Source organism: Lepisosteus platostomus, chromosome 4, assembly GCF_059453375.1.
Source record: "Lepisosteus platostomus isolate fLepPlt1 chromosome 4, fLepPlt1.hap1, whole genome shotgun sequence".
Taxonomy (NCBI): Eukaryota; Metazoa; Chordata; class Actinopteri; order Semionotiformes; family Lepisosteidae; genus Lepisosteus; species Lepisosteus platostomus.
In genome coordinates, this window is record NC_142614.1 from 42,458,493 (window position 1) to 42,530,581 (window position 72,089).

A 72,089-nucleotide genomic window follows, 5' to 3' on the forward strand; every position below is an offset into this window, starting at 1 on the left:
GTCCATGTGTGTTTATGCACTGGGATGGTCAGACATACTGTCAGTTGTACACTCCTGCCTTGACTTCTGTTTTTTTCAGGATATATGCCAGGTTGCTTCATATCTTGTAAGGATTTAAAGGGATTTCTTATACTGAACAGAATGTGTTAGTTTATCTAAATGTATATCCTAATACTAATATCCGCCACTCACAACTGGTAAGATATAGCCCTTAGTAAGCATTTAGTAAATATGTTAAAGATCATGTTTTGTTCTTATTCTTGTTCATTTGTTGGCTAGAAATCATCACTTCTGTTTCCAGTTTTAAAATGTGGTGAACAACTTTACTAATAAGTAAAACCGCATTTGAGTAAAACATTCCAAATTATGAATATCTATGTCTAATTGTAACTTTCTTTTGAGATAAACTGTTGTATTTTTCATTTTAGAAAGTAGTAATACCTGGATCTAGTTACAACTTTTCTCATCATTATTTTTAAAGTATTTTCCAACTAAACGGCCATGCATACAGTTTTCAGCTTATTCAAATAGCCATTAAGCCATGCCTTAGGGGAAAAGTACAAGCCCTTACAGCTACAGTATTTGTATCATAACATATAAATTCAGATGTATGTATACATTATAGATATGTATAAAAGTTAAAAGGAAGAATTGTGGTCTAAAAAGTCAAAAGTATTGTATGTGAAGGCACCCTTAAAAATGTAAACATAAACATTTTTTTTTACTATTTTTGTAACTTAATTTTTATTGTGTTTTTACATCTTTCCATACACAAGCTCACCCATCAAAACAACAAGCTGCAAGGGTTTCTCAAATGTTCTTTGTGTACATATACATATGTGGATATCTCATCACAAACGGTTTCTTTCATTTTTACTATGTCGGTAGATAGAAATATTTTTGCTTTTTGAAGGAAATTTGAGTGACTTTGTGAAATTGTGGGAGAAACCTTAAGGCACTGGAAAAAAGCCCTTATTTTATTTCAGCTCTAAACATCAGTTACATTTAGGAAATAACTATTGATCATATTTGAAAAAAAAAGTTAAAATAGAACATATACTGATGGTTGATACATTTAGCGTGTGAAGCATAGCTTTGGAAAAGGCTGCTGAAAAACCCCATGTTGTTGTATAAATCAAAGGAATACACATGAGAAAGTTGAGAGAGGCATTTTCAGTAAAGAATGAATATTTGATTTACTCATATTTTCATCATTTTTTTTCTTTGAATGATATTATTGCTTGATGCCTGCACTTTCAAACACTTCTGTGTTTATGTGGAATATTAAAATCTGTTGACATATTGGGGGAAAAAAAAAGATTATTCATCGTCAGATGCAGCATTTATTTTCTAAAGCAGGATAAGATGGCAAAGTGAGGGGCGCTGCTAAATAGAATTGTTTGTGTGTCTACCTACTGGTTAATGCAAATGAAAGAGCTTCTGTAAATCAACACTTAAGCCTATGTCTGCTGTCTTTCATGAAGTGCCTTTCTGTAAAATATTTAGTCCTATAAGTAAGGGTATTCTGAATGACCTGACTTCTACTTATGAATTGAGAATTTGCTATAAGATGCCTATTACTAGATAGCCCTATGGCTTTGAGCCTTGTGCACAAACTGAAAGATTGAAGTGTACCCTTTCAGCACCAGAAGTCATTCCCCATGGATCCAGCAGCCTGCCTTTTGAGACACACTATGGAAAGCAATATTGCTACAGGCTCTTAGCATTCTTTTTCACACTCATTCTGCTGACAAGTAGCACTTGGAGTGTCCTCTTCATCGTCACATTCCAAGCTGCTTTAGCTAGGCAACGTCTTCCCTGTGTCTGATGACAGACAACTGAAAGCCCTGTAAGGGCTTATTTTTAAAACAGTGTCATCTCACACTGTGCTTGGTTTTGTAAAGTTTTGCACAGAGCAAATTCCATGATAGCTTTATCAAAGAGAGATATCAGTTCAGAAAGTTATGTCGCTTTTAAGGAGTAACCTTTGTCTTTTTTCACTGAACTTTTAGCTGTGACGGCTTTTGCTGTCACAAAACAGATCACACTTAAGTTTAGTTCTCAGTTGTTTAACTTTATAGTGATTTTGTTAATACTCTCTCTCCCCCGTATTCACCCTACCACTACACATAGACAAAAGATTATGAATACAATTGCAATTTACATTTCTTTATTCAGTACTTACATAATAATACTGGTTTCTTGTTTAACTCACAAGAGAATAATGAACGAAAAAAAAGAACCAAAGGACATTGTTAGTGCTCTCATACCTGTATATCGAAATTAGATTGCATTTTCATGTTTAGTTTGTTTCTTAATTATTTGCTTGATTTCATGCATCATGTACATGCTCAAGACAAAGCAAAGTAAATGTGCTGCTTCTGAGCACTAATTATTGTCCAGAAATATGGACAATGTGATGTTTGGGAAACTTCAAATGCTTCCTTTCGTGTCAGGATCTCATTTTCATCTTCAAATTAATTGCACTATAATGGTGTTGTTTAGCGTACCCCAAAAAGTATACATTATTAAACCACACAAGGAACTTTAAGGCTCAACTGCTTATTTCATTTAAACAAAACTTTAGATAACACGTTTAATTATTTGTTTTTTTCTAAACTTGGGATGAATGTTTAAACATTGTGATTTTATAAATATAGCTTTTACTTTTGTATTTTGTGAAAATATGTTTTTTGTCTTGAAAATATATATGAACACAATTGAAAAAACTGAATACTCAGTGAATGTGCATTTATAAGATATTTTGTGTGCATATTGGACTCGTTTTAGCCTTAAATGTGGGGTAATTGGTTTATATTTTACCTATCCCATTTGAGTAAGAATTAATTGAGAGAAGATTTAATTAACACAAATGTATTTGATACTTTCAATTATTGAATTCACAAGAGGTCTAAACATTTAAGGAAGAAAAAAACGGCTGTGCAGTACACCTTTGCAATCATTTTTGTAAAATGCTGAAACATCATGGACTGTAACTTTTGATTTAAACCATATGTATAATATTCTTATAATTAAGTGTGTAAATCCTGGCAGATTCTCAGATGTTTGGCTGTGGTTACTAATTTTTTAACAGATCTATGATATATTTGATCAGAAACAGGACTACTGGGAGGGATGCTTCATCCCATCTGCATTCAGAATTAAATCTAATCTTATCTTGCAGGTTGTCATTGTTTCTCAATGCCTCCAACAGGTACAGTGCTGCTTTTGTTCCTGTCAGTTGCTGAGTTGAATGTAGTTGTAGAGATAGCCAAACCTGAGTAGTATTCTTTGAAGATCCTTTGTCCTGCTCCTTTTCCCTTTTCTACAGTGATCTCATCAGAGGAATAATGATTGCATTTAAAGCTTAAGTACTCTGCTTTTCATCTCTTCAGACTGGATCTACTATAGGTTTGTTCAATGTGCTTTCACCCCCTTTTTAAAAACCTAAACATATGTTTGATATTTATACAAATAGGAAGTGGAGTTGTGCATGTCTTATTATCATCTTCCTTAATGAATATGATATGCTTTATTGGATTTTTTGGTTATTTAGAACGTCATCAAGTTTTTGAGTATATAAAATTCAAATAAATTATGTACAGTACAATGATATTAAACTTATTTAAAACATTATTTGACATATTCACTGTTTTCTATTTTTACTATGGAGATCTGCAGAAAACTTGTTTCATTTTTGTGGTAACAGTAAATCCTGAGATCCATATTTTTCTGTACATATAATAGCCTTTTGTATAAAAACTTGATGATTATCATTTAGAGACTTAAATGACAAGTTTGATTTCTTCACACCCAAACTAATCTCTGTTAATATTAAAGTTATTATAATAGTAAAAAAACAATCTAATAATAATTTAATCTAATTACTGGTATTTATGTACGACAAGTAGATGGATGGTTATTTTCTGCCAAAAAATGAACTTCCTTCTTCAGATTTTTATTTACTTTTCTATTGCTTACATGATTAAGTATAAAAAAAAAAAAAAAAACGTTTCCTTTTTGAAGAAGAATGGGTTGGTCATTTGGCCTATCTAGTTCATTCAGTTTAGTACCTTTGGGATAATGTAAGGACAACCACATTAGTACAATGGCTGTATGTGCTGATGTGTCAGCTGACTCCACTGTAGACTATGCAAGTAGATGAAGTAATATCCACCAATATAAAATCCTCATTTTTGATCAGCTCTTTAAGCTCTTTAAGTTATTTCTTTCTTGCAGAACTTTAAGAGAAAGACATTTGTTTTTACTTAAAAGCATAGCAAATCTTTTTTTATGTTTTCTTGCTCAACTAACTGGAAGAAAAGATTATACTTAGTGCAACACATGTAAATTTGTATTTGATGCCTTTATAAATTAATGCATTTTCATTAATTTTGAGACTTCATTGTAAAGCAACATTTATTTCACAATACTGAAAGATTTTAATCTTACAAATTAAGGATTGATACATTGTGTTATTATTATCTTTAAATAGCTATATTATTGTCCTGAACTTAATTAAAAATAATGTTTAAGGAGGTAAGGTTTATATCATTTGCTAGAAATTACCATATAAGGAATAACAGAAGTGAATAATTCAGATGCAGGATTTCAACAAAAGAATTAATCTCAGAGACAATATTCTGGAACATTACATCATGTGTGCTCAGGATTAAAAGCAAGGGTCACCAACTTTTATACATGTTTTTGTTTTGAGTGATCAAACAGCTTTTGAAATTGCAAAATATAAACCCTGCTTTTCTAGCATATGTGCTAAAACAAACCATGAGTACAGATATGCTCAAGATAGTATATTGTTTATCCAACAAATAATCTGTGGATAGATCCAACTGCATGAAAATAAAAAGATTGACATATGTAAGCAAAAAGAGATCAGAAGAGAAATTGTGCACCCTACCACTGTCCATTGATTTGTCTAATGAAGGGAAATATTGTAATAATTATTTTAATTGCTGTGAGATATATATATACGTGAAATGTTTCAACAAACGTGCATGCTGGTAGACTGATGTGTTTCAAAACTATACAATTTTTACCACAATTTCCTCAGGCAATCAGCTTTAAACCACATCCACAAGCAAACAAAACAAAACACTTCACAATTATATTTGCTGAGGTCAAGAGTTTATAGCATTTGACTTAGGAATTTCTAAGCGCAAGAAATAATTTTATACCTTTAAGCCTTTTATTGCACTCTTTATTCTTGTCAGATTCATTTTTCCATGCCAGTATAAGACAACCTTTTTGATTCTCTTATCAGACTTGAAAACACAAAGAACCTTAGACATTGAGTGAAATAGACAAAAATGCATAAGCAAATAGATAAAACTAACAATGCCTAGTTCCAACATGCTTTGTTGAAAATTCTTAAGCCTTAGACACACAAAGCTCAACTTCTGCACACAACCTGTCAAAAGAAGACAATGGGTACAGTAAAAGGATACCCAAGAGCAAAATGAACTACTGGACACATGGCTCATAAACGTACACACATTCTTTGAGCTTATCCAGTGAGTGTTCAATTTCATATTACAGCAGGACAAGCCATGACAAAATCAATGATGTAAAGGAATAGTCACCTATAGGGTGGAGAAGTCATGAATTACATTGATAAATACATATAAAACCAAAACAGCAACCACAGACAAGATTTGCCAGGTTAAATGGTACAACACACACAAAAAAGGCAGTATGTGTAGGAATGGAGGAGCAAGAATGAGAAACAACACCCTACCTTTATGCATTTGTTTCATTATTATCTAAAGCAGTCATGCTCTCTATAGAGCTCAGTATTTCACACTCATCAGGGCTATAACTCTTAATGTGTGGATGTGCAGTCATATAACTGCCTATGTGACTTAATAATTTTTTTTTCACAACAGAAACCTTTTTAACACTACAAAAAACAAATAGGTCAAATACAGTTGTAAAATACAAAAGAAGATGTTTGTGTCAAGATTAACTGTAGACACTATATTCATCAAGACAGCAATGAAACAATGTTATAAGAGTAACATGTTTTACCAAATTGAAACAAGAGGAGTGGGGGACTTCTTTATCAAGTTTGGGACAATCTACTATGACCATGATAAATAGGTTTTGCTTTATTAGTTCTGCTTAAACAGAACTACAAGAGCTACAACTACAATTGCTACTATGATTACATCCACTGCCAATAATATTTCTCAATAAATATTGGTAATAAATGTCACCCAGTTCAGGTGAGGTGATAATTCGATTCAGCCTCCTGAAAACAAATCTTGGGAAAAAATAAGCATACAGTATAATCCGACAGTAGTACATATGCTTTCTTTCCAGATTAATTGTAAATTATCAGTGTTCGTTTAAACAATAATTCCTCAATACGCAAAATCAGACGACGAGAGGAAGATTATCGTTGATGTAAGTTTATTTTTGCTATAAATCTGGACTAATGTGCAAGAATACCTCTGGAGTATAAGAACAAGTTGTAAAGCTGTAGAATCATCAATTTGTCTTTACGATTTTTGTTCAAGAGACCAACCCTAATAATCTTTTTGTGCGCTAGTTGCTTGTAAGTATTACAGGAAAAAAAGAAACGTTGACCTAGTAGCATTACCTGTAAACTACATCATTAAGGAAATCATTTTTTGTGACATTGTGAATAATTACATTACGTTAAATCACGCAAAATTCCCTTTATCATTGTGAGGTCACTGCGCTATGGGCATTATTCATTTGGTTTTCCCACTTGTATTGAGTAAGCCTTGTGTTACTACAAAAATAAGATTCTGACGTATCTGTTCATTGTGCAGTACTCTTTCCGTCTGTCTCTGCTCATATGATGTGAAAGGTTTTAGTGGAGCCTACTGTTAAAAACACCCCGTTTGAATAATGGATTTACGCTAGTATTTAGAGAAACCTTGTGCCTTGCAAAGGACAAACTCTGTAAGCAAGTCTAGGACACTTGACCTCCCACAGCTTTCTGTATACGTTACCATACGCAGAATGTGATTGTAAAATATTATACAGCACTTGAGAATGTTACGAGGTGCCAGCGCGCCTATAATGTATAAAATGGCTGTTGTAGCAACACTGTAAAATGTTTCCCCTTTAAGAAATTAAAGTATGTCTATATATGAAGGAGAAGTCGTTGAGGTCCCACTGCCAGTATTAATTAAGTCATGTCATTGTCATCACCATCATCATCGTTGTTGTTGTTGTTGTTGTTGTTGTTGTTGCTATTGGTGTTGTAGATGCTAACATAAAAATATTAATCTTCCTTACACAACAGCTACAGCTATGATCCATCTCGTGAAAGGGCAAATTCTGAATTTTGTAGAATTTTCAAACAAAATACGTCCTTTGGTTAGAAAATTATTTACCAAAGTTTGTATTTTTTGCTTTGTTGTGTTTCCTAAATATCGTGATCGTTCGTCTTTGTGTGCCACGCCCACTGCACTATACATTTTAAATAGCCAATGTAAAGAAATGTTCCTGATTAGCTGATGCACAGATTAAGTGTGATACAGACAAATATAAGTTTCTGCATAAAAACATGAAAAGAAGTAGTAGCGGCAGTGTTGATTTAGTCATGCCCAAGTTATACACTTACAGTACAACATACTCAGGGCCATTTTAATTGTTTAGGAACGCTGAAGGAAGGGCTTATACTAGCATACTAGACCTCACATCATTAAGGAATCTATACATCATTTACGTTTACTTCAGAAAACATTTTTATTCCTTGTTTTACCATCTTAAATTAAAAATTCATTCGAGAGAACCTTAAACATTTATTCACATGGCACATTTGTTAGAGGTCCGAAGATTAATGTGTTCATTTTTGTGGAGTATCTACACCTTCAGTGGCTGTCAATTTCGCCCCCACAGCGACTACAGAAAACTAAAATGTATATCTAATCCTCTACTGCTTTAGCTAGCGCGCAAACCACTGTCGATCAAAGCTATTCGTAGGGATAAAAGTATATTTCTCGTCAAACCGATGCCAAAAAACATGTGTGTGAAAGGACTTTTTAAAAAGTTTGCTGTTTTTAACGAGTGGATTGGCTGAGGTGTGATAGCCCGATCGTTCTCCTTTTTTTCGGGTCCTTTAGCTCAGGGGCTTTTAGAATCTTTCAGCTGATTCCGGAGAGAGATAAGGAGCCGCCGAGCCACCACTTCTGTCTAGACTAAGGACCCCACAATCATACTTGTTTGGATTAGTCTTCAAGATCCACCGATCTGATCAGCTTCTATAGGAAAGAGAAAGGTACAACAACACCCCGTCTTCCTCTTCCGAGGTGCTGGGCACCTCCCTAGAGGCAAAGCTATCTTGGCAAACATTGCTAAGCTTCCAAAACTGTCTGTGGCCTCAAGGCCGGTAACCTGAATAACAGATTAAATAAAATAAAATTTAAAAAACGTAGAGTTTAGAAACTAAAGATTGAATAAATACATGATTCCCTGGAACGATTATTATTATTATTATTATTATTATTATTATTATTATTATTATTATTATTATTATTATTACATAGACACAGCTTCTTTAAATAAATATATCACGTGTAACACTGTCTATTTCTTCTTTCCTCTGGACAAAAGTCCCTCCTTTGTATTTGTAAAACGTTTGTTTGAATTCCCTTAGTTACAGTGTCTTAAGGTCATCCACTACGAAGCCTATAAATTTCGTGCTGATGACGTTTAGACATCAGAAAGCATGGTGTATTTGTCTCCTCTTACCAAGGGGAAAGAAAGGAAACGAAAAGACGATCAGAATAAGTCCGCTGGTGCTACATGGAGATGTATGCAGTTAAATTACAGTAGGGTCTTTATTGTAATGGTCACTTGAGATGCATCGTTGCGACGCTGTTAACTTCTATTTCTAGAACAGCGATAAACCCTCTGTATTTTAAGATTCTATTACCCTGTTGTGATTTCACACGGTTTCAGAGAAGCAGTCTATGTAAAACAGGTAACCATACTTATGTACAGGTAGGCCAACTGTAAAGATCCTAGTGCCTTTGAAGGATTTCTTATGTCTAGAACTATAGCTACACTCCCCATTAATATTAACGGTATTATGTTTTATTGCTTTTTTTTTTGTAATACACAGACAATATTTCCAAAGATGAATCAAACTGAGATACGCTATAGTGTTTGCACTTTTCATTGCTATTTCTTGCACCTTCAGGGCTTAGGATGTCGTACTTAATGTGGTAGTCTAATGACGTTCCTGTCCAATCGATTTCATATTACGACTAAAATGAGCAAACCATAGTTTTTTTTTTTCGCAAAGTCGTATTATAAACCTGTAGTGACATTGACAGTTACAGTATTTGATAGACTATGCTCTCAGACACAGTCCAATTAACTAAACAAAAGGTACTGGGAGGCCAGGCCAATTCATAATTTCCTGTTATTATCTTGACCATTCTCATAAGTTCAGAATTTACACATTTAATCAACATTACAAGACAAAGAGTAATATCAAGAGTTTAACTTTCAAATTGTTTCTATAGCGCGGTTTGATTTTTTCAGATAGTCAACTTCTGCTTAAGATTATTTAAAAGCATTTTCCTTTAGACTGTTTTTTTTTTAATATTCTGAAATGCATTGTGTAAAACGTGCTCATTTCAATTAGAGTTCAGCTATATAAATGCACAGCATTTTAACTAGTCTTTATACTAGGTCCGTCAATTGCCTTTTCAGTATTATATGTATTTTATTACTATTGTAAAGACTAGGCAAAAAAAAAACCTCTAAATACAAAAGGCCTGCAGCGAATGTTTGTACAAATATAAGTATATCGTTTTTTATTGGAAGAGGTCAATAGATGCCAACTATTCTCGTTGCAAAATTATTTTGTTACATTTTATATCCTAACGGGTGTTGCAACGATAGTTTCTTTTCAATGGTTTTACTTTAAGCTGAATCTATTATTTTACGCTAGCTCTTAATTGAAGTAATGTCTTATTCTCCAGCGTCTACACTGTATACTTAAAAGTCAACTCTCGATATTACAAAAATAGCAATATATGTAACAAAGGCTAATATTAAAATCTCGACTATCATAAAATTCAATGACAAATGGTATTCAATTACGACAAATTTACTTTTTAATCCAACATGTATCATCAAAAGCAGTTGTTTTATGCAGAGAACACAGGCCAATTTACTACATTATAAAAGTGCATTCTGCTTAGAAGAAAACAGCTCAAAAATTATTGCACTTTTTGACTTATGTCAAACCTTTTATTAGTGAAATAGTCCTGAAGATATATTTCTACATATGGCGTTGTTTTACATAATCTTCAAGAAAAGACGGGACACATAAAATCTGACGGATAATTCAAAGACCACAGTACAATCTTTTCTTTTTTTACTTCAGCAAACAAAAGTACATGAATAGTGGCAAGTCTTTCGACAATAAATAATAAATTATAATTTTTTTTGCAGTACAAGAACAAACAAAAATCTTTTTTCCAGAGCTAACCAACGGTTGTTTTAACCAATAACTATACACATCTTTGGGAAAAAAGTTCTTGGACGGACACAAATTCACACACAAAATTCCCACGAAGCTTGTGGCAAAATAGAGGTATACCTTGTTGCAATGCTTTAGTACTTGGGCTTTTAAGGAGAGAATTCAACTAAAATGGAAAAGCAGTATCTGCAGTCCCCTTCTGACCATCAGCAGGGGGATTTGAAAATCAAGAACCAGCTATGTAATAGAACCAGGATCAACGTGTCATTGGGTTACAAGTCAACCACTGCACATTGCAATGAGCATATGAAATTCAAATTTGATCCTCTTCAGAATTCAGATTCATTCTGTGGGTCTAGCTTGCCCTTGGGGTCCACTGAATTGCAGAACTTATGTTGCTCTTCCAGGTTTTTGGCAAGGCTGTAACCAACTTCATTTCCAACAGAGGCAGCACCATTTAAACATGATGAGACCATAGGTCTTTCCATTTGTTAACGTCAAAGTTATGCAGACAGCATGAATCCCTTTCCCTGCAACTCACAGAATTTACATCATGGTTGTCTTCTCTTAAGTAATTTTGCAAGAAGTCTTGGATGTATATTGAAGTATATTTCAGCTTCTAGGCAATTCCCATGATTGTCTTCACAGTGTACAAATACAACCAGGGGTTGTTTGGATAAAGAGGCTTCGTGCAGTTTAATGGAGGGTATTTTTTTTCTAATGGACCAACCAGTGAACAAACTGGTTGTAAACCACAGTCCTTAAGAGTCTGGAGGTTCCAACACCTTGTCAGCTCATCACTGTAAATATTAAATAGTCCATTCCTCATGCCTCTATAGGACTCGATACCATGCTGTTCGGTGTATCTGGTAGTTGTGAGGACATGGATGCAACTTCACTCCCTGTTGAGTTAGAACCTGGTCCTCCTTCTGAAAAACTTACCTAAAAAAGAAAATGAAATTGTCATTTCCATTGCAATCAAGAGTATGTCTTAGTTGCATTATCTTTAAGATAGACGACCTTATTATGTAAACATGAGCACATATGTGATTAAGAAAAATATTTTGCATCATTCTCTAATTAATACAACTTAAACATTTTTTTTTTACAAATTGTCCAACAGTCATATATGTAGGACGCTAATTGAAGCAGTAAATGACGAAAAATACATTCAGAGAGGACATATTAAACAGTGACACTTACATAATCAATATCTATCGATCAGCTAGGCTCTTCTAATGACTCACCCATGACATCATACCATTATCTCGTGTAAAGGAAAAAATTGAACAAAAAAATCAAGATTGTATCATTATTGATGTTGTAATGGTTATTCATTTGTAACTGATGTGCTTTATACAATCATGTGATCTTTAAATTGTAATATAAGAGAGAGGCTATGAGAAATATTTTTTTATACATAACAGCATAACCGCAATAACGATGACGACTCCTCTTTTAATTAGTGGTAAAATTAAGTTCTTTGATAAAAAGGCAAGTTTAGTCAGTTTAAAAATATTATGTTCTGCTCTAGTGTAATGTATGGTATGCGGTTTGATAACAGAGAGGCGTTTTCTGTGGTGCAGTATGACAGAATATACAGTGTGCGCTTTGTGCTTGGTGTTGGCACTCACCAGTTGCTGAAATGCGGGCTGGTCTATGTCACTCTGCAGTGCGAAGTCGCTCAGTACTTTCCAAGGCGGCTGGTAACTCTGCACCTCCACTGGGTTTGCCTGCAAACCACCGTCGTGTCTCTCTGGACTAGCAGCCACCATAGGAGTCCCCGTCATTCCCTGGATGTTCTGCAGACAAGCCCCAAGAAAGTGTTTTGAGTTTACAGACTTGAGATCGTACTCGTTTATGAACACAGTCATGTAATCGTGTATTAGGTTTCGGCACATCTAATGTTGTGACACTTTTAAGACTTAAAAAGAGCATTCTCTTAGCATATCTTTCAATATTGTAGAAAATATAAGATTTTGATATTTGATATTATAAAGAGATCGAATTCGTGTTTTGTGTTATGTATATTTCTTTAAACCACTGCCAATTAAAAATATGCATTGTATATTAGTCATAGGCTGTAACCTAGACTAATTCTGTTAGTTTGTGCACATAGAATTTTTGCAGCTGTTTGCAGCCACAAAAGCTACATTAAAGTGCTGTGATTTTTTGCATCATTTGATTTTACATAAATAAACCGTGATTTATACTATGATATTTGTAGGATTTACTTTAACCCACATTATGTTATAACCAGTTTTGGGATAAATTCAAGGATTGCCATCACTTCATTTTGCCCCCTACTTTTGTGCCTAAAAGCACACTTAACAAGTACTCAAACAGACATAACTGTCTCAAACGTTCTTTCGGAATGTAGGCTAAATTTAAATGATTAAATTATTCCTCAGCTTCTTAAAGAAACAGCATTAACGATATGAATTGTATAATCCCAAATTAACGTTTAACCGTTGACAAATAGTGCTTAAATAAATGTATTGATAAAAACTATATAAATGATAAAAACCCATTTTACAAAAAGGATGATATTCAATAATGTGCTGTCTGGAAGCACTTTTTCGGTCTAGGAACGTTGCTTTCAGATAGATCCGCCCAAATTCTCTTCATATTGTACTAATCCAACGCCTTCATTTTTTTCTGTAAACGAAGGGTTAAAATAAAAAAAATCATTGTTCAATGTCTCGATTTTAATGTTAGCTGCTAATAAACTTTTTTTTTTCAAAAATGAAAACGATCGCGATTGAAGTAGGCCAATACATTACAATTACTTCAGGTATGCGATGGAATATCTCGCTTTTACCACAAAACCGTTATAATTGATTCAAAACCTAAACATACATGTTTTGTGTTCTTCAGTTAAACACTTTGTTTGTGACAGTTGCAGGAAAGATTTACAATAAAGCCTTATTTTTTATCCATTGTGGTTGCGGCAAGATCAAACTGCTGTGAAGTTAAGTTTAGTCTCCAATGCTGCTTTAACACGGAGCTGTAGACAAAAAGACTTGGCGTTTACAGCACAGTGAAACGCTTTCTTGATATAGCGAGAGTACTACAGTAGGTCTCCATGATAATAATATTAGATGTATATTGTGCAGATTTCCTTGGGTCTTCAATAGTTTCACTCGGAGAGCAGTGTCTTAAAACGCTCGGATCCTCACCGTTTTGTCATTAGGCTGTTGTTGTTGAAGTTGCTTCATTAAGATGCTCCTCTTTTTGTCCTTGCAGCGCTTGTTTTGAAACCACACCCGGATGACTCTCGGACTAAGGCCCGTCATTTCTACCAGTTGCTCCTTCATAAGGGCATCTGGTCTTGGGTTGGCAGCGTAGCAAGTTCTCAAGGTGTGAAGCTGCTTCTCGTTGAGTACAGTTCTGACTCGAGTGGTTTTTTCCGGTTGTTTGTGAACATGGGGTCGAAGCGCAGGCTGTCTGGCAGATATGGGTTCTGCTGTAAGAACGAATAGTTCAAAGAAATAAGAACTTGATAACTTCATATAATTGTAAAATATGAAATTACACTTATTTTGAAATAAGTATTTTATTAAAATATACTTCCTGATATGTCGGTATATTACAAGTACAAATGTGTATACCTATACATAAAACATAGTATATAATCAAAAGAGCGATTCAATTAACAGTAACAATGACTGATATTTTCTGCAAATTGAAGCCTTGCGCCTTAGAGAAAACTAGAAGGAACTTTACACAGAAAAAAAAAACATGAGTTTCCAGTTCCAACTACAGACATATCAGACCATCTGTGGCCCACGGCTATACGGAATTCAAGCCTTGAATGGAAAGGTGACTGTAATTAATTGCCATACACAGTCCTTTTACATTTTAGCAAGCGTACGGTCTTTGAAATCAAACATAAAGCTGTACAAGACATTAACAATATTATTCAAAACCGTGAACAGCGAGATGTTTTGTAGGAGACTGCTTTGTCGATAAAACTACAATGACGTGTAAAAACTCAAACCGAGAGTCCCCCAGATCATATAAAATTCTTAAATTAGACGGGATCAGTTAAAAGTCAATTAGCGCAGATTAGATTGTTGACAGTTTTAAATTACATCACTACTAGAAAGTTGTAAACTTGCTCTCATTTAACAGTTAGGTGAAACACCAATTCGTGAATCCCATTACACATCATGAAAGATACGAAGAAACAGAGAAATATTTAATTATTTTTTCCTAATTGTTTTCAATTACATCAGTAAGTAAAATACACATAAATGACAATCTGTACAGTAATTGGTTAAACTGCATCGAACATAAGCATAACGATTTATTGGTACAGTTAAAGGACTGGAATAATTACAGAAATAATAACCCCAATGATCAAAAATAATGATTAGAATTGACTGAATACTAATTGTGAATCCTTCATGAATTCAAAGAATCAAAAGGAACTCCAAAGAAATGGAAATAATATTGCTATGTGAAAAAGTCTAGTCTATTTTATATGCCTTTGAAAGAAAGGTGGTGTTCCCTGCAGGAAGGGAATCGGGAGCACTGAATTTATTCTAGGTTTATGAAATATTGAACAGTGTAATATTTCCTTGAATTATTTTGTTCTAAGAAAAGAATGACTTCTTTCTTTTTTACTTATTCTTATTAAAATATATTCTTGTAAACTTAATAAAAAGAAATGGTTTCACTAATTAATATAGGCTACCCTGTTCCGTTTTACAGGAGAGTCATTAGGGTGGCAGGCATAGCCGACTAAGACTTCTGGCTTTTCATTACAAAAAGAACACCCAAAATATACAGAGCTTTAAAACATATCACATACAAGAAAAAAATGTGTTACACTTTAATCTGGACGCAGATCATTCTGTTGTATTACAACATTCTATTCCGTGTCACTGTTACCCGTGATCAAATATGCACAACGTACCTGCCATCTGTAAAGGTCTTGCCGGGTGTAAAGGGCTGAGAGGGTCTCCTGCTCCCATTGTTGCCCTCTCCACAACATCGTGATCGGCTCTGCAGAACAGGCCATCCTCCCTCAGAGCAAACTCGTCCCCGGGGATAAGCTGCCGGCTGCAGGCCACACAGCGAAAACACTCGATATGGTATACCTTGGAGCGGGCTCTCATCACGAAATCATTCTTACTGAAGCCTATGTTACACTTGGCGCACTTTATCCCGTACAACCTGGAACACAAATTTCCCAGAAAAGTCAAAATTTACTCTGTTAACAATTTTAATATTAACATTAAAAAAACTACTGCGCATTGAAAAAAGCAAAGCTGTGATATTTCTACCACTATCCGTTAATATGATCGGTAACGTATGGCAAATGATACTCTCCCCATAGATGCACAGAGTATATAAAGCACATACAGTATAAAGCACATATGTCACTTGCATAGTTAAAATTATTTAACTGTTTTTTTTCATCTACACCAAAACAGAAAAAAAGCTCACAAGCAGAACTTTGTGTTACAAAGAAGAGAATCTCCCATCTCTTGATTATTTGATTTCTGAAAACAATTTGTGCGAAAGTATATTTGCCTACTTTGCAAAGTTCTACCAAGTTCAACATGATAAATGCAGGTACACTAAATTATCCGCAAGTGGAATGCACACTTTCATTCAGTTAATTATTAAACTTTCTGCGTGACCCCATGAAAAGTGACTCAGATTTTATTTACTGTTTGATTTTGGAAAACTATGCTGCAAGATGCAGAAAGGCCTATATAAGAGCTAATAACACATCACTGCCATAACCCTCACCTTTAATTTAGCATTCCGCAATTAACAATAGACTTGATAGCGATCGTATTAGTATTCTTTGCTGTCTTATGTAATTTAAGCTATGCTTTCATCTTCTGATATTTATTTTTAATTATAAAACTACAATTAAAACAATTATTATTATAGTTTATAATTGCGATTCTAGTGTCAATACTACAAAAATAACTGAAATAATCCAAAAACTATATTTAAATAAATCGAGTTGTATATTTCGACCAGATGTTTGCGTACATGAATATTCGGCTATTTTCCTTCTATTTAATATTCATTTTTGCTGTTTGCAATGCTCATACAAACTCACAACATTTAGGGGTATAAATTAACAGATGATATTCGATCGTTAACTGCTAATGCTCATATTTAACATATTTTTATAATAGAAAGCTATGAATAGATACTACGACAGAGGCAAATAGAAAACGTGTGTCAAAATGTACCAGAGCGATATTGTCTTGCATTTATGAAACCTTTAGGCTTTAATTGGTCTGACTGCAAAAATAACTCACCAGGCAGCAACAGTAAATTTGTCCCTACGCAAAACTTTCACAGGTATTCATTAAAAATTCGATCTTTAATTTTTGGAATTGGATATGTTTTATGATTTCTTCTTGTCTTCCAATGTGACAGAGAATAAAATGAAAAAAAAACAGCACATAACCATTTCTTAAAATACTTTGTTTTACCTACTGTTGTCAGATATACATGTATGTAATGTGTATAATACTAAAATATCTCTGAGAAAGAAAGCGTATGGCTAAAATCATATAAGAGTAATCCAGTGAAAGTCTTGCCTGTAGGTTAGCTCACCTAGTGATATTTTTGCTCTAATGTGATTTTCAATACGATACGGGACTTTGTTATTCGCAGATCGTGTTTTCAAGAAGTGTCACAACTTAGAAACGCAATACATAGCATTGTATTTTTTATCTGAATTACTGCCACTCTGTTTGAATGGAATTATTTTCTGATAAATAAATACTAAGATTGGAAATTATCCATCAGGACGTATGTGACTACAATTCGGAAGGAGTAGTGTTGTTAGTTGTTATTTCTCATATTTAATTTGATAAATCTAAAGCCAGACGAAAAAGGACATTCAAAACAATGCTTACCTGATGTAGTCTCTTTTACAATAGGTCTTCCCGTCTCTAACAAAGCAGGTACAGGATTCGTCCAAATACTGATTACATTCTGCACATTTCAAACACGCAGCGTGCCATTCCAAATCCGGAGAAACCCTCAAAATATACTGATCGTGTATTTGATTTCCACAACCAACACATAACGAAATGAGGCGTTTTTCTGCAAACAAAAACAAAAGCAAGTAAGAAGCTGCTCGGACCAAAATGAAGGAAATATTCTACATGAGACGTGGATACACATCCTGCACACTTTAACATTCTCCTGTAAAACTTCACCAAACAGAACACGCCAGTAAGAATTGAGGGTATTTTAGCACGCAAAACCTTTCATAACTGAAATATTGCAAATGTCCGCAACAGCAATAGCAATAAAAATAATCCATGATGTACAGTATTAATGTCATTACACTTGCATACTACGGCACTTTTACCTCAGAAGGTTGAACTTCATCGTTACAAAAAAGGTCATTTAAAAATAAAAAGTGTCCTTTGCGCCAACACGAGTCAAGACTAAATTAGACCAGCTGAAAAAATTAGGAGTCTAGTTAACGAATTAACCATGTGTTTGAATACAAAAATGTTTTCGCTTCTTAGATTGAGCGTATACCAACTTTTGTCTCTGCGTTAATGCGTTGTGGTACTGCTGACAAGAATGAGTGGACAGGACACCCTAGACGTTGCCCCAAAGGTAAACAAATTTATACTTAAAAATGATCTCTTCTTCTGGGTTAGGTTGTATCCACTCGCAACAAGCAGTTGCTGCTAAGAAACACATGCCATTTCAATGTAAAAAGTTGAACTTACTTTTTGGCGGATCTCCCATGTCTCCCATGTCAAGATAGTAAGGTGGTGTTAGGTCCACTGTGAAAATTTGGTGCTGCAGCGTTATACCAGAAACAATTTTTCGCTTGCAGTGAAGCAGTGTTTTTATGGGTTAGAGGCGCTGCGGTGCTGGGCTGGGTACTACTGTTCACGTTGAAAGTAAAGGGTACGCGCGCCGCAGTGCCTGGTCTCACTGCTGATGAGGCACTCTTGTCCTTATCTCTCACTCAAACTCTCTGCTCTAACTCTACTCAATCGCCATTGGTCTGACGTGAGGTGCGGGAACGTCATCTTCATGGAAAGCCGATTGGCTCTGAAAGAGCAGAGCAGCTGTTCCTATTATCACATTACAACTCTTGAAGTCCTACAGTAGTCTGCAGCTATACCATCCTTATTTCTTTTAAGGAGCCTATCTTTTGCTGACCTCTTCCATTTTCCTTCATTTACCGTATATTTTTCTCTTTTATTATCCTGCGTTCTGAGGTTTTTGGAGATGCTTGGGATTTTCATCTTTATTAAGGTTTATTTTATTAAGGCATTTATTATTTTATAGTCCAGCGCTAAAACAATATATGTGATATACAGAAACACTTATGAAATTGAATAATTTGTGAGTAGTCAACTTTGGAAAAAAACATTGGACTCTATTTGAAATTCATGAATGAGCATGGAAGCGCAGATTGGCACTTTTAACGTTTTGGCTGGTATGAATTGAAAAAGCAAGTAGTGAATATATACATGTATGTGTTTTACGTTCTTAATGTGATATACATGTACAGTACATACATACTTGTGAGTGTAAAAATGATTTGTAGTTAAAACTAGAGACATATTTTAATGTTTTTAAAACATTTTAAATGTCCTTGTGTATATTGTGATTGAACTTTACAGCCTCGAAACTTGTAATTTTCCAGCATTTGTTGCTCAGTATGTATTAAGAATGTAAAGCTGGGTTTATTTTTAACATGGTACAAGAGTAATTGCATGCTGCTTAAGCAACTTTATTTTTTATAGCAAAGTTATGAGTCACAGTGGAATCCAGAGATTTGACAAAACAACGCATAATTAACAATATTGTAACCTGACAAATGATTTTTAAAAATATTTACTGTCAAATATTTAATGAATGAAAAAGAGTGAGATACAATTTATAGTAGAAAGTTTATAAACCTTAAAGTGCAGACTACTTTAAATTGTCATTTTAGAGAAAAATCTAAAGGTGAACGGTTTGAAAAATGTACGGTGCAGTTGTTTGCTATTAAACTTTAAAAATATTCAGAATACACTTCAAGAGTAAGAAAGGGAGTACAATCAAAACGTCTAACTTTTAAGAACACATAGCCTACTTAAGCAGACTATGCAAAATAACTAGAAAGCAGAACGTGATTAAAATCAGTGACATCGTTCGATGTTTTAGCTTTGTAAACTAAAAGGCAATTATAGAGCATAATTACAGATAATGACAGTCCTAAACAGACAATGTGACACGTGGTATAATGTAAACTCAAAGTGAAGGGTAATTTTACTTAATAGGCAAAACAGAGCACGTACTAGTCGGCTTGCTATTATTTATCTGTAACTGCTAAATGTATACATTGTTGGGAAAGGTATAGACGGTTATGTAGCTTTGCAATGTGTATTCGTTGGTTTATTTTCCTCACACATCCATTAAATACATTTTTCTCTCCCGTCCACCCATATTTCACCTTACCCAAATATTACAATCTAAAGTCAGTGTCTGGATATATGTGCAGATATACACGAATACATATACAGACACAAAAGCGCCCTCTTCTGTTGCAAAAATACCTTTTGTGTCGGACCGGTCAGGCTTTAACTTTCATCCTTTGTCTTAATAAACGGATATGTAACAAATGTTCAGCTTTCTTAAGCGTCAGGATGTACCACGGTTTAGTGAATTGAAAAGTAATGTAACACTTTTTTGTTGTGAATTGTGACGTCATGGATACATTTAAGTAGAATTATCAGTGTCTGACGTTTACTAAAAGCAGGGTAAAAATACATTATGCTGAGAGGAAAAAAACTGCTCGTGTCAGAATCTGTTTTGTATTCCTCTCTGCTTTCCTTTCTTCGTGTTTCTTTATTTGTAGTGCTCTTGATTTATAGCAGAATAGAAGAAGTATAGTGAGGTAAATTAAAATGTAAAGCGGTTCTCGTTCAATGGATATTTTTTAAATGTTTTGTAGACCCTACGCTTAGACATATAATTAAGTCTGCCATTCTTACTGGTAAATTAAATCCGAACAGTGCTTCGAATAGTGCATGTGTTCCTATTTAAAGCTTGATCTTTGGTTGAAAAGAGGTATTTGAAAGAGAGAGAGAGACAGAGCAGTTTGTAACAAGGAGGCAATGAAGAAATCGTGCTTTCTGTGGCACTTTAGAGGCAATATAAATAATATTTTTAAAGCAATGGCAACAGTCTCAAAGTGTCATTGATTGAATAAAACTAGACTAATGAAATTTTAGATTTTAGGGTTAGATAATTTTGTAATCATTCAGATGTTGAAGCTCAAAGAAATGTTTTTTTTTTTGTTGTTTGTAAAATGTTCCTCTGCGTTTTGATAAAGAAATATCAAAGCGCCAGGATCTACCACTGATACTGTTTATTTATCTATTATGCTTTTTTGTTGCGGTTTCCGAATAATGCATTGTGTGACTGTTTCAAGATAAAGAGTGTGTAAATATACGGTAACATTGTTGTTATACTTTGCTTCTAAGCTCCGAAGTAAAGACAGTAAAATAGTAAAAATATATATTTAAGTAACCTTACTTAAAAAAGAATTAAAAAAGAATATAGGAAACATTAGTGAAAGCGATTGCAGGAACCACTGGCTGTTTTAGCATGTTCGGGGTTTTAAATTAAAAATTTAAATCCACTTAAACAATAAATACGTCATGCCGCTTTTGCGTCATAGTGCTATACCTTCTGCACATATTTGTGTTAAATAGTTTAAATTGCATACTGTGTTATGTCCATAATGCGCCGGTATTTACAATTACATCTCTATCCATTGTGTCCATCTCAAAGCAGACTTCACCAGCAGGTTTGACTGGTATACTGTACTGTATGTCCATATTAACGCACAAAATGTTTCATGGAATATTACATTCATATGATGTATTAGGATACTACCACATACCCTGCTGTAAAAAAAAAAAGGATTCACGTATGATTTATTGTATTACATGGGTTATTGCACCTGAACCACAAGTACTAAGGGGCGACCGCCCCTTAACTCTATGATGGCGCTGATCATTTCATAAAAGCTACTAAAATCATCTTAGAGGCCGTGCATTGACGACACCAAATATGATTTTCAAAACTATTAATAATAGAAATAATAAGAACAACAACAAAAATAATATTATGCAGATACAATAAATATGATAAATAATTAATTTCACTTTCTTTACTCCACGAATAAGCATTTGTTTCTTCTATTTTTGTATTTCATTGCTTATCTGTTTAGTTTTGAGTACTTTCCGCAATAGAGCAATATATTTATATACAGTAAGTGCTATTGAATACATTTAAAAAGATATGTTCATAGGTACATTTACGTTTTGACCGTGCTTTGGTGTAAGACAAATAAAATTAGCACATGTTAATCAGTTTCAAATAAACAAAAAAGGAAAAACGACATTAGAATTATTTTAAATATATACTGTACGCCAGTGTTTGTGGTTCGTCTATGGATTTTTTTCATATTGTCGGTTCAAAGAATCCAATAGAATATTACATTTTTAATGGTTGTATAGCTTTTCTTTAATTCTAAATATAAACATGAAGATTTTTTTCATTTCATAATTCAGTATTTTATAATTGAAGGGGGTGGGTAGTATGATATAAGACGTATATCTGATAAGCATTATAACACTTTTATTATTGTTCATTATAAATCGCACTGATTTTAGATTTACGTGGATATTTGGTGAATTATTCACAGTACAATTGATAATCATTTTGGACTCCATAGAGATCAATACAATGAAATAGAGCGTGCCTCGAAATTTGTTGAGCATCAAGGGTTAAACTGCTTTTGTCGTATGGGATTCTACCACAGTTTTAACTTTTCAGAAAAAAAAGACGTAACGAGGTAAGAAAAGATAATGTAATTGGTAGTTAATTCATTTAATTGTAGGCTTTTCAGCGGCAGCACTGGCATTATAATGTTCCTATAAACTGACAATAGCTATTATATTTTGTAAGTTAATTATGCTGTTTCTACAGTAATATTGGTTACATGATTGTTAAGTTTGCCTGTCATTCACCGTATTTTATCAAGTGCTTTTTTGTTACTACTCCAATTAAACCTCTTTTATTAAGGCGTATATAGGTAGTGGCCTAATTACTCCATTATTTCTTGACTTTTGTATTTTTTTATTTTTATCACATCTCTGACAGGGGCCATGTAATCTTTTTACATGTACCCCAATTAGCAAATGTGGGCTGTCCTTGACCGATCCGTGCTAAAGCTCCTAACAAACCTACACCAGGAGATGTACTCTCAACAGCTTCTCGCCGGGAGCGAACTGCAGTTACTCTTCTTATCAAGCCTGTCGCATTCGGCTAAGCACAGTGCTGTGGTACCACTATTATCTCCAGTTATTTAAAAAGTGTATGAATACGGAGAGAATACGGTTGTTCCCAGACTTTGATTTTGTTTATCAGCGTCAAATTTACGTTGTTTATGGAAACAATAGAATACCCATTTTGTAAAATGTCAATTCTGCATAGACTTTCATGTCTTTAGATTTAAGGGAATCCTCATTGTGTGAAACTTTATAATTCTCAAATCTTTTTGAGTATATACATTTTAAACTTTCGATGTTCAAATGCTGTAGGGTTTCTAATGAACTGAAAACATATAGTATGTATGTAGTGCGTCATTTTAAAACATATTACGAAACGTCTTTAATACGTAATTTTAATAATTCATTTCTTATTACTTTTATTATAACTGATTTTATACATTTCTTATTACTTCCAAACATTTCTTCTAACATTTGTTATAGCACCTATTGAATATAAGTGTAATTAGACTTAAACAAAGGTAAAAATTTCTGACTGTTAGCATCAATGAAGTATACAAAATGTTTGCATGAAAGCAATACTTCTGTTTGGGGCTTTGCATACGATCTATGTATAGTCACTGCACTTTTCATCAGTTATGTTATGAGTAATTTCATTCATGGTAGATAGAAACTGATTAAAGTTGCCACACACTTTATCTGTAATCATTTCATTTCCATTGATTGGAGATATCAGCTGAGAACAAATTCTCATCCACAATGACAACCTGGAGAATAGTCATTTATACAGCAAGGCTTTTAATGGTGCAATTTTGAGTAAATTGGGATTTGAACCGGGATTTGATCCCATGGCCTTCCAATCCAGAGTCTTTACCGCTATTTCACGTTGACCCAAACTACGTGAACTACAACTCAAAGGAAGGAAATAATTAACGATTTTAGGCACAAAAGTATTATAGAGTCTTTCACATTTTCTTTCACCCAATTAAAATGATACATATGAAAAGACAGCACCTGCTCTTGGTGTCCGATGTTAAACTGAAAATAGTATTTTTATTTTATTTGAAAACATTCAAGGATAAAAAAAGATCTCAGTATATGTGTAACTCCAGAATGATAACAATTCTATTCATAGATGGAGTGTGATTAAAGGAACTGAAATTATCTCATAATTATTATCAATCTTTTATTTTGGAAAAAACACATACTGTACATGGTATCAGAAGTGCTCCTAAATACGTTTGACTAAAATAAACATCAGGTAGTAAAATGTTGTAGAATTTACGTTTTCTTTTTTGGTAAGGAACTTCCAGTTGTATATAAATTCATATCAAAATATGACAACTGACAACTTTACAGAAGTATAACCTCTTCATATTCCATCAATATAAAAACTTTGCAAACATTTATTTCTGTTCTGATTTAGATGCATAACCATTCCTGGTTGATTTAGACATTTGGAATTAATGCTTATTATTGCTGTTGAATGGAATAAAGAATCCCATATAATTCTGGATAAGGGTTTTGTTTTTGTTTCCAGAGCTGGGTGGGTTACTGTGTGTGTGCAGATGTCAATGTATTTACCTATCTTAGAAATACAATATCAGGTTAGAAACAAACAGCACAAACAGTTGCACTGAGAACAGTGTTTGTAAAATGTTTGTTGCAAATGAAAAACAAGCTAAAAATAAATACAGAATTAATACATTTAATTTGATATAAAGCATTTTCAAAAAATATTGTAAGATAACAACTTGCATTCCCAAGAATGCGATAAGGCTGTAGAGAATCATTGTGAACAACAGTAAGGCATATAGCATTATAATTCCTGTAATTCGGGGAATAAACTGATAAGCAATACAGATTAGGTAAATTATTGAAGTTTCTTGCATTTCACAAAAAAACTTTAATTTGACTCTTTTGATTTTCCTGGATCTTACATAATAGAAAGTAATTTATTTATTCAATGGAAATTTTGAGAAATTTGAAGTTATGTGATAAATATAATTGTGCTACTCTACAGGCAATGGTAACAAAAAGCAATGCAATCATAATTTAAAACATAATTTGACATCTATGAAATTCTGAAGTCAACTAAATTCACCTGTGGTAAAATGTGCAACATTGCCTCTTCATGTCTACCTCCAAAGTGAATGGACTAATCAAAAATAGAAGGAGCCATTTCTAATATTTGTAATGCACATATCACTTTCTGTCTGTTTTAACGTTACAACTAAATGCTTTCAAAATGTAAATTGCATAATCAGTATTTCTATCACAACGCTGAGTAAGAAATTAAGCAAAAGAAGTGCATTTTTTGCTGACAAGTGAAAATAACTTTTGTCAGTATCACAGACAGGAATTTAAATGACACAGTATTTAAACTGCCTTAGATGTCATCAGTAAACATTGTGTTCTATATTTCACAGTGAAATATAATAAACACAATACTGCTATTTAGTACACAAAGAATTGAGCAAAGACTGAAACAGAACATAGAGAAAAAAGCTTTCTCCCTCTTCTTCCACATAAGCTGTAATGTTCCATTCAGTACAATGTACAATGTTCCATACATGTACAGTAGGTTGGACTTTGTGAACCTGGATGGAAACTTCTCTGCAAGCAGTGATAGATATAAAGATCTCTGTTGAAGATATCTTCATGGGTAAATGTACAGTACCTCTATTAGACAAAGGAGAATATATAATAGTTTTGTAACATATTCACTTCTCATGAAAATTTGGATGCAATCATGTTGCATTGACATCAACCTGCAAAGCTTAATTTAGGAAAATAACCTTTTAGTGACCGATGACAAAAGAAAACTGGGGTCTTGATTACGTATGGCAAGAGAGAAATTCAAAATATACAGCACATTCCTTTTTCTCAGTTTTTATCAACTCTCCCAGTTAAATAATAATAATTGCAATGGTTTAACACAACAACTAGGTTAGCAAAACTACATTCACACTACTGGCCATTCAGGAAATGAACAGTGCAACACAACAGGAAATGAACAGTGTAACACAACAGGAAATGAACAGTGTAACACATAATTCAATTAATTAAATAGAACATAATGAAGATTTTTGAAAATCGTGTGTGTAGTTGTTTGTAAAATACATACACATGAAACATTAAGAAACAGGATATAGTGATGAATCATAATTTCTTAAATAATATGAAAGTTTAAAATATTTACTGCCATGCCAATGCTTGTATCAATAGCATACATTAGCTAAAAACAAACCAAAACCATAACAACGGTATGCATTTACAATGCAAACATCAGAACATTGTATAAAGGGGCCCCATTAATAAAGGGGCACAAAATATAGTGTTAAATAACATGTGGTGAGGAGGAAGGAGTGTCTGAGTTTTTGACACCCATAGTGTACCCAAATCTGTAGCTGTTGTGCTCCATGTTTATTCAGTGTACATAATGCTTTGTTAATTCTAGATGTAGAACATTCCAGATGAAAAAACATCCCTGAAGTTCATAAGCCAAGTATTGTTTAATGAAAGAGCAGGTTCTGTCCAAAGTTGTGAAAGATATTTTTTTTCTGAAGTCTGTCCTACCAGGACTATACTGGACTGGTGCTATGAGAGATCTAACTTTTAATACAAATGCAGCTGGATGTTTAGATATCTAAAACTTCAGGAATTCAGAAAGAGTATTAACTACATACAGTATGTCTTAACTCTATTCACAAATATACATTCCCAAAATGTACGCAAGTATTGTACAAAGCAATCTAGTAAGATTTTACAAATTTAGGAAGTGCCCTGTACATAGTGAAGAATATGCTTCACGTATATATTTAAATTAATTATCTGATGGGATGGAGTTTTTAGGCTATTGTATTACTCCACGCAGTGTCCCAGTCAGGAGAAAACCTAATTAATTCATTTAAGTTTCCTAACTTTTTGTAACAGGTGGAATATTGCATGCTGTTTTCAATATGCAACTATTGAAATATGATACTACCCTTCTGAACTACAGTAAATCCTGTAATCAGCAATTCAGACATATAGTGCTGATCTACAGTAAGTCTCCGGTATAAAACTAGGAATAACCTTCCTGAAATGTCTTAAGGCATTCATTGTTAAATATATCTTTAAGAGTAAAGATACCTCTAACTGACAAAGGAGAATATATAATAGTTTTACAACATGTACCGTACATATCTCATCTTATTGCAGCTAAGTTGTGTGGTATTAGGATTGAACTGTTCCAATTGATTTTTAGCCTGATATGTTGCCATATTCAGTACGTTTGGTTCAACAGCAGAGGATAGAATTTGCAATGTTTCTAAGACACAAGATGTCTTTTTTTGCATATAAAGATATATAATGTTTTGTAAGGTTAAAGTTTTAAATTGAAAGATATATAACAAAATTTGGATGACTCAAAACTTCCTTCATCTTAACTGGGACAAGACTGAAGTCATGCTTATTGGCACCCCCCATCAAGTTCGTAAAGCCAGTCCTGTAACCCTATCTGTAGATGGTTCTGTACTTGAGCTTCAATCAAAATTGAAAAACCTTGGGGTTATATTCAATTCTGGCTTAACATTCGACCCACATGTGCAGCATACTGTCAAACATCTTTTTTTCACCTTAGAAATATCGCTAGACTATGCCCTATGCTATCATTAACTGTGGCTGAAAAGCTGATCAACACATTTGTGTTCTCTCGAATTGACTACTGTAATGCTCTACTCGCTGGGGTATCTAAATCTACTCTGAACAAACTGCAGTATGTCCAAAATTCAGCAGCCAGAATCCTGACCAGGTCTAGTGCCAGTGTTCACATTGCTCCTATCCTGGAGTCCTTGCACTGGCTTCCGGTCCAATTCCGTGTAGACTTTAAAATCCTTATGCTCACCTATAAGGCTCTGCATGGCTTGGCACCTCAGTACCTGTCTGAACTATTATCGCCCTACTCCCCACCTCGCAACCTCCGCTCTTCTAATTCTGCTCTCCTTACTGTCCCCCAGGCCGTCTACATTGTATGGGTGACAGGGCCTTCTCCTGTTATGCCCCCAAGCTCTGGAACTCTCTCCCCAAGGATATCAGAGAGTCACTAAACTCCTTCAAATCCAGACTCAAAACCCTCTTCTTCAGAAAAGCCTTTACTTAACTGGTTCCATTCTTCACCCCTCTGCTTTTCTTAGTACCACCATCCACGGTCTCCTCTGTATATTGTATTTGTGTTTTATCTTGTGTATTCTTTTTATTTATTGTTGTTGTCATTCTGTAAAGCGCTTTGAGAAGCCACCTTTAAAGGCGCTATATAAAATAAAGTTTTTTATTATTATTATTATTCGCTGAATCCAGGGTCCCAGCACTGCAAGGCAGTCATGCTTGCCACTGCACCACTGTGCCACATCCTTCAAAGATATACTTATTTCTTGAAGTGTGTAGATGAGAGGAAAAATACTGTACAATTATCTTCTGAAAACCCCTTAGTAACCTCCCAAACATACTGAGTATTTATAACAGAGTTTAGGTTAAAGTAAACTCTCTTGGTTTATTATTGAATTAAATTTATATTTTTTAAAAGGGACATATTAAAATGTGCTTAGGGGATATTGTTGTGACAAGTTACTATGTGCTACTACAATGCAATAATAAAGTTTGTAATATATTAATTCATATTATATTCCACATTGTAAATGTGAGAAAGGAAAAGTACAGTCAGTCTGAGTATATGATTTGTGAAATTCAGAAAAAAAGAACAGTATAATCCTCAAAGTTGCTGATGAGTTTAATATATCAGCTAAACTCAGATTAGACTTGTCTCTGTGTATTACGTCAGTAGGACAGTCAAACCCTAAATAAAATGTTGTAGATACTTAATTTGAATAAGGTTAATTTACTGCCTTATATCACCTGGTAGAGAGAAAGACAACCTGACGATAAAGATGAGGTTGTTGGAACCCCCAGAAGAGACAAATGGAATGCCATAACACCAATGCAGAATTCTTAAAGGGGAACTGCAACACTTTTTTTATATTTGGGGGGGTTAGAAATAATTGGCATTGATGAGTGCCTTTGAAACCACAATAGAAGTAAAACGTACATGGTGATGTGTAAAAACTCCAATTTACATCACAAAATAGATAAAATTTCCAGATATGTGCTATAATACCCTCATTGTCTGTGATTCAGAACGAGGCAACAAAACTTCTGGTGACGTGAACTGGCCATATTACATTGTAAGCAAGCAGGCTTGTGAATACATTTGTTTAATCTTAAAACTGTATTTTCATGCACTTCTTAACTTAGGCCTTAAAATTATGATAAAGCGTTTGCTTAAACCTATCAAGCACTGATATCACCCTTTCACTGCATTCTCTTTTCATCAGTTGCTTTTTATGAGCAAAAATTATAGGAATGGCACCTGGTTTGAGCACAAGTTTTGGTTCATCATCTGAAATGATAATACAGTATATTTCATATTACAAACTGTCAGGTTTCATAATCATGTATATTCCAAAGCATAGAAAATTTCAATATACATGTCCTATACCAAATTAACAATATTGAAAACCATCTATTTCTGTTGTAATAAATCACATGCTTTAGACCAAGCAAATTTAGCAAATGTACTAATTTAGATATAATGTTATAAAACTGACACATACAAGGCAACTTGTTTTTTAGATACTTAAACAAGACTGTCAATTTGAATAAGTGCAATTGAATTGCATTGAACATATCAACTTCGAGACTATCGAGAAGGTTTTGCTGACAAATGCTACATACTTGTTAACTCTGCATGCAGATCATATTTGAATATTTCTATGGTGAAATGTGTTTATTAGCTCATACATTGTATTGCATTAGTCTTTAAAGTGACTAGTGAGCAGGAAGGGTATGGTTTACATCACCATCCTTGCAAACTTTACTCTCACCCATGGCAACAGCATGGCAGCCATTCAATACATTCTCAAACTTCATGATTTTGTGCTTAATTCAGAATTTGTCAAATTGTGTGATACCATCTATTAATGTATTTTGTTACCAGGATTTAATAACTGCTCTGAGAAATTGGGACTGCAGTTTCCCTTTAAGTTACAAAGTTACTATTTTAAAATAGAAAAAGGGTACAATTAGAAGATTGAATGATGAAGGGTATTTGAAAGTTTGGATGGAAAAATGCAGCCACACGCTTGGCTGAACATGAAGTGTCGGAGTGCCATAGAAAGGCTATGGTTGCATACGTTATGTGCTGTGCTGATAATGGTCTAATAGATTCAGAACTAAAAAAGACAGTTTGACAATTAATATGTGTATTGGACTAACATTTTGAAAAGGGTGGTTGCAGTGGTGAAGTTTTTAGCAGAGTGAGGGCTGTCTTTTAGGGGATGCAGCGAAACGTTTGGGCGCCCCAACAACGGGAACTTCATGGGTGTTCTCGAAGTTATCAGCGAGTTTTATTCCTTCTTAAAAGCCCATATTGAAAAATATCTAATCGTCGATGCAGTGTATTGACTGATTTGAGACTATTGACTGCAATGGACTTGCACGAGTTGGGAAAGTCCTGCTGTTCTTGAAATAATGCGCTCAAACAGGGTGGTCATTGGTCTCTCCTGTGCTGATCTTGTTGTTGTTGGTTTCAAAGTAAGCATGCGCATTTGTTGGTGTGGTTAAGCTGTGATATGAATTACACATAAAAACTACAATAAAGAAATTACCTGCAAATTAACAGACAGAAGTAGTGTCCATGTGGTCAAACATTTATGTTCCAACAGTTTACTGGAATGTTTATCAAGTTCAATAATTTTTTCCTCTGAAGAGAAGTGTCCATTTGCCAAAGATATGGCAAAACCTTCCACCCCCACCAGCATTTTAAGCAGAAGCAGTTGTTCATATAGAACATCTTGACTGGAGTAGCGCAGAGCAGGGAACACTGTTGAATTGCACTCTGTTTTTTTAACACTGCAAGTGGGAACTGATCATTTGAGAACTCCATGTCATTATACTAAAACAGCTAAAATAAGCAGGGTGCATGGATTAGACCTAAGATTTTTTTTGCCATTGTACATGTCATTCAACTTCAACCATTTTGCCCTTCATTGATGGAATCCATTAAGGAAGACTGAACAGAAGGAGTTTTAAATTCATAGCATTGTCCCCCTCTTCTCCCATTTTAATCTGATTGGTGTCCAGTTGTTTTGATGCAGCTTGTCCTTATTTTGATTCAATTTCTCTTGCAGCTTTTCAGCAAGGTTAATGTCCACTGACTCTTTTTTGACCTTCTGAACCACAATCTGCAGGTTATCACGTTTAGAGGTGAATGCTGCCAGATTCTTCTCCAGGGAGCAAAACCAATCCGCTACCCTGTGAAATTCATCTTTCAATACTCATTGCATGATGCACTGAAAATTCGTAAGATGTTGTTTAGTCTTTCCTAAATGGTGGTACATAAAGAAGACTCTGGAGAAGTCAAGAAATGATCCCTTTTATTTTTTGCTTGAGTGGAGAACATGTTTCTATTAACTTATTTCATTTTTGATAGTTTATAGTACATCTTATCAAAATGGTTGTAAAAATCATAGCAAAAAAAGCTAAAACGTCAGGTGAGAGGGAGCTGAAAGATCAGGCATGAATAGCTGTTAGCAGGTCATGTAACTATGTTTACATTTTTTAAAGTTTTCTCACACCTTGTTATTGTTTCTTGTTCTCTGATAGATTATTTATGAAACAGCAACAAGGAATATTATATCTAGTTCTATCTATAGTTAGTTCATAACATTATGAAGCAATGTCTTATCTGTAAACTTTAAGTTTTATTATAAATGTAAAGACCATAAAATATATTAAATGTTATGCTTTCACTTGGCTGTATGTCTTTTAGTATAACATTTTCTTAGTTATATATATACTGTACGTAGTCTTACCTAGTTATATTCACAAAATATACTTAGCTACAAAATATGGGCCAGTAACCAGGGTCAATTATTCAAAGATTCTGTGGATACATCTGCTACAATTTCTATGAAGCTGTACACTTGGTCATTGCTAGACGTTCTGTCTTTAAACACAGCTATTGGTGTAAAAACCCAGTTAACATTATATTGGTGTATAGAAATAGACTCTTGAACATTATCAGTGGAACAGACAAGGTCTTGGCAAATGAAATTATATTTGACCAAGTGATGGAGTAACAGAAAAGCAGAGACATTTAAAAAAAAATAACAATATGAATTTCTTTTGAGAGTCCAGAGATATTTAAGTTTGCGAAACGGGTTTCTTCTTCCTTGTCCATGTAACGAACAGTTCTTTCCGGACCCTATGCGGATGACACAATCCGACGGAGTGGGGAAACACTAGGGAAACGTCATGCAGGAAAACTGGGCTGAAGACAGGGGGGCGTGTCCAAGGTGCGCTGGTGCACGGGGGAGGCGTGGCCGAGGCGAACAATCCCAAAGAGTAATCCTTAGAGTATCCAAAAACACATGAGTAAGTCCAAAACCAGGAGATCCATCAAAACAAGGGAATTAAAACCACGAAGGCCGGGTCGGAACCGGCGGACGGGGAACAGGAACGGGAACGGGAACAGAGGTTAAAACCTTCACGGGACCAGGCGCTTCCAGGTCCCGGACTCGCATGATATGGAAATCAGATGCCGAGCCCGGAAGAGTGTCAGCGCCTGGCTTTTAAGGTGGGCAGGGAATGGGAAACAGGTGCAGAGAATGAAGTCTTAAGTGAAAGGGCTGGAGCACCCTTAAGGAGGGGGAACTAATATCGTGACAGTCCACTGTTCTAAATAAAGATGTTACTTGCTCTCACAGCAGCAGAAATGGATCTGGATGGCTGGTCTCACCCCAGCTAAAAAGATGGTGGCTCCACATTCTTTCCTCTGAGATCACTAAGTCCTGTCCTGTGTTGATATGATTAATATCTGGCTATCTACTGCATATATATCTGTGCTGTTGGGTGGGGGTGGAAACTCAGAATGTTGTTGCCCAAGTAATCCTATCTTTATTGTATTGTTCTATTCATAGCTTCCTGGTTCTTCCTTAAGAGTTTTTTGCTTGGAAACCAAGCATATGGTGGTACCAGTGGAGGTGGAGGCTGGAGGGTGGTTTAAAAAGAAAGCAGTAAAGAGTAGTAATTAGGAATTTGTGAACTGGAAGGTTGTGTGCTCATATCTTGAAGAGTGCGCTGTTGTTGTACCCTTGAGCTACTTTATCGAGATCGCTTGTGTAAAAATGCCCTGCTGCATAAATGTGAAGAAATGTAAGGCACTTTGGATGAAAGCATCACCCAAATAAATTATTCATAATAATAATGTGTGATGGGATAATGAAAAAGTGTTACAGTTTACTCTTTTTTATTGTTTTCAAGTAAGAAAGAAATTAATTCAAGTTCAAGAGATGTACTTAGCATAAAGCAACAGTTTCAACTTGGCATTTAGCAGTAATAAGTCTAATTGTATTGATGGTTTTCAAAAATCCTAACATTCATTTTAAACAATGGCACATTGTATTAAATACTCACTTTTTCCTGTAAGAAAGTCCAAGTGATGATGATTAATATGCCCCGCAGAGCAGAAAAAATGACTTGGAAGGAGATGGTGGGTGAAAAGCTGTCTCAAATGACCTCATTCTTGTTCTTGCCAAATAATACATGTACTGGCATGTTTAATTTAACATGTTGTGTTTAGGTGGATCTTAAAAGAAAAGGCAAGGAAGCACCATTGAAAACAGGGTATGGCCAATTTATCATTAAAAGGGAATATAAAAAACTGAAAATGGCACACAGCTTCAGATATTCATACAATTCATGCATTGTATTCATAATGAATATTAGAGCTACATTTAAAACATCAGCATGCTTAACTAAAGGATTGAATTGCCTTAGAGTTTTAGAATTGATTTATTTAATTTTCATCCTCCTTGGAGCAGAATTATTCTGTGGATGAAGATATTAAGAAAGTATTGTATCTCAGGCAAGATTGACAATGGCATACATGTCAATTAAGGTGTCAAATCTGTCACATTTTGGAAACAAGTCAAGACACAACTTCATTAAAAGAAAATTTGGCAATTGTGAGGCTAGATTATTTGAAGGGTGCAAGGTGGCACAGTGGCTAGCATTACTGCCTCAGAGTGCTGGGGCCCTGAGTTCAGTGTCTACACCTAGAGTGCTATCTGGGTGAAGTTTGTATGTTCTCCCCATGTTTGCATGGGTTTCCTCCATGTTCTCCAGGTTTTTGTCCCACAGTCCAAAGACATACTGTATAGATAATTTGTTTCTAGGAAACATTAGCCGAAAGAACTGGCATCCTTTCCAGGGTATTGGTAGGTGCACCAGTTGATTGCTGGGATAGACTCTGCCTCCCCTGCGACCCTGAATTGGATAAAGTGGTTAGAAAATGGATGGATGGAAGAGAATGTTTGCCACTTTGAAAGCATGATTAAGGACAACTGGCACAAAGCTTGATAATAATGAAAACAAACTAAATATTTACCTTGGTGTCATGCTCAATGTCATCCATCAGCATTGACGTCATCTGTGGGTGCTGTGTGTGTGAAAGCAGCCCCAATATTTTTGATCAAATTATTGTTATTATTGTTAAGCATGATTTATCATTTAATTTGTATGTATTTGTATGGAGATTTCCATAGGACCTTGCATACACTGTGCTAAGTAACTTATGTCCTGTGCTGGGCTTAATAGTCAACTCTAAATGTTAATTAATTACAAATGTAATTATGTCACTTATGTAACAATGTTACATTGTTACATAAGTAACTGATGTTTGACCTGAAAAGGTGTGCATCAGACTGCTGCTGCCAATGACTGAATTTAAGAGTACATAAATATTTTGGAAATAATAGATTTGTAATCTGGAAAACCAACACTAAAGAATAAATGAACAGATCCCAGTGTCTAAACTTAATTTAATTTCTGATATTAACAGAAAGAGATCTTTCAACGAGCTTAATGCTGGTAGAAAACCAATACCAGCAATGGAACCAAACCTACATTTCATAAACATCTCTTGTGATCAGAAATCAATGACCATTTGTCAATAATGAATTTGATTTAAGACATACTGTAACATGATAGACTTGTTTTAACAGTGTCAAAAATCTTACTATCGTTTCAAAGTTTCCATAGAAAACGAATGATCGTACGATACATGTGTGTGTAATGATGGGCTCCGCTATATCAGTGGTTCTCAACCTGCGGCACTCGAAAGCTCGGCAAGCAGCATCCGACCCCTTTTTAATAACTTACATTTGTTTGCAGTCGATTCCTTCAATAAAAAAAAATAGGTAGAACTCTCTTAGAGTATGTTCTAGTCACATAAAACCGTTTCTGAATAGATTTGCTGGTGATCAGATTAATTTTCATTAACCTTTAATTTAATTAAAGTGCTACAAGCAAGCTGTAACACACGTCACAAGAACACACTTTCATATTGCCTTCACTGCCATGTCCGTCATACATCTGAGTGCAAAGAAGAGACAGAGGTTGGAAAAGGTTGGAAAAGTTATGGTGTAGTACACAAGGTTGCTTGAGAAACAGGACGCTTCGGATGGAAGTCCTTCATCAGCTGTGCAACTTCAGAAGCACTTTGCTTATATATATACATAAACATGGTTAATATTAAATATTACTATTAATATCATTGTAACGATGCGCTGTACAGGACCCTATGCAGACGGTATAATCTGCAAGTAAGTGGAAATGGACACGGGGAGGAGACGACGAGGTACTGGGCAGGTTGACAAACAGGGGGGTATGCCGACAGTGAGCTGGTACTCAGGGGGGCGTGGCCAGGGCGAACATGTCCAGAGGAGTCCAGGGGGTAATCCAGGGTGAAGTCCAAAAGTCCAGAGCCGGGTAATCCATCCAAAACAAAGACAAGACAAGGTTTAAAAACCTGAATGGGATCCGGTGCAGGGACAGGGAATAAAAATGGGTTAACGAGGCCAGGCGCTCTGAGCCCCGGACCCAGATGGTCAGGACGCCGTGGTGAAGCCTATGCTGTCGGGGAACTCCAGGACCCGCTGGTATGTGGGCTTCTGAGCGTCCATCTTCCAATGCTGAGCCCAGAATAGTAAGGGCGTCTGGCTTAAATAAAGAGGGGCTGGATAGGAGGGAGGTGCACAAAATCAACTACAAGGTGAAAGAACCGGGTTTTACGATCGTGACAATTATATATTATTATATATACGCATTATACATTATTATATATTATAATATAATATCACGATAGCTATTATGCAGATAAGGTAGGCCTAGTAGTGATTAATATATGCAGCCCGTGAGACTTGCTTTTAGCTACGGTTGTGGCCCAGTTGATAAAAAGGTTAAGAACCACTGCGCTATATACTGAAGATTCTTTTTCACTGGACATTCAAGACAGTATACAGCTTCATTAACAGGAACACAATTTGATGAAGCATTTTCCTTAAAGAGTGCTTAATATTGATGAATCCTTATTTAATGTAAAGAAAAGCGTTTTTGTTTAATGTGTAAGGGGTTGAAATGAAATTTACTTTAGTCATTAGTTTATTAATAAAGTAGATTTAAAGTATCACAGTAAGTGTATTTTATTATTGTGAGTAAATTAGAAACCATGGAATCAGAATAATTTTGAAATGTTCATGCTAGAGTATGTCCATGGGCAGTTGGAGTACAGCAAAGTGGATGTTTTTGGGTTACTGAACCAACTCAAAGTTGTTTTGAAATCCATTCAAATGTGGCCCTTTCTACTGCATTTGACACATTACCATGAAGTATAGTTCATGCAGTGAGGAGTAGATGCGTCGTGTGAAAACAGATGCAAAACTAATAAAAATGACAATGAAATACATGTCATCCAATTCTGCAGAGAAGTTCAAAATAAATCCACAAGTGAAGAAGGTTATGTCAAGTGTGCTTTGTAACAATCATTGTGTGCTTCCCGTTTTTTTAAGTCCAGGGGTGACATGGTGAATGTTGAGTGCTACTTCCACACACTTGCTGGTTTGTGAGAGGCCATTTATCAAAAAATGATCAAATGTCAATGCTATTCTGTGGGATGACAAGTTAGGGAAAGATGAGATTCTCAGATCCCAATTGTAAGAAAGCAATAAGCCATTATAAGCCTTCACCTGCACCAACAATTTTTACGTCAGTCTCTGGGACAATGTTATCTTGTTGTGTGATAACACCAGGCAATACTCAGGGCCGGCCTTAGCAATTGCAAGGCCCAATTTGGACCATTTTGGTGGGGCCCCCTGGATTAAAGATTATTTCAAATTAGGGATCAGGAATACATGCTATTACTTTGTATTTAAAATAAAAGCTTATATTTTGACATTAAGTGTGTTAAAACGAAACTATATTTATAAAGAAATATTTTAAATCGGGGTGCCATGCCAGATATTGCTGATGACTAATCTTTACCAAACTGAAGAGAATCTTCAGAGACCTGTACAATAGATTTAGTGAAATAGGTACATGAGTTTTCCAGACACGCTTCTGCTAAATAAAAAATTTGGTAAAAATATTTATCTAAAAAGCGTATTCCGAACGCTTAAACTTTTTATCAAGCACACATACCGAAATGCATTTTGTCATACCATACATTCTTTGGCATGATGTACACTGTACTACTGTGCTTTTGAGTTACAATTATAGCCAATTCAGTTAGATGACAAGAAGAAGTTTCTGAAGTCTGAAAACCTTTCTTTCAAAAGCCATGTTCTAACTGATGCATTGAAACCTTCATTGATAGTATCAAATCAAAAAGATTCAGTTATTAACTGAAAATTAAGAAATAGCTGTAATGCTTTAAAAAATAACATATTTGAAATAACTTCATGGTTCTAAAGATGTAACCAAAAGTAAGATTCTGTTGTATCTTAAAATGACTGATTCATGTCTTCTGAGATTTGTCTCATATTCCAGATGAATAGCTTCCACAGCTCAAAAAATGGTTGATGCAGTTGATTCTACATTTGATCTACGCTACAGGAATCTGTCCCTGAAGATGTTTAGGAAGCATTAAGGAATATATGATGGTAAGAACTATTTAATTTATGCAGAAAATGTTGTAAAATTTCATATTTTGTATTATGTAATTCTGAAGGTTATGATAGTAGATACTGTTTTTGACCTTTCTTCCAGTTTGTAAATTTTAAGATTTATTTTATAGGAGAAGCCAAATATCAATCAAATATGATCAGATCTTTTACTGTAACCTCCAACATGATGACCTTGTCAATTCTTTGTATAGCTTTCTACCTCCTTTCCCTTAATTTAGGAGTATGTGATGCAGTGAGAGGTGGAGTGTTGAAGTGTTTTTCTGTGAGAAAGCTTACCTCTTGGCTGAAAACTTTGGCCCAATGATGTGGCCTTGAGCCAAGATGGCCATCTGTTAATTGGGAAAAACTGTAGAATGAGGCACAGTTTGTCTGAGAGAGTCTTTGGCACTTAGGAGCAGATTCCACGTGAGGGAAAGAGCTACTTGATTGGCTCTGCACTGGAATCTGCACTGAAAGGGTTTCAGTCTGCAGCTCAGCTCCAGTCTGGAAGGAAAGAGTGTGGGAGCTCCAGTGGGTAGTTCATTTTCGTGACAAACTGGGCTGGCTTGCTAACCTATAAGACTCCATGAGCTATGCGTGAGCTTGAGGAAGACACAGCCTTAGGCTATACCGAGGGCCATCACAGATTCAGGGCTGTGTGGTAGCTTATTTGCCCTGCCCAATGATGATGAAGTGTGCTGCTGAGGAACATGGTTTGCATGCTGAACCTGGGCTGACAAAAGGCATTAGCACCTGAAGGAGTAGGGCAGCAATTGGATAGATGGCAGCTTATGTTAAGCCCACAGCTATGAGAGAGGATCCAAGGTAACATTGGCTTGAGTCTTGAGTTCTCTCTGTGCTTTAAGAACTGCAGGCAGATGAACAGTCTGAGTGACAATAAGAGAGAGAAAGCAAAGAAACTGCAAATATGACTGCTGTTGTGTTTATAGGATCAGTTGGAAGAAGAATGAGTGATGGGGAAGGCTTTTTAAGGTGCATACTTTGAAGTCTTATTTATTAGTGTAAACAAGAGAGTTGAAGTAAAAAGAGAAAATTGGGCACCATAGAGTTACTTGGAATTAATACTACAGTGTCTGGTGTATAGATGATGTGAGCAGAATGACAGAGTTCAAAAAGTGTGATGAGTGTGTTTGTGTAGATAGAGACTTGCAGATGGGTAGAGTCCATTCAGTCTTCCTCAAGGGGAGAACTACATCAGTGAGCTAGGATTACAGTGGTGGGGGGCAAAATAATAAATAAGACTGGAGACAGACTGCCTAAAATGCAAATAAGTAAGGTGCTGCTCCGGCAGTAGCAATATGGCTGAGGAGAGTTGAGAAGTATGCTGTGACAACAGGCCTTGGTTATTATGTAGCAGAAGTTATCTACAGGGAGGATTATTTCTGGGGTCTTGTGTTCTATCAGGTGGTAATGTTTTGTCAGATTCTTATTAAGCATCTTATTATTATTATAATTATAATATATGCATATATATATGCAATATACAGTACGCATAAGCAATTATTAAGTGTAGTTGCAACTGGAGAACAAGAACATAGAATAATCTGTGTAAAATGGAAAGTTTTATAAAATGTGATGTCTGCTGTATATACACAGAAACACTTCTCATTTATAACTTTTCATTATTTGGGAAGAAAACAATTTCACAAATATTAATTTAGGTAAAAAATATGATATCTTATCATAAGCTACAAAAATGAATATGCTACAGACTGATTTATTTAGTAGCATAAGCAATGCCTGCAAAACTCTGATAATTCTTTTAGTCCAGTAAAAATGTTTTGACAGTTATTTTCCTTTGGACGAGAAAAACGATTTCTAACAACGAGCGGTTGTTAGATATTTATGTTTGTGTGGTCTATGTGGGATATTTGGTTCTGTGTGGGATATTTTAAAAAGGATTTTAAAACAAGAAACAAGCTAGTGCATTCATCTTCTTTTCTTCACTTCATAGAAAGGAAACTGTATTTTATAAAGAATATTTACAACCCACTCGACACAAGCTCAAAATTCTGGCTTGTTTCACACTTTTATGCTTGACTGATACCACAAATGCCATTAAAGGGCAACTGAAAAATACCTGTACATAGCATGTAGCATGCTGTACACAGCAATGCTGTGTGCTATATTTAGTGCCTCATCTTATGTAGCTCAAAATTCTGCTATAATCAATAATCAATCAACTTGACTCTCTGGTGTTTATTATTTAACTTCCCATTCTTACATAGGTGGTAATCTATGGTAAAAGTGATTTCCCATGTAATGCTAGGTCTCCAAAAAGATTACTTTCAATCGAGTTTTCTGATAAACAACAGGGAGCAGAAAGAATATTTTCTTAGACATGACAAACGTGGCCAGCTTAATTATTCAGTTGGAGTGCCTCTATACACTGTAGTGTGTTGCATGTGATATGACTTAGGTATAGTGTTTAAGAAAATGCAGGCTTTGAGCACTTTCTCATTGAATCTTCCACATGCTTTGCTAAAAGGTTTTAGAAATGTCTTTTTCCCTTTTAATGCCCTGATATTAAGTACAAATTTGCATTCAACTGCTAACAATAAAGGAACAAGTAATACGTTTATTCCATGCTGAAAAGCATGGAATAAACCTATTACTTGTTCCTTTGTAGCCTATGCATGCTGACACAGCTACCCACCTGATCTTCTAACAATAAATACTACCAAAAATAAAACAGTTTTGGATTGCTCATCTTCATTGATCCATTGAGCTTCTGTGAATATGCAGAGAGAACATTTGATCCTAAACATCAATAGAAGTATTACAATTTCCCAATATTTTTTCTGTGAAGATATGTACAGTATATGGACCTCTGAGGAAATGTGTTTCTAACTGGTTAACCAAATGTTACAGCTTCATGCACCATGTACCACATTCTTCACATAATACACATGAACAGATACAAACTAATTAGCTTTATTTCTCACAGCCATAGCAGTATGATATGTATTCTGATTAATTATTTCAGTAGATGTTCCAGGTGTCCCAGTAGATTTATCCAGCAGTGTATATAGTGGGATTTGAGCACTGTCAGGGGAACTTGCAGTATAAACAAACTGTTTCAACAGTCTACCCACCCCCAACCTTTAGTTGAAGTTTTCCCATGCCAAAAGGCTGAATCATTCACTTCCTTAGCTCAAACTCTACAAAGCTCTTGCAGTTTGTTATTCATAAACTCTTACTGAAAATATGTAGTCAGTTTAAGAGCTAAACCATGTCTTCCTGACTACTAATTTCATTCAATGTATAACACATACTGTATTACAATTTTCACTGGTATTTGTTTTAAGAATATTTATAGGAGTTTTGGAAATACATGGGAATAGAGGTTTTTGTTTCCTTTCAACGGTCAAAGTAATGTCACTTCTTGGTTGCATTATAAAATCTGCAAGAACTTGGGAAATATACCAAAATTATTTTCCAAAATAGCAAGAATTTGTGCACTCATAAAGAGTTTTTGAGGTTCTGAAAACAATTGACACACTCCAAAACGACTTCTCATTGACTCTCATTTGAATGCTTAAAATGATTTTGGTCTAAAACAAATTAAGAAAAGTTAAACTAAACACACTTTAGAAAGTAACAATTAAAGTTACCTGTTGGTTGGGATGAGCTGTAGAATTGCCTGCTTAGAACAAAATATAGTGAGCCAGAATTGCATGTACATGTAAAATCATCAACAACTGGATTTTATTATCAGAGACTTCTGGCAAACATGCTTCAAGAGTAACTCCTAGACTCACTTGTTGATGAATTGTTCAAGAACTTACTGGAAGCCCAAAAAAGAGTTTGAAGATGTATCAGGAGTGTTGATTTATTGGATAACAGCAGCACTAATGAGGGCCACTTGATCCTACTGTGTCCTTATCTTATCTGAATGGTCTGCATTATATAGACACATACATACACCACAGGTGCAATGTTAAGCCCCTGCATGATGTGCCATCACACTGTTTGTCAGATGTTTGCTGTTTTGCTTTAACATCCTTAAAGAACGTCAGCATCATAAAAAATGTTGTTCTTTAATTAAACACTTTTGCCCACGAAGAGAAACAAAAAATAACACAATACAAATTCATCAACTGAGAACAATTGGCTTGCTTTAATTATCACCAGTAAAGACCCCAGAGGAAAAGAAATCTTCTTTATTTGAGATAAATGATGCAAATAAAGGTCTGTGTGATAAACAGATGAAGTTAATCAGTAGGGGGTTCATTTTCATTGGCAACAATCCTTTTATCTGGCAAGAGCTAATTGTTGGCTCTTACTGTTTAATTTAAATAAGCTAGGTTTGCCTTAAAATCAATTAAATGTTTCAAAGTGCTACACTGGCTTCTAAACTGATTATTATAACTTATATTGGGAATTATTGAGACTTGAACCATCAGTGATTTTATCAAATTTGTTTAACAGTACTAAAATACTGAATTACAACACATTTTCTCTAATTCCACTTTGTCTTAGTTCTGATGTTGCTCTACTGATGGTAATGGTTGACTTACCTAGTTTTTTTTTACCACAGAGCTCATAATTGTTTATTTTTTCTATTTATTTTTATAACCATTTGCACAAAAGCAGCCCACACCAGAAATGCATTGTAAGATCTTTGGATACTCTCCCCAGGCTTCATTATATAATTATTCTCCTATCCTATCCCCTCTGGAGCTAAACATCTATAGAAAACTTAACAATGACAATATGACTGATAAATCACAGTCCTCTGTAATATATGTCTTCCGTTACCCAGTTACGAAACCACCTTATTAACAAGCTTATTAACCATCAGACTGACAAACTGAACCCAAGAATAGTTTTACTTTTTCCCCTCTGGACAGTGAGAGCATATATTATCTTTTTTATGAATAAAATCAATAAGAATTAAACCATATCTTATTTATAAACTAAAAAGTAAAAATAAATATATGCAAGGCCTAATGTACATACACATGAGGTAAGTTTAATGTAATTTAATCAAAACATTATTTTTTAAAAATTCAATATATAGCAGTATGATATAGTACAGCATGTACCTAGGTGGTGTATAGAAGCCATCAGTCATTATGACAAATTCAGAAGTTAGGACAAACCCCGATTGAGGCAAGGAGGATTTCAAACAGTTAAATTTATCGGGGTAAGGTAGCTCACTTAGTGAGACAACCTATCCATAAGGACAAGGCAATCAGAGTCCCACCCACTTTAATGAAGGATGAGCCAGGAAGGCGCTTTAAGAAAAAAGATGGGGTTAGCATGATTTTTATATGAAGGAAGGCAGAAGAAGGGTGAGATTAGAGTTTGGCTTCCTCCAGAACTTTTGTTTTAAACTCCATATAGCATAAAAAATACAAAATAAAAATGAAATTCAAATATGAAATGAGAAACGTTAAGCTTGAAGAGCTATCTTTAAGTGAGACAGGCTATTAACCAGTGTTCGCCTTGATAAACTACAGCTGGGTGCTATCCTATTGAAATCACTTCTTTGAACTCTCTTGAGAGACTTCATAAGTTATCTCAGAGAGCAGACAGACTGAAAATCCCTTTCAGGAGGCAGAAATGCATGTTGGAAGAAAGCCCTCTTAAACCTGCAGAAAGCAACCAGTTGGATGGTGTGTGAGTGCTGGTTGTGTTGTGTACAGCTGCTAGCTGTAAGCACTGCAAAGCTTCAAAGAAGAGCAGCCGGAGTGGCAGTGGTGGCTTGGTGGCTGTCAGCAGCTGGGGAGGGGTCAGAGTCTGTGTGTGTTGAGTGAGTGAGATCAGTGGGGAGGTGGTGTAGTAGACCAGGGGAGGAAGCTCTCAGCTGGAGGTGCCGAAGAGGTGTAAAAATACGGGTGGAGTCTACGCCATCCACCAGGGCTCTTGAAGAGAGCCCAGTCATAGGCATCCTTGTGTAGCAGCAGAAGCTGACAGGTGCTGGTGAAGTGGCAGGGCTAAACAGTGGCAGCTACAAAAGCCGGAGGTGTTGAAAGTGTGTGTAACAGTGAGCAGATGGGGAAGGATATGCGGTCTTCCTTGGTAGGGGAACAACGTGTAAGAGCTAGGAGCCCACATGAATTTCAACAGAAAACAGAGCTTCTGACTGACAGACCATGGAGTTGGAGCCAATGGTGTTGTCCTTTGTGGTCTGTCAGACGCTGGATCTCCTGTGTGATCATGACGAAGAGTGAGAAGGACTGAGAGTGAGCTTATGGAGGTAGCACATAAATATGAATAGAGTGAGCGAAAAGTGCTTGGGTAAAAAACACAAATGTAATGTGTTTATTGTGTAGTAGAGAGATTGGATAGTAGAAGATGCAGCCTGAATTCTCCCCTCTTGGAAGAAGACTAGAAAGGTCTGCTTGTCCAGCTTCTGACTCTTACAAGGTAAGTGTAAAGAAAACAGCGAAGCTGGAGATTTAGAAGAAGAATTCATGGCTTTATGGAAGAAGAGTGGGTAATAGTTATTAGTTGTTATAAGAATGGATGAAGTTAGTGAGAGGCAAAAACTATTGCAAAGTTGAAAAATAGTAGTTGGGAGTGTAAAACATGATGGGGTGTGAGTAGTGTGAAAGAGAAAATCAGTTGTAAACAACCTCATAATGAGCTTACCTAATGTGGTGGAGCTTGTGTGTTATAATGAGACTTACTGTAGGAGTTTAAGTACTTATATAATTTTTTATCTTGAAAGCTATGTAGGGAAGCTGTAGAGACAAACAATATTAGGATATGTAAAACTAAAATCATGGGATGCTAAAAATGTACAGTGTACAATTTTGTACGCTGTATAACAAAAAATATATTGCTTTTCAGATATCAATTTAGAGAAGTGCAGCCATATATACTCAAATAAATATTGCCTATTCCCATTCATTTTTTTTAGTCAATTAAAAGAATTGAATCAGAATTTCAATTCAAATAAAAAATTAGCCTTGACCAAGGTAAAATACGAAGGGACCTGATCCATGTATTCAAGATCTGTAAGTAAGTAAAGCTGCTGCTGAGAATGTTCTTTGGAAATTTTCTATCTCAGAAAGCCTTGCTTAGCTACAGATCTGATGAGATAAGGCACAGAAGGTTATGACCGTGTAAACAGGGTTTTTTTTCTACTGTACAAACAAATGGTTATGTTGCATAGTTTGCACAGTAGATTGACCTGCAAGACCTTTGGTATGTAGTTATTTTTACTCCAAATCAATACTGGACATTTGAATATAATTCTGCCATGTACTGTATCTACACAGGTCTAAGGTTACTGAGATAAAATTCAACTTTACAGCCAAAATCATTTACATGACAGTACCCATTTTGGATATTATGAAGATGGACGTTTCTGACAGCACATGGCACTGTCTAAGGAAGTTCATGATTCATTTAAAAAATCGAGATGGCTTATTCCTTCCATGTCATCAGAACAGTTTTAAGTGCACCAAATGTTTTGTTTTTGATGAGCAGGCGTATTCGTTCAGCATGACTGGAACACTTTAAATAGCACTTGACCTTATGGAACTCATATGCTTTATGACTCATAAGAACTAGCAAGTAAAGAAGCTGCTTTTTTAAATGAAAGAAAATGCACATTTTTACTTTCAACAGCAACAGTGTTGCAACCAATATGTGGTGCATACCAAAGCGCACTCCAAAAGTGTTTTATATATAATAGTGTTTTTCAGTCAATCAATGTGACTGCTTTTGTGATCTTGAGATTAATATGAATTATACATACATACATTTGATTGAACATACTGTACATTTTGTTCAATTAATTGATTTCAAGTGACAGAATGTATCTTAATACTACAATTTAAGTAAATTTCTGACATGTCAGTATTTGGTGCATTACATCTGTACGTAAGCTCACCAAACTCTTTGTATAATCATTTGAGATGCTTTGCCAAGCCTTTTTAGCAGGCACTGTGAGTTTTTGCTTTTCATAGTGTATTTGTTTTCTTCAGTACATAAAACACGTTCAGTTAGATTTAATTTTTGAGAATGACTTGAACTGTCTAAGATCTTCTACTTTCTTCTCCTTGATCGCATTAGCCATATCTTAGGAGTTATTGCCATGTTGTGTGAAGTGAAGTGCCACTAAACAATTAAGGGAGCATTTTCTTTTACACAAATAAACACGACAATGAAAACTACATTATTGTAAAATGCATTCTTCTGCTGTTATCCATATTTAAGTAAACCAGTTGCCACGTATGCCCAAACCTCTTTGGAGCATCTGCTGTTCCATTTTTTCTTCCGAATTTTTCATTTCCTTACTTTGGTAAAGGATGTGACTTTCTTTATCTCTGTATTATGTCACAAAATAGGCACAGATAATACAGATACATTTGACAAATGTCAGCCATTTATTGTGTAGTTTACAGAACTGCCGCAGAAAAGCTGTGAGCCATCAAGACCCCCTTGTGCCATAATGTGATATCCCTAACATTACACAACAGTGTTGCTACCACGAACTAACATTGTGTGCCGACATAACAATCTCCCACCCAGAAAAATGAAAAATGCAGCACTTTCAGCCTAGTGGAAGTGATTTTTTTTTTTAGACTCTGCTGGGGGTGCTGATGGACAACCAGACAAGACAGATAGATGAGACAAAGAACCCAGGAGAGGTCAGAAAGTGAGGTGCCAGTCAAGGCACGCTGTATGGCCCTGTAGTGAAGCAGGGTTCAGAGGAGTGTGACTGAGAAGGTACAGCCCTCAGACAGGTGGGCACTGATACCATTTTTGAGCATCTGATTCACTTGTTCCTCTCCACCATTTGCCTTTGGCTTGTAGAACATAGCGTGAGTGTGTCAAATGCCTCAGTCAGACAAACTCAGCAGACACTAGCTGTGGCCTATTGTCAGTGGTGATGGTGGCCGGCAGTCCCAGTGGGCAAAAAGGGAATCCAGGAAGTCTGTCACCACCTTAGTGGTAATCAATCCAATGGAGGCCACTCCAGGCCATTTAGAGTGGAAATCAAAGGCCACTATGCTGTGCAGTTCCCCACAGATGTCCAGCTGGAGATGACCCCAGGACTCGATCTTGCAAGGAGAGGAGAAGGAACAGGGCCCCCTGTATGCTCAGAAGGCAGGCTTCAGACTTCCTGACAAGAGTTTCAATGTCCCAGTCCCCTGCCATCACACCAGATCCCAGCACCACTGTTTGTCTCATACTATTCCTTACTGGCCTTAATGTGCTATCTGCAACACTAGCACCTGAAAACAGCCAGAAATAACAGTGCAGATCCCTTGGGTGAAATATTAGTCAATCCAGTAGTAGAGTGGACCAGTTCAGCGGACACCTTGGAGGGCCTCCCTCAGCGTATGAAAGTGCAGAGCTGGGGAAGAGGTTCTTGTTCTGAGGTTTGTTGAAGCTCTTGAAGAGAGACTGTGGCTTTAAGTGGTGTATGGAGCATCTGGGTCAGGGTCAAGAGTCCAAGTTGACAGGTGTATTGGGGGATCAGGACAGCAAGTCTGCCGCTACATTGTCACATCCTGGAATGAACTGCAGCACAAAATTATACTGGTGAAGCATTTCGGACCAGCAGCAGAGCCTGAGTGGCTGGTGGCCTGTGCCCGATGTGGACATCAGTCCTGTTAGTGCCTGGTGGTCTGAAAAAACTTTTATCAGACATGTTTTTTTCATTCTAAATGATTAATATTTTGGTTTATACCAAAACATCTGATCACAGAACTTTTAATTATGGTGACAAAAGTATTTCCTTTGTGATGATACAATCAGGGTGAATACTTAATTCAGTGAACAAGTGAACACACGCAAGGCTGCAGGACCTGACAGCATACCCAGTCCCGTCCTCAGAGCCTGCGCCAATCAACTTACGGGCGTATTCACAGACATTTTCAACATGTCTCTGGCCCAAGCTGTAGATCCCACCTGCTTCAAGACAACCACCATCATCCCAATACAGAAGAAAACCACAGTGACGTGTCTTAATGACTACCAACCGGTGGCACTGACATCATGAAGTGCTTCGAGAGGCTGGTCATGAAGCATATTAAGGACACCATTCTGAACACACTTGACCCGTACCAATTTGCCTACCGGCCCAACAGATCCACAGATGACGCAATCTCCATTGCCATACCACTGCTATATCCCATCTGGATAAAAAGAACACATACACAAGACTTTTATTCATTGACTTCAGCTCAGCTTTTAACACTATCAGTCCAGAGAAACTTGTCAAGAAAATCAGTGCACTGGGTTTCGACACCACCCTCTGCAACTGGATTTGGGACTTTCTGACAGTCAGACCTCAGGCTGTCAGGCTTGGAAACCACACACTAACTCCGGCACACTAACTCTGGACACTGGGGTCCCCCAGGGGTGTGTGCTTAGTCCATTACTCTACTCCCTCTACAACCATGACTGTAAGGCCAAACACAACACCAACTCCATCATCAAGTTTGCCGATGACACCACAGTTGTAGGTTTGATCACAGACAATGATGAGAGGGCCTACAGGGAGGAGGTCAATCTCCTTACAACGTGGTATGAAGACAACAACCTCACGTCAGCAAAACCAAGGAGTTGATTTCAGGAAACTGCAAAACGGACACGCACCTATCCACATCAACGGGACAGAAGTGGAAAGGGTCAGTAACTTCAAATTCCTTTGTGTCCATATCACCGAGGACCTCACATGGTCTCTCAACGCCTCCTGTCTGATCAAGAAAGCGCAATAGCACCTGTACTTCCTAAGATGGTTGAAGAAGGCTAAGATATGTCCCCAGATCCTCACTTACTTTTACAGATCCACTACAGAAATCACACTGACAGGTTGCATCACAGTGTGGTATGGCAACTGCAGTATTGCTGACTGCAAAGCCCTACAGCTGGTGGTGAAAACTGCCCAGTCCATCACCGGGGTTGCCCTCCCATCCATACAAGACATTTATGACAGACGGTGCTTGAGGAAAGCTCTAAGCATCATCAAAGACCCCACACACCCCAGCTATAGACTGTTTGATCCTCTACCATCTGGAAAACTGTACCAGAGCTCTGGTACTACTGGACTACAGGACTCAGAGACATTTTTTCCCCCGCACTATCAACTACTAAACTCTCAGCCTCTCTCACCAACGATCTGAACCTCATAGTGCCTTCTTTCTTACCAAAAACTCAAACACACATTGAAATCTACCTCTACCTCACATGTCAAAAAGCTCACTCCCCATAATTTTCTATCCTTTATTTCATTCTGTTGATGTATGTTTTTGCACATCTGATGTTGTTTTGCACATTACTTGTTACCTTTTGTTGTTTTGCACATTGTCTATTGTTGTTTTGCACACTGCCTGTTGTCTCTGTCTTTCTTTTATTATACAATTGTATTGTTGTTTTTTTGTACTACTTATCATCTGAGATCTAGCTAAATATAATTTCGTTATACCATATACCTGTATATGAGTAAAATGACAATAAACTTGAACTTGAACTTAATTATCTATACGATTGTTGAATTATCTAATGAAAAACTAAACTCACATTGAAACCTTTTATTCCTTCTTTGCAAGTGGTAAAAACACACTGAAATGTCTCTTATTCAAGTACTTTCTTCTCTGAGCCTGATGTGGAAAAAAACATACTTTGTACATACAGTACTTTGTTGTAATCAAAAATTGAAAGCTAAATGTCTTGAACAATGTCTCCTGTTCATAATCTGAGATGTATCCTGTTTGGGGATCTAAGGGTTGCATCTCTGGTTTTGGCAGTTGATGTTGTCCTCGTTGCCTCCTCTGACAGGGGTGTCCCACGCACTGGGGAGGTTTGCAGGTGAGTGTGACGTGGTCAGGATGAGGGTCAGCACTTCAAAATCTGTCGTAGTTCTCTCCCAGAAGAGTGTCTTGCTCTTTCCAGCTAAAGGGACAGCAGCTGCCCCAAGTGGAGGAGTTTAAATAATTGGGGGTCTTTTCACAATCAGAGTAGAGGGGATCATGAGATTGACCACTGGACTGGTGCAGAGGCTGCAGTAATGGTGAACACTGAGATCTGAGATGAAGCTGTCAGTTTTCCTGTTGATCTGCATCCCTATCCTCACCTGAGGTCACAAGGTTTGGGTTGTGACTGAAAGAATGAAGTCACAGGTACAAGCGACAGAAATGACATTTCTTGGTAGGGTTTCTGGGCTTACTTTCTATGACAGGTTGAGGTCCTGTAGATCCAAGAGGACCTTGGGGTAGAATCGCTGGTCCTCTGGATTGAGAAGAAGTAGCAGAGACGGCTGGGGCATCTGATGAGGATATCCCCCTGGTGCCTCCCACTGGAGGTATACTAAGCATGGCCCATTGGAAAGGGAACCTGGGGCTGACCCAGGACACGCTGAAGGCAATATATCTCTCGGCTTCCTGGGAACACCTGGGATTTCCCCAGGAGGAGCCGGAAAAAGAGAAGTCTGGTCTACTCTGTTCAGCCTGTTACCACTGCAACCATCAGGAGTAAGCAGCTAGAAAAGGGTGATGATGATGTATTGAACAGCTCAACATTTACAAAAATAGCAGCCCAGATATTGAGTCTGACTACACTTCAGGAACAATAATGATTTGTATAGATGGATCACATCTGAAAACTATGCAGCAGTCAGAAAGGGCACACTTCTAAAGAGAAATAAAGACATTTAAATTACAAGAGGAGGGAGAATGCACAGAAATTATGCAAGGGTTTGTGCAAAATACATAGGGAATTCAGTCAGAAAGGAAATCTAAAGGAAAAATAGAACTCCAAAGAACCAGTAATTAAGTACATTTATCTCAATACCAGGAGGAACAAATGAATCAACAATGAAACACAAACCAGATGACACTTCAGGGGAAACTACAAGGAAGTGCATTTAAAACTGAGAATAGAAGGCAGTTCTTTACAAAGGGTTGTTGGAGTATGGAAAAAGCTATTCTGATCAAGATTAAGTTAAAAAAAAACAGATAACGAACCTTTAAGGAGTAGTATATTTTTAAGCTATACAGGTAGAAGTAAAAGGAAATGCTTAAGGTTTCAGGAAAGTCATGAGATACGAGTTTAAGAGAAGTAGAAGTATACAGGACAGATATGGAATCAGTGGAGAATAGCTCATATATTAATGATGCTCTGATTGATCCATAGAATAGATACATTACAAGAGTAAGTAAAACAAACTCAGAAAGTCACCTATATGAATTAATAAATGGATTAAAAACACAATAAAATAATAAAAAACAACACTAGATCCAGTTAAAAATAATAGAATAAATTGAACAGTTCTTTCATTACAGGTACAGGTGAAAAAGGTAATACAAACCAAGAGAAAGACAGAAACAAATACTGTATTACAATGCTGGCTAAATATACACTAAAATATGTGAACAGTAAAGCAAATGGACAATAAAGGATGAGGTGAAATATTTCAGAAATAATTATAATAGAAATAATAATAGGAAACTTCTAGATGATTAAAAGAAAATAACTGATTTTAAATGGCTATGAAATGAATATTGAATTCAAGACTTCATTATGGATGAACTTGACAGCATATGGTACATTCGGTTGACTAAATACAAAAATCTAGATTAATATGTCGATAAAATCATAGATTAGGAAAAAAGGATGTGATCGTAAATTGTACATTGTACCTTGTTCATAACATTTTGTATGATTTTGGTCACAATATAAAGAAGATACTGCTGTTCTAAAATCAATCCAAAGAAATGCCTGGTATTCTGATAGGCTAAAAGAAGTTATTCTTTTCATTGTGCATCAGAAATTATGGTAACAGAACCATGTTTAGGCATTCAAAATCTTCAAAGGCATGTCTGAATTCAGTCCAATGAATTTCTTCAGAATAAACTATGACAAACCAACCGGATGACAAAAATGGAAACCAAGGGAAGTGCATTTAAAACTGAGAACAGGACGAAGATCTATACACAAAAGATTGTGGGGGTATGGAACAGACTGCCCAACCTGACTTCTTTAAAAAAATGGCTGGATGTGATCCCCTGAACAATTAACTAATAAAAACTAAATGTGGTGCACAGGCCTAATGGCCTCCTGTTGTAACCATTCTAAGATAAGATAAGAATTTATTGTCCCCAGTGGGAAGTTTTTTATGGACAACCAGCACTTCAGTACATTTAAATAGAATGCAAATGAAAAAAAAAAGAAGAGAAGAAATTCTAATGCTGTAATGTTCTCTTATGTTACTTTTTCATTGCCATCTGGTTTGAAGCAGGGATGAACTGCATTTTGAATCATTCATTCCAGGATTGTTTCAAATAACACACCTCTTTCGTCAAACAAAGAACCAGACAACAATTTTGTTTATCCGGAGTTTGTTTGATTTTTCTTCTCCTTTCTCTACAGACTGCATATTCTAGCAGGATGCAGCAGATACAAATGACATCACAGATAACTACAACACTATTTAGATACAGTAGTGTGCACGGCCAGTACTTCAGGGACAAAGACAAAGAAAAGTGTGCTCAATTAAACAAAAAATAATGTGTTTCATCTTATATTATTGTAATTGAAATATTGTATCTGTTTGTGTATTGCCATGAGCTGTAAAATATATTACTTGTATGTCCTTAACGTACAGTATTGCATTTCTATTAATGTTTGTGTTTTTGCCTAATGTATAAACATGTTCCCAGTTCTCTAATTGGATAACTCAAAGGTCTTGTCATGCACTATCTCTATATATCATGATAATTGTTTCTAAGCCACTTGTTGGAGGAGTCAATGAACTGTAATCATAATTCATTCACTACTTGCATGTGATGCCATCATGGATGGTTTCACCTGTCGCACCATGCAAAAGACTGTCTATTCTATTTTGTTGCAAATTCCCGATGTGAACAATGTGTAATCAAGTTTAAAGAACTATGCCATTTTTACATAAAAAAGAAGTGCTAGAGTTATGGCATTTGCTTTATTCCAGCATGGTTTATTCCATGCTGAAAAGGTGTGGAAGAACTCATAGAGGCCCAACGGCCAAAATGTGTTCCTTTTTCTTCTCTTTTCTGTTTTCAGCATGGAATAAACCTTTACATGTTCCTTTGCAGCCTACGCTTGCTGACACAGTTACATACTTGAACAAAGTCATAATAAAGATTGATTACGTTTTATTGGTTATTACCTCTATGTCACTGTCAAATCATAAAATGTTTGACCGCTAACTTAAATAAAACTATTATCATCTTCTCTCTCCTGAGTGCGGATGCATGCAGCTTGTGAGGTCTCCATTCTTAATCATTTCTTTACCCAGAATGAAGGATTTTTGTGAGAATTACTTTAGTGAGCTACAAAATAAGTGACTGGCTTCTCATGATTTCAGAATACAAATTTGTGACTCTGTGAGGTTTTTTGGTCAAGAAGTGAATTTAAAGCAAAGTCTCAACCATGAACACTACGGAGCTTGCAAAGCTGATTAAGGATAACGTCTTTGAAAAGCACATGATCTGGATAAGGCTACAAAAAATATTGATATCTCTGAATAACTGTGTGAACATGGTGTACAAGAAATGAAAGGTGCATAATACCACCCAGACATCACCTAGACCAGGCCACCACTGAAAACTGAACTGCTGGGCAAGAAGGAAACTGGTGAGAGATACTACTGTGCGGCTAACAACAAATTTGAAAGATCCATGGAGTTCAATGAAAGAATAAAAGTGTGGGAATAACACTTCACAAAAAAGAAATAAACCATTGCATGGAGTCTGTAACAAAACATCTGATTGATCCTGCAAAAATGTGGCAAAAAGTGTTGCAGTCAGATCAGAGCAAACTGCAATTTTTTAGTCAAAGCATTAGACTTGGTGCAGACTCAAGTACATCAAGTACATCGTACATCTCCCAGTCAGCATCACACCTACAATCAAACATGGTATTTTCAGCATTATGTTATACTTTTTAATTTTGTCTTAACAGTAGGGCTATGATCCAAATCACAAAGCTAAAGCTACACCAGTGTGGCTTATGAATAAGAAAGTGAATGTCCTTGAGTGGTTCAAAGTTCTGTCTTTAATCCTAATGAGAATCTGTGCAAAGTCTTGAAAACTCTTGTCCATAAGTGATCCTCAATTGTAATATTCTGCTGCACACACACAGGGAAATGTGCAGGCAGCTGTGCTGACCACGCAGGCAGAGTGGTACTGCAGCCATCTTAGGACTTAGGAAAGTGCAGACAGATATTGTACTGTGAAAGATTAGGAAACCCAAAAGAAAACAGGGGTTTAACCCAGTGTGTCATGAGCTAAAGCACATGGGGGATTTCATGAGAGTAGTCAGGGTCCAGAAAAGCAGGTATCAAAACCAGGAAGTCACTGTAGTGAAGCAGATAAGGAGAATCCAATACAAAATCATAGTGAAACAAGCAGGGTTCTAGCTGAGTGAGCAGAGAAGTGTAACAAACACAAGGGAGATCCAGGAGTGAGTCGTGAGCAAAGCAGAAGTTTGGACTCCAATGAAGGTTGGGACACATGGGAAATAATCCTCAAAAGGCTCAGAGACAAAACTTTATGACACAGCGCCGAATTCTCTGAGATCCAAGTTTTTATTTTCTGAACCATCTGAAACAGGTGTTGTTGTTAACAATTTCCATGTGGTCTGGATCTCCTGTCAATTCTATAGCAACCAGTGTTAGGAGAAGACCAGCTGCCACATCAATGCTAGCTTGCCCTGCCACTAATGTACAGTATTTCAGAAATGTATTCACTTTTTGCTAACATTTACCGTAAATTATCTTACCACTTGAATTTTTCAGTTTGAACATTCAGATTTTGAATGACCCCTCCCACCCTTTCCAATAAACTCTCTGCTCTCCTACCATCTGGGAAAAGATATCGCAGTGTACAGGCTAGCTCCACCAGACTCTGTAACAGCATCTTCCCACAGGCTGTCAGGCTCCTCAACACCCTGGAATCTCCAGTACTTGCACCCACCCCAATTCCAGAAACAGAGTTTAAATTCCCCCAGTGTGTTGTGTATATTGTATTAAGTTGTGTATATTGTATTAAGTATTGGCTTGCAATTTGCACTATCTGCACTTTGCACTATGTGTATCCTGTCTACAATGTCTGTGTCAGTGTCCTGTCTGTCTTGCCTGTATTTGCACCGACGACAAGGAGGAATGATATTTTGCTCCACTGTATACTTGTATATGGCTATAATGACAAATAAATGTGAATTTGAACTTGAACTTGAAATGTGTGTGTATGCATAATAATTTAATTTCACAAAATGGGTTAGCATAAGAAGGAACTGAATTCTGGTATTCTGAAAACTGGTATTCCTATTTTCCTAAGAAGAAAAGGTAACTAATGAGACAATGCCATTCACCATATCTAACTCCATCTCCTACTTTAATAATAATAATAATAATAATAATAATAATAATAATAATAATAATAATTCCTTACACTTTTATAGCGCTTTTAGAGACACTTTACTGAAAGTGCTTTACAGGTAATGGGGACTCCCCTCCATCACTACCAATGACCACCTGGGTACAACCAAAGTGTGCCAGTACTGGGATTTTTATTGACCATGGTGAGACAGAACCTTTTTTACGGTATACTTTCTCCATCATTAAACTGGGGAATTGGGATCCATGCAGACCACAGTGTGAGTGCTCTCTACTGGTCCTACTAATACCTCCTCCAGCAGCAGCCTTAGCTTTCAGGTACTGGCAAGGCTCACAAGTGCTTGGCTTCAATAGTTTGTTAGTTGTGAGTTGCGGGGTGATTTACAGTACTGTAGCTGCTGGCTGTATTGATCTGATGACCTCATCCAGCCTTTTCTCTCTAGCCATATTGTCGAAGTGTCACCATTCAGAAGATGCTTTGATCCATGCTTCCAAAACCTTTGTGTAAAGAAATGCCTGTTAATTTCAAATACATTTCTCAATTAAAAGAATTCTGGTTACCTGAGAGTTATATGCTTCGTGCCCAGGCTTCCAGGTAATTTTAAACAATAACCATGGAAATATAGGCTCAAGCTCCCCCTCGACCTTGAATTGGAAAATGGATGAATGGGTGAATAGTCATGGAGGCAGTTAATCAAACTAACAATAAGCTAGCACAACACAATTGTCTTTTCCAAATTAAATAGTGAAAGATTCATGCACTACCAATTGGAACGGGAATAGAAATCCACTATTCAGTGAATCCACTAATCAGTTTTTGCAGCAGGGAAAAAATATGGACACCCAGGGATATAAAAAGCAGAACCTTACCAGCTCCAGCAGGGACTTTAGAAATGAAGTAATGTAGCAGTGAAAGTTACGATTACGGTATGCTGAAAAAGATTAGGTTGGATTCAGAAAACAAAGCTTTGTAGTATATTTTTCCTTCATTAAATTAATATCTAAGAAATACATGAATCAAACGTTCAATGCTGGAACAGACAGGAAAGACAAAATAGTGAGAAACTATGACATGGAAGCTAATTTAATTTAAGCCATTGGCTTAGCTAATTGGATATTAAAATCCACTAGGATGTTTGTGAATTTGGAAATCAATTTGTCTTCTTAACAATTCATGGATTTCAAGAATTATGTTAGGCTCTTAATCTTACTAGTATACAGACACACCTCAGTGTTAAAAGACAGGTTTTAATTTCAAAGTTACTGTTTGCTCTTGTGCTCATACAATTCCAAAGCCTGAACCTATTGTGTGTCTTAAGCACTTTTTCTCAGACAGCCAACAAGTTGTCTCTGTTAATCATCAGGATTATAATCTGTTTGTCATCTTATTCTACAATGCTATTAGATGTAACAGTTCTTGAAACATGCAGAGCTAAACAATAATTAATTGTGCTTGTATGGTTTTCTGTTTCAGGAAAAATTGAATACTCCATATCTACTATTCATACATCAAAATCCAACCCATACCTGTAGCACATTAAATCAGAATTTCACATTTTTTCATAATTTTTTTGACACGTCTTGTTTGTTTCTTCTTATTCTATACACTCTGTAATACTCCACCATTGCTCCTCTTGTGATTAAAAAAGGATTCAAAACTGAGTAACAAATTGTGATAAACACAGACATAAGTGTCTTGAAACCTTGTTATATGCAACCTGTTCAAAAATGTATCTTCCTAACTGGAGTTATTAGTTTTTATGATAAATTAAAGTGATAAATAATCATGGTCAACAATTAATTTTACTTAATTTTTGGATGAACATATTTAAGCTCAGAATTTAAATAGGAAATTAAGGCAAATGACACATTACTATTACTGCAGATCAACAGAACAGAACAACAGCAGGAAACATGCTTAAGAACATCTTAAGAATTCTAGAATGTGCATCACAAGGAAATATGTTTACTGCAATGTTATGTTTTCCATTAGTACCATCGCAGTTTCTTGTTGCACAAATGTTAGAATAGCCATGATGATGACTGCAGAAAAGTACGCTTTTTAAAATACAGTAACTTATATGTTGCTTTGAATAATATCCTGTAATCAAGTCAGAATATTCTACATTTAGATCCTTATATCTGCTTTTTATTTCTAAATTGACCGTAAGAAATACCCACCAAATGCTAACATTGTCCTCTACAATATTAGATAATATTTTCAGATTGTAATGATGTTTAGTACTTTTTTTTTCTAAATATTCTTTATTTATATGCATATATAAACACAGAGCAAAAGGAAACCTTAGAAACCTAAGACATTACTAGGTACAGAATGGTGTTCAAAACTATAATATGGGCTACTTAGGTTTGGTGATGCATCCTATAAATAAAACCTGATTGTGCCATTCTGTATTTAAACCTGTGTCTTAATAAGGAATTCTTACCTTGTTCATAAAAATTGAACCCTGAACAATGTCCAATCAAAGAGCTTTGATTTTGTCTGGAAGATCCCATCTCCTACTGATGTGAGTTAGTTTATAAATAGAAAAGATGGTCTCTGCATTTGTTAGGAGGAGCAAATAGCAGAGAATTGGAGGTCCTTGTTCTCAGTACAATAAATGCCAGACAATGTTGCTTGTTTAGGAGATTGGTATAAAAGCTGGGGTTAGTACCGATTGAGCAAATGAAATAGGAACACTAGCTGCCAATAGCAGAATTGTTTTCCAAGCAGTTGGGTAGGGGCTGTTATTTCTGAATTTGATTCACAGGAATGAAAATTTCATACATTCAGACTGTAATAAAGAAAGAGCAGCATATACTGTAGCTAGAACAAATTAGGTAAACTGTTTCTCTGCAGTAAGTGATATACATTTCTAAAAAATAAATTGATTAGGGATTACTTTATTCCAGTTAGAGAGTTTATCTTTAAACATAGCTCTGTATTATTAAGAAATGATCATTTCTTATAAAGAATAATAATAATAATAAAAGAATAATGATCAAAACTGTGTTTGTCTTTATTTTTACATACGCAATTCTTAATCCCAATGCATTGACTGTTAGAAATGGCTATCAGTATTTTTTTGTTACTCTATCTCACATTTGCAATTTAACCACCAGTGGGGCAAGGGGTGAGTTCCTTAGAATTCTATTTTAACTTCCTTATCGTTGTTCTGTAGCTCATCATTGTCACACACATGCACATTGTTAATAGTAAAACAGGTTAAGGTTATCACCAAACTACTTTCAGTCAGGAGAACTCATTCTTTACAAATAGGTGTTTATTGAGCATTGGGTTACATAGCATCATTGGTGTTTAGGCTCTGTCTTTCAAGATACCCCTTCAACCCTTTGAGTAAAGCATGTTTGACTACTGACAATCCCTAAACAGGGGGGTAGTATGCTGCCGTTCTCCTATTGGACAATACCAAAAAAGCAGGTGAAGACTGGGGAGAATTGATTTCTAAAGGGATATTTAAATATAATTTCCTTGTCATTCATTTGCAATTCATGTGTGATTATTAATTGATAAATGAGTATTATTTACTTGTTTGGCAGCATACTTACAAATTAAATTGTGACCTTCAGGGGTGCTGGTATGCTTTCTGTTGTATATAAGGATATATTAGCTCCCCAAAATTTATTTTTTTTATATATACTGTATGTATTGAACTTTCTCTGTTTTCATAAGGAATTGACATACTGTAATATGCCCGGCAACTTTCCATGAAATTACTGAAAATCAACAAACCACTTTACCCACTTATTGGACATTTTTGTGAAAGATGTACAATGAAAATAAGACATTCTGATTCAGCATGAGTCTTTGTTTAAACTTTCTATTATATCACAACTTGATCCCTAAAAGGGTACTACCATAGATGTAGTATTATATATGTAATATAAAAGGTATTGCTGATCTGGAATCTGCCTTGAGAAGGGCAAATGAGTGCATCAGAAGAACAAACATGGCAACAGTAGCTATAGAATGAGCTCAGGGTGACAATGGGAAAAAAGCGTGGTGGGTGGGGCTCTTGGGCACAGCAAGGGGGTGTTCGAGCTCACAGTGATGGGAGCATCCATTGACAATGTAGGGTTTAGACTGTTGCAGGAGGGTGAGAAGATAACTGGAGCTCTATTGAGAATCCCAGTACTCTAGCCTGAGATGATGTGTGAGCCAGAAACAGTGAAAGCAATAATGGGCTATGCTATCAGGGTTAGCTATCAGGGAATTAGTACAACATTTTCCCAAACCGTGTTACACACAATGTGAAAATATTTTGATGCTAATCTATATATTTTAAAATATTAAACATTATTATATATCAGGAATACTTAGTTATTTGAATAGTATTTAGATTGTATTAATAGTGACTTACGAATCAGTTCATATCCACATATCATTAGTTCCAGGGCACTTACGAAAAGATGGTGACAAAGCTCTGGTCACAGGAGCTGCATAGGTCCTATAAGAGTAGGGAGACAGGCAGATCCATGAAGAATGATGATTAGTATTGCTGCTGGCTTCAGATGGCTCAGTCCAAACCCCTATATGCATGTACAGTTGTCACGGACGTCCAAAGGGACTAGCCGTGGAGAGCAGGAGAGTGGAAAAAGACCCATATGCGTAGCGGCAGAACGGGAAAAAGGCCCGGGGTCAGCAGTTCAGGAGTCAGGTAGAAACCAAAGCCCTCAGGCAGCGGACGTGGGGCAACCTGGGTAGTTAGGCGGGTTTCAGGACATCCGTGCAAGTCCCAGAAATATATAGCTCAAGGGAAAGAGAGGGACCAGAAGGACAGCCAAGCAGCAAACTAGGGACAGGACTGGCTGCAGAGGGTGTGACACAGTAGTGTGCAGGACATGACCCTAGCATCTTGAGGGATGGCCCTGTTCCCATGGGCTGCAAAGGAGCACCACTGGATTGGAGTGGTGGCCAAATACAATGCCAGGTTCCAGTCTGTGCTGCTACAGGAGAGGCTAGGATCCCAGAGTGGTGAAGACAGGGAACGTCAAGGAACGTTTGGATGTACTGTAATAAACTTTGGTTGTAGACCCAGTGGATAGTATGGTGGGAGCAAAAGGCATTAAGAAATAGAAACAGATGCAGAACACTGAAGACTTTAATAAGGACCTTTGTACTGTTTTATATTCCCTGAGTGTGTGATGGTGTGTGTACAGATGGGTGTTGCACTGTAGATGCTTTTACTTCTATAGCACTGAAGCTATAGGTATGTAGCATCCATGGTGGAAAGAGAAGGTCTTGGGGGATCCCAATAGGCTGGATAGACTTGCTACAAGTGGATGTCTAGCCAACATCCAGTCAGTCTATTGGCCATAGGGGGTAAATGGCTGGCTCTGGGAGTCCCATCGCTGTAAGAATTGTTTATACTAAGTGCTGACTTTCTTTGTGTTATATGGTCCATTCTGTTAATAAAAATGACAGAACTCATACTTTTATTTTACTCAGGCCTGTGTTCTATGTGCTATTCATCCCTAAACCCCACATACATATCACTGATACACTATTATTCAAAGAATCCTCTGTAAAACGAGAGATGGAATTCAGTACCCAGCACCACACCTTCAGGAACCTTCAGGCCCAGCTTAAATAGAAAAGTCATGGTTCACTTTAAATGAGAAATAAAATTAAAGGTAATATTTCAAAAAGATATATATATATTATATATACAGACTTCATGTGGTAATGAACTGTCTGCATGGACATTCTCTGCCAACTTGCCTGAACTGAAATTCTCCACGTGACCAATATACATCACTTCTTCTGAAGAGCTAGTCACATTTAAAATAAATAGTTCCGGTAAGCCCGACATGTAAATTGTCCTCTGACAAATTGAATGTGCTGAAATACTCTGTGTGGCTCTTAATAATTCTTTGAGTATTATTATTCTCACACCTTCCATAATCCTGTTATGTGATGTTTTGTTCAATTGGCTTCATTACTCTGCTCTCCTCCCCACTGATAGCTGATGTGTGGTGAGAGTTCTGGCGCACTATGGCTGCCGTCGCATCATCCAGGTGGATGCTGCACATTGGTGGTGGTGGAGGGGAGTCCCCATTACCTGTAAAGAGCTTTAAGTGGAGTTTCCAGAAAAGCACTATATAAGTGTAAGCAATTATTATTAATATTAAATGCTTTCTATTAAGACAAATGTATTATTTACTTTGTATTGAAGCTGTGATTATTGCAAAATTATGCAAAATATGTCAAACTGATATCCACAACAAATAATCAAAATACTTGAGCCTCCAACTATTATGTACATAATTTTAATATTTTAAAGACATGTTTATAATATTTAAAATGCATGATGGAGTAACAAATGTAGACTAAATACCTTTTAGTTTGGAACCTTAGAAAATCTACTTTAGAATATGTACTTCTTATGTTTAGTTTGAGACAAATGCATTCAAACGTTTAACACTGCATGGGAAAATTAAAGCTATTCTTTTTCCTTGAGTGTAAAATTACTCTCCCTTCACTTTTCTGAATCACAGTTTTTTTTAAGCAGGCATGCACAAGAATACATTAAAAGGGAATAGTAAATTAAGCTCTGAAGTGTAATAATATAAATTTGCGAAAATCAGCAAATCAATTTCAAGTGGTATTCCATAGGAAAAAAATAGAAAAGATCTGTAACATTAAAATAATTTTTGTTCTATAGCTGACTCAATTTAGGTTCTCTCTATTCTGCCTTAAAAAAACACATTCAATGTAAGACCAAGTTTTTCTTTCAGACAGCTGTGTTCTCGTGTTTGTTTTATGACTGTAACTTCAAAAGCCTCTAAAGATTCAAAGGGAAGTAAAACCACTTTCTTGATCAGATTAAATGTCCTTTGTTTCTGCAATAAATGGGTGATTTGCTGGCCTTTGAGAGACAGGTAAGAAGTGAAAGCTTAGGAGGCTGAGATACCAGGTGAGGGAGTACAATGTTTGTCTGCTGGCGCCAGGGGATATTCTTAAAGCTTAAGGATTTTGAGCATTTCATTCCTGGTATTACTAACTGACCATCATGGTAAGATATTGGAGCTGCAGTCCAAGAGGTAAGAGATTTCACAGATTTGAAGATCTGTAATAAATTGTCCTCTTGCAAATGTCTCTGAGAAAATTCTAATTTGTAATGCCTTGTAGATTGGAAACTCATACTATTTTGTTTTGCAACTTGTGTATATTATTATAATTATGATTGTTGTTGTTGTTGTTATTATTATTATTATTATTATTATTATTATTAACAACAACAATTGACATTTTGATATCAGTTGTTGTCAGTTCTGAAATATGCTGAAAATTTGAAACATTTTCTTTCTACATTTTAATATGTGAATTACAGTGCAACAAGAAATATATTTTCATTTTGAGAAGAAGAAACAAATAGTGCTATGTAAAAAAATGTACTTGTTCAATCAAGAATGACATATTTCCTTTCACATTGATCATCGCAGTACTCAAGATGCCTGGACAGGGCCTAAAGGATCCATTTCAATCACCACTCAGGTGAAAGTGATTTCGAGGCTCTTCACCTGTAGAGACGCATCAACTTCACCTTTCAAACTAAAAGAAAATGATTACTTTTCACAGGGCAAACCCACTACATAACAGTGTTCTGTTTACCAGCCTCTTCTAAAAGAAGGTATGAGAGTATATTTAATATGTCTGTGTGGTACACTGACATCTTATTTGAAATCTCTGAAGAGGGGTTAGGTAGGGTTTCTCAAAGTGACACCAATTCAAACATTTTAAAATTCTAATCCCAAGTGTCTCTTGTGTCTGAGATATTACTGCAGATTGTCCTTCACCGTCTTGTTTTTGCAAGTTTTTAAATACTGCCTTTAAGAGGCATTTGAACAGATAACAGAGTTTTAGCAGTCCTTTATTTTACCTACCACAGTGTCCATACCAAAAAGTGACAGCAGCAACACACACAAAAAAGGAAAAAAACACTGGAGTAGTTAGGGAATGTAGACATAGAATTGGAGGGATTTAAGTATGTGACAGCCTGGAGCAGCACTCTGACATGACAAGTCAACTTGTGTCAAGTATCACAGGAAATCAGTCTTGCATCCAGCTCGTCAGCAAAAGGAAAGTATGTGTGACAAGGAGAACTGTGTAAGGTGGATGGCTGGAAGGTATTTTGCTGCCTTCCAAGCAAGAAAACAAGCTGCTTTCATGCTCTGTGTAACCTGCCTTGAAAAGAACACCATTTTCAAAGCTTCTGTCCTGCCTTCAGGCAGTACCCCTCTCCCCCCTCCCCTCACTACCATCTCTCATCGGGTCGTCAGTAACTTTTTGACACTATCTGTATCAGCCATGACTTAAGCATGGGCATTCACTTTAAAGAATGAAGTCTTCATTGTAAGGCTGTTCACAGACAAGAAGGCGGAAGATTTATATAGTTTTGAAACTGAAGGTAAACTTTTTGTCTTTAAGACTTAAAACCTAGTAAAATTTCTAAAGTGGATTTGAAACTAAATCAAATTCAACAAGTTTAATAAATTAGTAAACCAATAATTAGTTTTGTCAATATTTTCAATAATATACAATATCAGTATTTTAAAGAAGGTTCTCTTGTTTATGTCTAGTTATAAACTGGTCTCTAAACCAGTATGTCAAGTAATGTAATTAATTTCTTTACTATAGGATGTCATTTGTGCACAGGAGTTGATTGAGTAATCAGGACTTGGGGCCCCCAATATCCTTCTGCTCTCAGAGGAGACTTTGTCCTATTGTTTACCCTTTACAACATCCTATAACCAGTCATATTGTTCCATTCAATCAGCCACCTGAAACAGCAGCAGAAGGACAATACCTCGACAACAGTTGCTGTAGTAAAATAAATTTGATTAAACTTAGTCCAGAATTAAATATTTAATGGTACAGTACGTTTTCAAGTTATTGGATGTGTAAAGTATGCAAATTAGAAAACTAAAACAAAGTTGCTATAGCTAGGGTATGGTGAAATGATAATATGTGAGTGATAAAGCTCTAATAATGTACTTCACATTCTTTTAAACATTTACAATATATATATATTTATTGTACAGTATATTTGAAACAATTTACAAAATGCTGTTACTCTGTAGTTACTCAAAATTTTACTTTACTTTTAAAATAATTTTATTTGAAAGACGACATTGTTTCTCACAAGGTTGTTTATAAATTGAATTAATTATATATTTACTTTAAGGTTATTACCTGCAGTGTGTTTCTAAAAGTTGCCCAGTATTTTTTTCCTTTCTCCACCAATTTTAACCAATAACTGTCAGTGCTCACTGTGCTTTGGTGCCAAAATATATCTTTAAATCTTTAAATCTAAGTACATTTCAGGCAAACTACTTACAGTAAATATTATATACAGTAATTTGAATTATATTAATTTCTGTGCTGTTTTAAGGTTATATCTGGGTGTTTGAAGGAACATTTTTTAGTTCTGGATCCAGTCTGATGTTATAACATGGGAAATAAATGGAATTTAATTTGAGTTGTACAGGTTTTCACCTTAAGAGCAGTTTTCAAAGAATTAATTAAACTGGTATAAGTGGGTATTTACCATTGATCGAAATCAATTGTCATACAGTGTTGTAAAGGAATATCATTTTCATAACTATAAGTTAATGAGGTGTTTGTGTTTACGTCATCTACTCGTAAAGCTTACATACTGTACATAGAAGTGTAGAGAAGTGCAATGGGTATTTAAGTGATTTAAAGGCTTCCCATTTTACCTAGACAATAGTTGCTGTAGTGAAATAAATTTGATTAAACTTAGTTCAGAATTTAATATTTAATGGTACAATAAATGTTAGCAAATTATTGGATGTGTACAGTATGCAAACTATAAAAATAAAAACTGTCAGAAGCAGAAGTAGAGGAGTGAGGAGCAGCCAGTTGCAGAGGAGTTTGAGGAATACAAGAGTGATCGTGCTGACCACCTCCACCTGCATCTAAATCCTCATCCCATCATGTAGGACTCAGTGACTTCTCAAGGTGAGATACTTACATTGGACATTGGTTTTAATTAATTTTAATTTTAATTTTGTTGTGGTAAATTTAACAATTCAGAATTTAATTAAATCTGTAAAATACTTTAATGTGTTACTTTATTGTCCATTTATTGTCCATTTAGCATGGTCAACTATATATAAAATAAGCCAATAGTGGGTCAGTCCAACCCTTTTGACAATTACATCCAATGGTTGTTTCCATGGAGTCCAGGGATCACCCCACTAACAGTAGTACACTCAGCTCTTCATGAAATGTGGAAAGCAGTTAATTCTTCTTCTATCATGAGCCTTAATCCTTTCCTTTCTCCCATAGCACAGCTCACCACACTACCTCGGACATGTGGACCAATGCCAGCATTCTATAACGTTTTGATGTAATTCTATAACGTTTTCGATTCTTTGACGTTTACATGTTAGATTTTTAGTAAGACAGAACGCCTTAGGTATTATTTACCTACAATTTTACTGTTGTTTTTTTTCATAAATTTATACACACATATCTCTGTAGTTGATTTAATGTGTTTGGTATGACTTTCAAATAATTTGAACTGAAACATGTTTTTTATTATTTGTACCAAAAAAAGGATTTTCAGGATTGTTTCATCCTTTCAGTTTTGGTTTACAAGTTCTGCTTCCTGGGGGATTCTGTTTTTAAGTTATTAAAGCTGTCTTTACCCAAGACCCCACTGGCCAGACAGAAGCAGTGGCAGACTCTGTTCCCTGTGTCTGTAATCACTAATTCAAATCATTTAGAATATATAGTTTCTACTGTTTTCTTTTTCAAAGGGGATCAGAAGCAAACTTACAGCAAAGATGGTACCTATCTGCTTTGTACTGCCTGTGTTTAAACTGGCATGTACAAAAAATGTGTAAAGCTCTGCTATAGTGTACCAATCGTTGTCATTCGGCCCTTTTCCTTCACTGATTTTCACAGCCTTGGTGAAAGTCAGTTCTGTAATGAGGCTCATGTTACAGGAGGATTAGATTTGCAGAAATCCTGAAACTCAATAGGTACCTGCCTATTCTCTCCTGGCGTCAGGCTGCCTGCACCACTCTTCAAGGGAGACATACCTGGCATTCCACCCATGCCTCTTCACTTGCTAAGTGGACTGGAGCCTGCCTACCAAAACATTGGGGCATTGTTATGAATAAAGAAAACCCCCTTGACAGACAATCCAAGTGTGAAGTTGGTCTTGCAATGCCCTATTACCTCCATATGTAGTCTACATGGTGCTCTTTTCTTAACTTCCTTCATGCTACAGTAACATTACAAAGCACATATTCAGAAGGACTTGTGGGCGGAGACTTTTCCCAGGTGAAAGACCGTGGCACAACCAGTGACAGCCATTGTTGGAGACCTCCCATGCCCCCATGAGAACGTGTTTGCCTTGTCTTGGAGGAAAGAAAAGGCCAAGGATCAAGGAGAGGTGGTGAAATGCCAGGCGATGTGTGGTACTCTCATTTCTTACAGGTTGTTGAGAGGCCTGCCAAGCTGATTCTGCTGCACTGTCACAACTAAGATTTTTTTAATTAATGAAAGGGAACTGAAAATTAAATATTTGACCGTTTGCCTGTTACTTTATACAGTGGGAGATGTTGTTTTACCTAGAGCTATCTTCAACATTTTAAAAGACAAGATAAATGATAGAATGACAAAATAAGATGTTATTTTAAAATTATTGGTTTTACTCAATATGCTAGCATTTGTTTTTCAATGCATAGTGCTATTGATTTAGTACAATAATACAATAGTTATCTTGGTGCTGAATAATAAACATCACAATATAATGAAATATAAATGCATTTCTCAGGTATGCATTATCACAAAGAAATGCATATGCATATAACACAGTTACAATGTATCAAAAACAAAATGTATAATGTATAATGATAAATGTTAAAAAATGTCACTTTTATAACAGAAATTAAAGATGAATTTAAAGAACTTATCTTTGATTAATTTTCTTAAAAGAATAAATAAAGAGACAAACAGGTTCCAGAATTTGACATTGCTGCTTCACAGAACTTGGGTCCTGGGTTCAATTCCAGTCCTGGGGTCCTATCTCTGTGAGTTTGTATGTTCTTTCTGTGTTGGCATGTGTTTCCTCCAGGTGATTCAGTTTCCTTCCACAGTCACAAAGACATACTGGTAGGTAAATTGGCTTCTGGGAAATTTGGCCCTGGTATGAGAGAGTGCATGTCTGTGACTGTGTATGTGTCCAGTCCACATTGTATCCCTATGTCCATCTCTTACCAGGATAGGCTCTTGCTCCCCCGCAAAGCTATATTGGTAAAGCAGTTAGAAAATGGATGCACTGATGAATATCTCTTGTACATATGTAATGTAGTATTTTACTCTAAAAACGCATTGTGGTGATCATATTGTAAGGCTCCATGGCCGAAACGTTGTGTTCTCTTTCTTCTTCTTTTTTTTTCAGCATGGAATAAACCTATTACTTGTTCCTTTGCGTCATATTGTAATATTGTTTATTGGATAATTGCTAATGCCAAAAAAGTTCAGTTTCAACATACAGTGCAATACATGTAATTGAAGGAGTCCTGATATGGGTTGATATTTTGGCAAATTGCACATGTAAACAAACAAAACAACAGCTACCTAATGCACGTTTGAGTCAATTATTAGATGTATGCTTTATTAAGCCATGTTTCCTGTTTAACGTGTAATTCTAATTAGGTAGAATTCTAAGGTAGTAGATGTAGGAATATGGGTGAACTGTTCTCAGGGAAACCACAAAGATACAGCTTGCACTTTTATGTATCTTAGTGGCTAATAATAATAATAATAATAATAATAATAATAATAATAATAATAATAATAATAATAATAATAATATATTAGTTTAAACAGAGAGATAAAGAATAAAACAAAACTAACAGTTAATTAATATGTGTTGTGCAAGGGAACCTGACAGCTTTCTGAAGATAAATATCTCACTACGAAAGGCTTATCATTTTATCTGAAAGACTGTTTCAGATAAGAGTTTACGCACAACTGATGCTAATGCTTAAAATCTTCGTGTCAAAGTTAGAGAACAGGAAATTCTTCCAAATTTGATTACCCAGGCTCACAAAGTCACATTAACTTTGAAAATGTATTTTGAACATAAAATGTAAGATGGTTTATAACTTCATACTGCAAATTCATCCAAGGAATTTGGTGGATTTATTCCTCTGTAATGTTAATTTCATTGATTTTTAATGAAAATGCAAATACCACATGAAGACATACTGTACAGTAGGTTAAATCTGTATCTTTTTAATAATTAATCAATATTTCTCTGTGCATGGCACAGCTGTAGTTTCCCAGATCATAACCTAGTTATAATATAGAGGCACTCACAGCTACAGAGGACAGAAAAGCTGCTTAATTTATGTATATATATATGAAACATGCTCTCAAAAGAGAATTAAAAAAGCTTCTATTTTTATTATGTCAAATTCATCATACTACAATTATCGTGGCACTTGCTACCTTCAAAAGATAATTGCTTTTCTCAATTGTTTGAAGCTACTTTAGTAATGCTGTTCACTTTATGAAATATGCCAATTAGATGTTTTAATTGCTGTTCCCATCATATCATTTTACTCAGAACTCAGGATATAATGTCAATGTAAGCAGAACCTAGGGAATTAATAACATTTCTCACAATACAGGGAACACAGTGGTGTTTTTGATCAGTGAAACTGTATAAAGAAATAAGTCTTAAATGAAGTTCATCGTCTTCAAACCAGGTTAAAATTGGTAAGGTATTTTAAAATTTGGATAATGTAGTATATTGTGTGAAAAAATACACAATTAAGAAATTGCCAAAAATACTAATATGCCTCAAGCCACATAATGAAGTGTTGTATGAAATTCAAAGATATGGAGAAGGGTATGAAAATATTTTTAAAGACCTCGAATAAGAATTACAGTAAATGCCTCCCAGACACTGCCTAGATTGGGGTGTCCCTCCGTAGTGAGCAGCTGGGCAAGGAGGAAACTGGTTTGCAAGGTCAATGGCTGCTTTGAATGAATTACAGTGTACGGTGGCTGAGATGGGAGAATACTGTATGTCTATGAGTCAACTGTATCCTGGTCACTCTGCAAAGGGCACTTGTAGTGAATTGAATAAATCATCTTAAATCCTACATGGGGTTTACCACGAAGAACAAATCAGATCTTTTTGTCATAATGTAGAGTATTACATCTAATGCAAACCTAGCACAGAGCAACGGTCAGTATGTACTCTCAAGCATGGCGGTGGTACTATTACTGTATGTTATAGTTGTGCTTCTCATCAGCAGGGACTGGTAAGAACGTCAAGATTGATGGGAACATAGATTGGCAAACGCTGGAGGAAAACTTGCTGCAGACGCACATCAGCAGGACAACGGTCCAAAGCACAAGACCGTAGCTACATTGAAGTTGCTAGAGAATAAACATGTGAATGTCATAGAGTGGCCCAGGACTTATTTGAATCCCACTGAGAATCTCTGGAGAGACTTGATATCTGCTGTCCATAAGCAATCCCAATACAATTTGAGAAAGAAGGAGCAAATCTGTGAAGTTGCAGAAGAATGGGCAAAAATTACACTAATCCAAAGTGCACAAATTACACAATCCAAAATTGGAGAAGACTTGCCCAATATGACATAGGTTGTAATTCCTATCAAAAGATGTCAAGTTCACAGGTCTGAATACTTATGCAATCAAAATATTTAATTACTTTATGTTTAGTTGTTACTGTAACTTACCTTATTTACAATTAATTTGGTGAAACGAGATTTTTTGTGGAACAGAACACAAAACTTAATTGTATCTCAGTCTGTTTTGCTTGAGGATTCCGTTGCTCTTAACAGAGCCATTAACACGTTTGTGATATTCTAGTCCCTACAACACATCATCTTGTTTCTCTTACTTGTTCTTCCCCCTTTTGTGAAAAACTGAGCACGTTGAAGAAAGAAGGATAACATATTTTGTATTTGGGGGTAGGATGCAGCTGTCCATTAATCTAAAGACTCATGAATAATATTACCAGACCTAAAGGAATGCCCTTAAATAGCCATTTCCTGGAAATCTATTCCGTTTTTATTGAGAGGGGTCACACTAATTCTATAATCTTTAATCCCATCCTTAATGTAACACTCAGACTCAACACTGGTCTGCATTTCTTCCTTAACTCAGCAATGTGATATATTTTTGGAAGTGTTTCACAAAAAATACATATTGATAAGCAACTGCAGGCCTCACTGCCTCCAATAATGATAGCATACCTGCTTTCACAGCTTTGTGATTATTTCATTGTAGTGCTTTTGATGCTGCCTATGTGACTGGGTCAATATTAAAAAGGAGATCTATTGGTTGTGTCATTGGTCCAACTACTACATCTCTACTGAAAACACTTGCTTCTCTGTGGATTGTCCACTACTATACTTAATCAATGAATCCCAGAAAAACTGACTTCTCCCTAAAATATTAAATTCTAGTGTTATCAAAACTGTGGTGAAAAAGACTGTAATTAACAAAGCCAGGGTTTCAGCTTCAAAAACAAAGGCATTTTGTTCCCTATTCGTACAAATCTTTGAACAAAGAATCCCTCCTATTCCCAGGCTTAATATAATTTCCACCTAGTTTCCACTTGTGTCCTCTGGTTTGTGTCTCACTGCTGATTCTATAGAACTGAGAAGTATGGAAGTGAGAAGGTTTTGTCAATGTCCTTTTCAATACTTGAATCAGGTCTCCTGGTAGTGTTCTCTGTTTGAAATTAAAAATAATAATTTCAGTTTTTTTAAACTGTCATACTTTAGAGGAGTGATTGATTTGTTTCTGAAAATGCAATTATGATTTTCTTCAATCGAATGATATGAACTTGCTTTCAGGTTTCTCATTTACCATTGATGTTAATGGATGACATGAATAAAATTAATTCTAAGTGTAAGGATGGGGGCTTTGGGCTCATAAAATGTATTCCACTGTCAAGTCTTTCATAACAAACTTCTTTTCTCATGTCAAATTTGAAGCAAACACTTCATGCACTTTCTTCTATTGCAACAGATTACAATATCTGCTCAGAATCTTGCACAATATGCCCTACTACTACTTTGAGGATTTTATAATGAGAGAATGACATGGCTTTTTATCTCCTTTCCTTTCACTGGTGATATGGACAACAATCGAAATGAATTCCAGCTTATGTTTATTGACAGTGTAATGTGCTGCTTGTAGAACAATTCTAATCAGAGCCACTTTCAAAGTTTAAAGCAACTCTAGATAAAAATAACTTTCCAAAGATCTTATATACAACTCAAGATAAGATACTGTAGTTCACTTTATTGGCCATATACAATTTCTTGTATTAGGAATTTGTCTTTTCACATACCCCAACTTGATCTCTGTCACGCCCTCTGCAGCCAGAGGGCACTCCTTCTCTGTCCTGTCCCTAGCTTCTGGTCTGCTGTCCTTCCTGTCCCTCTCCTTCCCTTAGGCTATATATTTCCGGGTCTTGCACTCTGTCCTCGCTCAGCATTGACGTTCGGATGTCCTGAGACCCGCCTAGCACCAGGGCGCCCCACGTCCGCTCCCTGAGGGCATAGGTTTCTATACGGCATTCCTGAACTCTTTGCACTAATGAGCCCGGGCCTTTTTCCCGTCTCGCCGCTACGCATATGGGTCTTTTTCCACTCTCCTGCTCCCCATGGTTAGTCCCTTTGGACGTCCGTGACAGAATGCTGTGCCACTTACTGTTCCGCGAGCGGCGCTTTTTGTCTTGCCGCAGTTTTTTCTTGTTCTCTGGGCTGTTTTTTTTTCAGTTCCTCTATTCTAATCACTGGATATCACTCCGATCTTTCGTGCCTGTGAGCGGGTCCTGCAC

The 72,089-nt window shown here is 35.9% G+C and overlaps 1 protein-coding gene across 3 annotated transcripts; it reads right to left on the reverse strand.

Annotated features, from left to right (window-relative positions):
• Positions 1-10,226: 10,226 nt before the first annotated feature.
• On the reverse strand, positions 10,227-20,116 carry isl1a (ISL LIM homeobox 1a). Of its 3 annotated transcripts, XR_015935957.1 has the most exons (8): positions 20,047-20,114; positions 18,220-18,550; positions 17,386-17,575; positions 15,411-15,670; positions 13,669-13,955; positions 12,124-12,291; positions 11,693-11,756; positions 10,227-11,431 (listed from the first exon to the last, which is right to left on the reverse strand). XR_015935957.1 is itself a non-coding variant. In XM_088629523.1 (7 exons), the coding sequence occupies exons 2-7, from the start codon at positions 18,245-18,247 to the stop codon at positions 11,315-11,317; spliced, it is 1,047 nt and encodes a 348-aa protein (XP_088485649.1). In that variant the 5' UTR covers positions 18,248-18,550; positions 20,047-20,116; the 3' UTR covers positions 10,227-11,314. The 3 variants fall into 3 exon arrangements, 2 of the variants coding, with proteins under 2 accessions (XP_088485649.1, XP_088485648.1); XM_088629523.1 differs by lacking the exon at positions 11,693-11,756 and having other exon boundaries at positions 13,669-13,952; positions 20,047-20,116; XM_088629522.1 differs by lacking the exon at positions 11,693-11,756 and having other exon boundaries at positions 20,047-20,108.
• Positions 20,117-72,089: the final 51,973 nt, after the last annotated feature.

Excerpts from the sequence above, each read along its gene's own strand:
- isl1a (XM_088629522.1), bottom strand. The coding sequence starts at position 18,247 with ATGGGAGACATGGGAGATCCGCCAAAAA. Across the intron at positions 15,671-17,385 it reads TGTAAAAGAGACTACATCAG|GTTGTACGGGATAAAGTGCG; the intron begins GTAAGCATTGTT and ends TTTGTGTTCCAG. Across the intron at positions 11,432-12,123 it reads AGCCCGCATTTCAGCAACTG|GTAAGTTTTTCAGAAGGAGG; the intron begins GTGAGTGCCAAC and ends TTTCTTTTTTAG.